The sequence below is a fragment of the Phyllobates terribilis genome, unplaced genomic scaffold (assembly GCF_046119375.1).
Source record: "Phyllobates terribilis strain yellow unplaced genomic scaffold, ASM4611937v1 Scaffold_14__1_contigs__length_39327217, whole genome shotgun sequence".
NCBI classification, from domain to species: Eukaryota; Metazoa; Chordata; class Amphibia; order Anura; family Dendrobatidae; genus Phyllobates; species Phyllobates terribilis.
Genome location: NW_027362774.1, coordinates 29,387,691 through 29,455,642, shown reverse-complemented (window position 1 = coordinate 29,455,642; position 67,952 = coordinate 29,387,691). Strand labels below are relative to the sequence as shown.

Here is a 67,952-nt window from a genome sequence, read left to right as displayed (position 1 = left end):
ATCAGTCGTCCTTCTCCCTCCTCCCCAGCAGGTGGCGCTGTGTCATCATCGTTGTATCAGTCGTCCTTCTCCCTCCTCCCCAGCAGGTGGCGCTGTGTCCTCCTCGTTGTATCAGTCGTCCTTCTCCCTCCTCCCCAGCAGGTGGCGCTGTGTCCTCCTCGTTGTATCAGTCGTCCTTCTCCCTCCTCCCCAGCAGGTGGCGCTGTGTCCTCATCGTTGTATCAGTCGTCATTCTCCCTCCTCTCCAGCAGGTGGCGCTGTGATCTCATCGTTGTGTCAGTCGTCCTTCTCCCTCCTCTCCAGCAGGTGGCGCTGTGTCCTCGTTATATCAGTCGTCCTTCTCCCTCCTCTTCAGCAGGTGGCGATGTGTCCTCATCGTTGTATCAGTCGTCCTTCTCCCTCCTCCCCAGCAGGTGGCGCTGTGTCCTCGTATCAGTCGTCCTTCTCCCTCCTCTCCAGCAGGTGGCGCTGTGTCCTCCTCGTTGTATCAGTCGTCCTTCTCCCTCCTCTCCAGCAGGTGGCGCTGTGTATTCATCCTTGTATCAGTCGTCATTCTCCCTCCTCTCCAGCAGGTGGCGCTGTGTCATCATCGTTGTATCAGTCGTCCTTCTCCCTCCTCCCCAGCAGGTGACGCTGTGTCCTCCTCGTTGTATCAGTCGTCCTTCTCCCTCCTCCCCAGCAGGTGGCGCTGTGTCCTCCTCGTTGTATCAGTCGTCCTTCTCCCTCCTCCCCAGCAGGTGGCGCTGTGTCCTCATCGTTGTATCAGTCGTCATTCTCCCTCCTCTCCAGCAGGTGGCGCTGTGTCCTTATCGTTGTATCAGTTGTCCTTCTCCCTCCTCACCAGCAGGTGGCGCTGTGCCCTCATCATTGTATCAGTTGTCCTTCTCCCTCCTCCCCAGCAGGTGGAGCTGTGTCCTCATCGCTATATCAGTCGTCATTCTCCCTCATCTCCAGCAGGTGGCGCTGTGTCATCATCGTTGTATCAGTCGTCCTTCTCCCTCCTCTCCAGCAGGTGGCGCTGTGTCATCATCGTTGAATCAGTCGTCCTTCTCCCTCCTCCCCAGCAGGTGGCGCTGTGTCCTCATCGTTGTATCAGCTGTCCTTCTCTCTCCTCTCCAGCAGGTGGCGCTGTGTCCTCCTCGTTGTATCAGTGGTCCTTCTCCCTCCTCTCCAGCCGGTGGCGCTGTGTCATCATCGTTGAATCAGTCGTCCTTCTCCCTCCTCCCCAGCAGGTGGCGCTGTGTCATCATCGTTGAATCAGTCGTCCTTCTCCCTCCTCCCCAGCAGGTGGCGCTGTGTCCTCATCGTTGTATCAGTCGTCCTTCTCCCTCCTCTCCAGCAGGTGGCGCTGTGTCCTCATCATTGTATCAGTCTTCATTCTCCCTCCTCTCCAGGAGGTGGCGCTGTGTCCTCATCGTTGTATCAGTCGTCCTTCTCCCTCCTCTCCAGCAGGTGGGGCTGTGTTCTCGTTGTATCAGTCGTCCTTCTCCCTCCTCTCTAGCAGGTGGCGCTGTGTCATCATCGTTGAATCAGTCGTCCTTCTCCCTCCTCTCCAGCAGGTGGCGCTGTGCCCTCATCGTTGTATCAGTTGTCCTTCTCCCTCCTCCCCAGCAGGTGGAGCTGTGTCCTCATCGCTGTATCAGTCGTCATTCTCCCTCATCCCCAGCAGGTGGAGCTGTGTCATCATCGTTGTATCAGTCGTCCTTCTCCCTCCTCCCCAGCAGGTGGTGCTGTGTCCTCATTGTTGTATCAGTCGTCCTTCTCCCTCCTCACCAGCAGGTGGCGATGAGTCCTCCTCGTTGTATCAGCTGTCCTCTCTCCTCTCCAGCAGGTGGCGCTGTGTCCTCCTCGTTGTATCAGTTGTCCTTCTCCCTCCTCTCCAGCAGATGGCGCTGTGTCATCTTCGTTGTATCAGTCGTCCTTCTCCCTCCTCTCCAGCAGGTGGCGATGTGTCCTCCCTGTATCAGTTGTCCTTCTCCCTCCTCTCCAGCAGGTGGCGCTGTGATCTCATCGTTGTGTCAGTCGTCCTTCTCCCTCCTCTCCAGCAGGTGGCGCTGTGTCCTCGTTGTATCAGTCGTCCTTCTCCCTCCTCTTCAGCAGGTGGCGATGTGTCCTCATCGTTGTATCAGTCGTCCTTCTCCCTCCTCTCTAGCAGGTGGCGCTGTGTCATCATCGTTGAATCAGTCGTCCTTCTCCCTTCTCCCCAGCAGGTGGCGCTGTGTCCTCATCGTTGTATCAGTCGTCCTTCTCCCTCCTCCCCAGCAGGTGGCGCTGTGTCCTCATCGTTGTATCAGTCGTCCTTCTCCCTCCTCTCCAGCAGGTGGCGCTGTGTCCTCATTGTTGTATCAGTCGTCCTTCTCCCTCCTCACCAGCAGGTGGCGATGTGTCCTCCTCGTTGTATCAGCTGTCCTTCTCTCTCCTCTCCAGCAGGTGGCGCTGTGTCCTCCTCGTTGTATCAGTGGTCCTTCTCCCTCCTCTCCAGCAGGTGGCGCTGTGTCATCATCGTTGTATCAGTCGTCCTTCTCCCTCCTCTCCAGCAGGTGGCGATGTGTCCTCCTCGTATCAGTTGTCCTTCTCCCTCCTCGCCAGCAGGTGGCGCTATGCCCTCATCGTTGTATCAGTTGTCCTTCTCCCTCCTCACCAGCAGGTGGCGCTGTGCCCTCATCGTTGTATCAGTTGTCCTTCTCCCTCCTCCCCAGCAGGTGGAGCTGTGTCCTCATCGCTGTATCAGTCGTCATTCTCCCTCATCCCCAGCAGGTGGCGCTGTGTCATCATCGTTGTATCAGTCGTCCTTCTCCCTCCTCTCCAGCAGGTGGCGCTGTGTCCTCATCGTTGTATCAGTCGTCCTTCTCCCTCCTCTCCAGCAGGTGGCGCTGTGTCCTCGTTGTATCAGTCGTCCTTCTCCCTCCTCTCCAGCAGGTGGCGCTGTGTCCTCCTCGTTGTATCAGTCGTCCTTCTCCCTCCTCTCCAGCAGGTGGCGCTGTGTCCTCATCCTTGTATCAGTCGTCATTCTCCCTCCTCTCCAGCAGGTGGCGCTGTGTCATCATCGTTGTATCAGTCGTCCTTCTCCCTCCTCCCCAGCAGGTGGCGCTGTGTCCTCCTCGTTGTATCAGTCGTCCTTCTCCCTCCTCCCCAGCAGGTGGCGCTGTGTCCTCATCGTTGTATCAGTCGTCATTCTCCCTCCTCTCCAGCTGGTGGCGCTGTGTCCTCATCGTTGTATCAGTTGTCCTTCTCCCTCCTCACCAGCAGGTGGCGCTGTGCCCTCATCATTGTATCAGTTGTCCTTCTCCCTCCTCCCCAGCAGGTGGAGCTGTGTCCTCATCGCTGTATCAGTCGTCATTCTCCCTCATCCCCAGCAGGTGGCGCTGTGTCATCATCGTTGTATCAGTCGTCCTTCTCCCTCCTCTCCAGCAGGTGGCGCTGTGTCATCATCGTTGAATCAGTCGTCCTTCTCCCTCCTCCCCAGCAGGTGGCGCTGTGTCCTCATCGTTGTATCAGTCGTCCTTCTCCCTCCTCTCCAGCAGGTGGCGCTGTGTCCTCATTGTTGTATCAGTCGTCCTTCTCCCTCCTCACCAGCAGGTGGCGATGTGTCCTCCTCGTTGTATCAGCTGTCCTTCTCTCTCCTCTCCAGCAGGTGGCGCTGTGTCCTCCTCGTTGTATCAGTGGTCCTTCTCCCTCCTCTCCAGCAGGTGGCGCTGTGTCATCATCGTTGTATCAGTCGTCCTTCTCCCTCCTCTCCAGCAGGTGGCGATGTGTCCTCCTCGTATCAGTTGTCCTTCTCCCTCCTCGCCAGCAGGTGGCGCTGTGCCCTCATCGTTGTATCAGTTGTCCTTCTCCCTCCTCACCAGCAGGTGGCGCTGTGCCCTCATCGTTGTATCAGTTGTCCTTCTCCCTCCTCCCCAGCAGGTGGAGCTGTGTCCTCATCGCTGTATCAGTCGTCATTCTCCCTCATCCCCAGGAGGTGGCGCTGTGTCATCATCGTTGTATCAGTCGTCCTTCTCCCTCCTCTCCAGCAGGTGGCGCTGTGTCATCATCGTTGTATCAGTCGTCCTTCTCCCTCCTCTCCAGCAGGTGGCGCTGTGTCCTCATCGTTGTATCAGTCGTCCTTCTCCCTCCTCTCCAGCAGGTGGCGCTGTGTCCTCGTTGTATCAGTCGTCCTTCTCCCTCCTCTTCAGCAGGTGGCGCTGTGTCCTCCTCGTTGTATCAGTCGTCCTTCTCCCTCCTCTCCAGCAGGTGGCGCTGTGTCCTCATCCTTGTATCAGTCGTCATTCTCCCTCCTCTCCAGCAGGTGGCGCTGTGTCATCATCGTTGTATCAGTCGTCCTTCTCCCTCCTCGCCAGCAGGTGGCGCTGTGCCCTCATCGTTGTATCAGTTGTCCTTCTCCCTCCTCACCAGCAGGTGGCGCTGTGCCCTCATCGTTGTATCAGTTGTCCTTCTCCCTCCTCCCCAGCAGGTGGAGCTGTGTCCTCATCGCTGTATCAGTCGTCATTCTCAATCATCCCCAGCAGGTGGCGCTGTGTCATCATCGTTGTATCAGTCGTCCTTCTCCCTCCTCTCCAGCAGGTGGCGCTGTGTCATCATCGTTGAATCAGTCGTCCTTCTCCCTCCTCCCCAGCAGGTGGCGCTGTGTCCTCATCGTATCAGTCGTCCTTCTCCCTCCTCTCCAGCAGGTGGCGCTGTGTCCTCATTGTTGTATCAGTCGTCCTTCTCCCTCCTCACCAGCAGGTGGCGATGTGTCCTCCTCGTTGTATCAGCTGTCCTTCTCTCTCCTCTCCAGCAGGTGGCGCTGTGTCCTCCTCGTTGTATCAGTTGTCCTTCTCCCTCCTCTCCAGCAGGTGGCGATGTGTCCTCCTCGTATCAGTTGTCCTTCTCCCTCCTCTCCAGCAGGTGGCGCTGTGATCTCATCGTTGTGTCAGTCGTCCTTCTCCCTCCTCTCCAGCAGGTGGCGCTGTGTCCTCGTTGTATCAGTCGTCCTTCTCCCTCCTCTTCAGCAGGTGGCGATGTGTCCTCATCGTTGTATCAGTCGTCCTTCTCCCTCCTCCCCAGCAGGTGGCGCTGTGTCCTCGTATCAGTCGTCATTCTCCCTCCTCCCCAGCAGGTGGCGCTGTGTCATCATCGTTGTATCAGTCATCCTTCTCCCTCCTCTCCAGCAGGTGGCGCTGTGTCATCATCGTTGAATCAGTCGTCCTTCTCCCTCCTCCCCAGCAGGTGGCGCTGTGTCCTCATCGTTGTATCAGTCGTCCTTCTCCCTGCTCTCCAGCAGGTGGCGCTGTGTCCTCATCATTGTATCAGTCTTCATTCTCCCTCCTCTCCAGGAGGTGGCGCTGTGTCCTCATCGTTGTATCAGTCGTCCTTCTCCCTCCTCTCCAGCAGGTGGGGCTGTGTCCTCATCGTTGTATCAGTCGTCCTTCTCCCTCCTCTCCAGCAGGTGGCGCTGTGTCCTCCTCGTATCAGTCGTCTTTCTCCCTCCTCTCCAGCAGGTGGCGCTGTGTTCTCGTTGTATCAGTCGTCCTTCTCCCTCCTCTCCAGCAGGTGGCGCTGTGTTCTCATCGTTGTATCAATTGTCCTTCTCCCTCCTCACCAGCAGGTGGCGCTGTGCCCTCATCGTTGTATCAGTTGTCCTTCTCCCTCCTCCCCAGCAGGTGGAGCTGTGTCCTCATCGCTGTATCAGTCGTCATTCTCCCTCCTCCCCAGCAGGTGGCGCTGTGTCCTCATCGTTGTATCAGTCGTCCTTCTCCCTCCTCCCCAGCAGGTGGCGCTGTGTCCTCATCGTTGTATCAGTCGTCCTTCTCCCTCCTCCCCAGCAGGTGGCGCTGTGTCCTCATCGTTGTATCAGTCGTCCTTCTCCCTCCTCTCCAGCAGGTGGCGCTGTGTCCTCATTGTTGTATCAGTCGTCCTTCTCCCTCCTCACCAGCAGGTGGCGATGTGTCCTCCTCGTTGTATCAGCTGTCCTCTCTCCTCTCCAGCAGGTGGCGCTGTGTCCTCCTCGTTGTATCAGTTGTCCTTCTCCCTCCTCTCCAGCAGATGGCGCTGTGTCATCTTCGTTGTATCAGTCGTCCTTCTCCCTCCTCTCCAGCAGGTGGCGATGTGTCCTCCTCGTATCAGTTGTCCTTCTCCCTCCTCTCCAGCAGGTGGCGCTGTGATCTCATCGTTGTGTCAGTCGTCCTTCTCCCTCCTCTCCAGCAGGTGGCGCTGTGTCATCGTTGTATCAGTTGTCATTCTCCCTCATCCCCAGCAGGTGGCGCTGTGTCATCATCGTTGTATCAGTCGTCCTTCTCCCTCCTCTCCAGCAGGTGGCGCTGTGTCATCATCGTTGAATCAGTCGTCCTTCTCCCTCCTCCCCAGCAGGTGGCGCTGTGTCCTCCTCGTTGTATCAGCTGTCCTTCTCTCTCCTCTCCAGCAGGTGGCGCTGTGTCCTCCTCGTTGTATCAGTGGTCCTTCTCCCTCCTCTCCAGCAGGTGGCACTGTGTCATCATCGTTGTATCAGTCGTCCTTCTCCCTCCTCTCCAGCAGGTGGCGATGTGTCCTCCTCGTATTAGTTGTCCTTCTCCCTCCTCGCCAGCAGGTGGCGCTGTGCCCTCATCGTTGTATCAGTTGTCCTTCTCCCTCCTCACCAGCAGGTGGCGCTGTGCCCTCATCGTTGTATCAGTTGTCCTTCTCCCTCCTCCCCAGCAGGTGGAGCTGTGTCCTCATCGCTGTATCAGTCGTCATTCTCAATCATCCCCAGCAGGTGGCGCTGTGTCATCATCGTTGTATCAGTCGTCCTTCTCCCTCCTCTCCAGCAGGTGGCGCTGTGTCATCATCGTTGAATCAGTCGTCCTTCTCCCTCCTCCCCAGCAGGTGGCGCTGTGTCCTCCTCGTTGTATCAGTCGTCCTTCTCCCTCCTCCCCAGCAGGTGGCGCTGTGTCCTCCTCGTTGTATCAGTCGTCCTTCTCCCTCCTCCCCAGCAGGTGGCGCTGTGTCATCATCGTTGTATCAGTCGTCCTTCTCCCTCCTCCCCAGCAGGTGGCGCTGTGTCCTCCTCGTTGTATCAGTCGTCCTTCTCCCTCCTCCCCAGCAGGTGGCGCTGTGTCCTCCTCGTTGTATCAGTCGTCCTTCTCCCTCCTCCCCAGCAGGTGGCGCTGTGTCCTCATCGTTGTATCAGTCGTCATTCTCCCTCCTCTCCAGCAGGTGGCGCTGTGATCTCATCGTTGTGTCAGTCGTCCTTCTCCCTCCTCTCCAGCAGGTGGCGCTGTGTCCTCGTTATATCAGTCGTCCTTCTCCCTCCTCTTCAGCAGGTGGCGATGTGTCCTCATCGTTGTATCAGTCGTCCTTCTCCCTCCTCCCCAGCAGGTGGCGCTGTGTCCTCGTATCAGTCGTCCTTCTCCCTCCTCTCCAGCAGGTGGCGCTGTGTCCTCCTCGTTGTATCAGTCGTCCTTCTCCCTCCTCTCCAGCAGGTGGCGCTGTGTATTCATCCTTGTATCAGTCGTCATTCTCCCTCCTCTCCAGCAGGTGGCGCTGTGTCATCATCGTTGTATCAGTCGTCCTTCTCCCTCCTCCCCAGCAGGTGACGCTGTGTCCTCCTCGTTGTATCAGTCGTCCTTCTCCCTCCTCCCCAGCAGGTGGCGCTGTGTCCTCCTCGTTGTATCAGTCGTCCTTCTCCCTCCTCCCCAGCAGGTGGCGCTGTGTCCTCATCGTTGTATCAGTCGTCATTCTCCCTCCTCTCCAGCAGGTGGCGCTGTGTCCTTATCGTTGTATCAGTTGTCCTTCTCCCTCCTCACCAGCAGGTGGCGCTGTGCCCTCATCATTGTATCAGTTGTCCTTCTCCCTCCTCCCCAGCAGGTGGAGCTGTGTCCTCATCGCTATATCAGTCGTCATTCTCCCTCATCTCCAGCAGGTGGCGCTGTGTCATCATCGTTGTATCAGTCGTCCTTCTCCCTCCTCTCCAGCAGGTGGCGCTGTGTCATCATCGTTGAATCAGTCGTCCTTCTCCCTCCTCCCCAGCAGGTGGCGCTGTGTCCTCATCGTTGTATCAGCTGTCCTTCTCTCTCCTCTCCAGCAGGTGGCGCTGTGTCCTCCTCGTTGTATCAGTGGTCCTTCTCCCTCCTCTCCAGCCGGTGGCGCTGTGTCATCATCGTTGAATCAGTCGTCCTTCTCCCTCCTCCCCAGCAGGTGGCGCTGTGTCATCATCGTTGAATCAGTCGTCCTTCTCCCTCCTCCCCAGCAGGTGGCGCTGTGTCCTCATCGTTGTATCAGTCGTCCTTCTCCCTCCTCTCCAGCAGGTGGCGCTGTGTCCTCATCATTGTATCAGTCTTCATTCTCCCTCCTCTCCAGGAGGTGGCGCTGTGTCCTCATCGTTGTATCAGTCGTCCTTCTCCCTCCTCTCCAGCAGGTGGGGCTGTGTTCTCGTTGTATCAGTCGTCCTTCTCCCTCCTCTCTAGCAGGTGGCGCTGTGTCATCATCGTTGAATCAGTCGTCCTTCTCCCTCCTCTCCAGCAGGTGGCGCTGTGCCCTCATCGTTGTATCAGTTGTCCTTCTCCCTCCTCCCCAGCAGGTGGAGCTGTGTCCTCATCGCTGTATCAGTCGTCATTCTCCCTCATCCCCAGCAGGTGGAGCTGTGTCATCATCGTTGTATCAGTCGTCCTTCTCCCTCCTCCCCAGCAGGTGGTGCTGTGTCCTCATTGTTGTATCAGTCGTCCTTCTCCCTCCTCACCAGCAGGTGGCGATGAGTCCTCCTCGTTGTATCAGCTGTCCTCTCTCCTCTCCAGCAGGTGGCGCTGTGTCCTCCTCGTTGTATCAGTTGTCCTTCTCCCTCCTCTCCAGCAGATGGCGCTGTGTCATCTTCGTTGTATCAGTCGTCCTTCTCCCTCCTCTCCAGCAGGTGGCGATGTGTCCTCCCTGTATCAGTTGTCCTTCTCCCTCCTCTCCAGCAGGTGGCGCTGTGATCTCATCGTTGTGTCAGTCGTCCTTCTCCCTCCTCTCCAGCAGGTGGCGCTGTGTCCTCGTTGTATCAGTCGTCCTTCTCCCTCCTCTTCAGCAGGTGGCGATGTGTCCTCATCGTTGTATCAGTCGTCCTTCTCCCTCCTCTCTAGCAGGTGGCGCTGTGTCATCATCGTTGAATCAGTCGTCCTTCTCCCTTCTCCCCAGCAGGTGGCGCTGTGTCCTCATCGTTGTATCAGTCGTCCTTCTCCCTCCTCCCCAGCAGGTGGCGCTGTGTCCTCATCGTTGTATCAGTCGTCCTTCTCCCTCCTCTCCAGCAGGTGGCGCTGTGTCCTCATTGTTGTATCAGTCGTCCTTCTCCCTCCTCACCAGCAGGTGGCGATGTGTCCTCCTCGTTGTATCAGCTGTCCTTCTCTCTCCTCTCCAGCAGGTGGCGCTGTGTCCTCCTCGTTGTATCAGTGGTCCTTCTCCCTCCTCTCCAGCAGGTGGCGCTGTGTCATCATCGTTGTATCAGTCGTCCTTCTCCCTCCTCTCCAGCAGGTGGCGATGTGTCCTCCTCGTATCAGTTGTCCTTCTCCCTCCTCGCCAGCAGGTGGCGCTATGCCCTCATCGTTGTATCAGTTGTCCTTCTCCCTCCTCACCAGCAGGTGGCGCTGTGCCCTCATCGTTGTATCAGTTGTCCTTCTCCCTCCTCCCCAGCAGGTGGAGCTGTGTCCTCATCGCTGTATCAGTCGTCATTCTCCCTCATCCCCAGCAGGTGGCGCTGTGTCATCATCGTTGTATCAGTCGTCCTTCTCCCTCCTCTCCAGCAGGTGGCGCTGTGTCCTCATCGTTGTATCAGTCGTCCTTCTCCCTCCTCTCCAGCAGGTGGCGCTGTGTCCTCGTTGTATCAGTCGTCCTTCTCCCTCCTCTCCAGCAGGTGGCGCTGTGTCCTCCTCGTTGTATCAGTCGTCCTTCTCCCTCCTCTCCAGCAGGTGGCGCTGTGTCCTCATCCTTGTATCAGTCGTCATTCTCCCTCCTCTCCAGCAGGTGGCGCTGTGTCATCATCGTTGTATCAGTCGTCCTTCTCCCTCCTCCCCAGCAGGTGGCGCTGTGTCCTCCTCGTTGTATCAGTCGTCCTTCTCCCTCCTCCCCAGCAGGTGGCGCTGTGTCCTCATCGTTGTATCAGTCGTCATTCTCCCTCCTCTCCAGCTGGTGGCGCTGTGTCCTCATCGTTGTATCAGTTGTCCTTCTCCCTCCTCACCAGCAGGTGGCGCTGTGCCCTCATCATTGTATCAGTTGTCCTTCTCCCTCCTCCCCAGCAGGTGGAGCTGTGTCCTCATCGCTGTATCAGTCGTCATTCTCCCTCATCCCCAGCAGGTGGCGCTGTGTCATCATCGTTGTATCAGTCGTCCTTCTCCCTCCTCTCCAGCAGGTGGCGCTGTGTCATCATCGTTGAATCAGTCGTCCTTCTCCCTCCTCCCCAGCAGGTGGCGCTGTGTCCTCATCGTTGTATCAGTCGTCCTTCTCCCTCCTCTCCAGCAGGTGGCGCTGTGTCCTCATTGTTGTATCAGTCGTCCTTCTCCCTCCTCACCAGCAGGTGGCGATGTGTCCTCCTCGTTGTATCAGCTGTCCTTCTCTCTCCTCTCCAGCAGGTGGCGCTGTGTCCTCCTCGTTGTATCAGTGGTCCTTCTCCCTCCTCTCCAGCAGGTGGCGCTGTGTCATCATCGTTGTATCAGTCGTCCTTCTCCCTCCTCTCCAGCAGGTGGCGATGTGTCCTCCTCGTATCAGTTGTCCTTCTCCCTCCTCGCCAGCAGGTGGCGCTGTGCCCTCATCGTTGTATCAGTTGTCCTTCTCCCTCCTCACCAGCAGGTGGCGCTGTGCCCTCATCGTTGTATCAGTTGTCCTTCTCCCTCCTCCCCAGCAGGTGGAGCTGTGTCCTCATCGCTGTATCAGTCGTCATTCTCCCTCATCCCCAGGAGGTGGCGCTGTGTCATCATCGTTGTATCAGTCGTCCTTCTCCCTCCTCTCCAGCAGGTGGCGCTGTGTCATCATCGTTGTATCAGTCGTCCTTCTCCCTCCTCTCCAGCAGGTGGCGCTGTGTCCTCATCGTTGTATCAGTCGTCCTTCTCCCTCCTCTCCAGCAGGTGGCGCTGTGTCCTCGTTGTATCAGTCGTCCTTCTCCCTCCTCTTCAGCAGGTGGCGCTGTGTCCTCCTCGTTGTATCAGTCGTCCTTCTCCCTCCTCTCCAGCAGGTGGCGCTGTGTCCTCCTCGTATCAGTCGTCTTTCTCCCTCCTCTCCAGCAGGTGGCGCTGTGTTCTCGTTGTATCAGTCGTCCTTCTCCCTCCTCTCCAGCAGGTGGCGCTGTGTTCTCATCGTTGTATCAATTGTCCTTCTCCCTCCTCACCAGCAGGTGGCGCTGTGCCCTCATCGTTGTATCAGTTGTCCTTCTCCCTCCTCCCCAGCAGGTGGAGCTGTGTCCTCATCGCTGTATCAGTCGTCATTCTCCCTCCTCCCCAGCAGGTGGCGCTGTGTCCTCATCGTTGTATCAGTCGTCCTTCTCCCTCCTCCCCAGCAGGTGGCGCTGTGTCCTCATCGTTGTATCAGTCGTCCTTCTCCCTCCTCCCCAGCAGGTGGCGCTGTGTCCTCATCGTTGTATCAGTCGTCCTTCTCCCTCCTCTCCAGCAGGTGGCGCTGTGTCCTCATTGTTGTATCAGTCGTCCTTCTCCCTCCTCACCAGCAGGTGGCGATGTGTCCTCCTCGTTGTATCAGCTGTCCTCTCTCCTCTCCAGCAGGTGGCGCTGTGTCCTCCTCGTTGTATCAGTTGTCCTTCTCCCTCCTCTCCAGCAGATGGCGCTGTGTCATCTTCGTTGTATCAGTCGTCCTTCTCCCTCCTCTCCAGCAGGTGGCGATGTGTCCTCCTCGTATCAGTTGTCCTTCTCCCTCCTCTCCAGCAGGTGGCGCTGTGATCTCATCGTTGTGTCAGTCGTCCTTCTCCCTCCTCTCCAGCAGGTGGCGCTGTGTCCTCGTTGTATCAGTCGTCCTTCTCCCTCCTCTTCAGCAGGTGGCGATGTGTCCTCATCGTTGTATCAGTCGTCCTTCTCCCTCCTCTCCAGCAGGTGGCGCTGTGTCCTCGTTGTATCAGTCGTCATTCTCCCTCCTCCCCAGCAGGTGGCGCTGTGTCATCATTGTTGTATCAATCGTCCTTCTCCCTCCTCTCCAGCAGGTGGCGCTGTGTCATCATCGTTGAATCAGTCGTCCTTCTCCCTTCTCCCCAGCAGGTGGCGCTGTGTCCTCATCGTTGTATCAGTCGTCCTTCTCCCTCCTCTCCAGCAGGTGGCGCTGTGTCCTCATCGTTGTATCAGTCTTCATTCTCCCTCCTCTCCAGCAGGTGGCGCTGTGTCCTCATCGTTGTATCAGTCGTCCTTCTCCCTCCTCTCCAGCAGGTGGCGCTGTGTCCTCATCGTTGTATCAGTCGTCCTTCTCCCTCCTCTCCAGCAGGTGGCGCTGTGTCCTCCTCGTTGTATCAGTCGTCCTTCTCCCTCCTCTCTAGCAGGTGGCGCTGTGTCCTCATTGTTGTATCAGTCGTCCTTCTCCCTCCTCCCCAGCAGGTGGCGCTGTGTCATCATCGTTGTATCAGTCGTCCTTCTCCCTCCTCTCCAGCAGGTGGCGCTGTGTCCTCCTCGTTGTATCAGTCGTCCTTCTCCCTCCTCTCTAGCAGGTGGCGCTGTGTCCTCATTGTTGTATCAGTCGTCATTCTCCCTCCTCCCCAGCAGGTGGCGCTGTGTCATCATCGTTGTATCAGTCGTCCTTCTCCCTCCTCTCCATCAGGTGGCGCTGTGTCCTCATTGTTGTATCAGTCGTCCTTCTCCCTCCTCACCAGCAGGTGGCGATGTGTCCTCCTCGTTGTATCAGCTGTCCTTCTCTCTCCTCTCCAGCAGGTGGCGCTGTGTCCTCCTCGTTGTATCAGTTGTCCTTCTCCCTCCTCTCCAGCAGGTGGCGCTGTGTCATCATCGTTGTATCAGTCGTCCTTCTCCCTCCTCTCCAGCAGGTGGCGATGTGTCCTCCTCGTATCAGTTGTCCTTCTCCCTCCTCTCCAGCAGGTGGCGCTGTGTCCTCATTGCTGTATCAGTGGTCCTTCTCCCTCCTCTCCAGCAGGTGGCGGTGTGTCATCATCGTTGTATCAGTCGTCCTTCTCCCTCCTCTCCAGCAGGTGGCGATGTGTCCTCCTCGTATCAGTTGTCCTTCTCCCTCCTCGCCAGCAGGTGGCGCTGTGCCCTCATCGTTGTATCAGTTGTCCTTCTCCCTCCTCACCAGCAGGTGGCGCTGTGCCCTCATCGTTGTATCAGTTGTCCTTCTCCCTCCTCCCCAGCAGGTGGAGCTGTGTCCTCATCGCTGTATCAGTCGTCATTCTCCCTCATCCCCAGCAGGTGGCGCTGTGTCATCATCGTTGTATCAGTCGTCCTTCTCCCTCCTCTCCAGCAGGTGGCGCTGTGTCCTCATCGTTGTATCAGTCGTCCTTCTCCCTCCACTCCAGCAGGTGGCGCTGTGTCCTCATCCTTGTATCAGTCGTCATTCTCCCTCCTCTCCAGCAGGTGGCGCTGTGTCCTCATTGTTGTATCAGTCGTCCTTCTCCCTCCTCACCAGCAGGTGGCGATGTGTCCTCCTCGTTGTATCAGCTGTCCTTCTCTCTCCTCTCCAGCAGGTGGCGCTGTGTCCTCCTCGTTGTATCAGTTGTCCTTCTCCCTCCTCTCCAGCAGGTGGCGCTGTGTCATCATCGTTGTATCAGTCGTCCTTCTCCCTCCTCTCCAGCAGGTGGCGATGTGTCCTCCTCGTATCAGTTGTCCTTCTCCCTCCTCTCCAGCAGGTGGCGCTGTGTCCTCATTGCTGTATCAGTGGTCCTTCTCCCTCCTCTCCAGCAGGTGGCGGTGTGTCATCATCGTTGTATCAGTCGTCCTTCTCCCTCCTCTCCAGCAGGTGGCGATGTGTCCTCCTCGCATCAGTTGTCCTTCTCCCTCCTCGCCAGCAGGTGGCGCTGTGCCCTCATCGTTGTATCAGTTGTCCTTCTCCCTCCTCACCAGCAGGTGGCGCTGTGCCCTCATCGTTGTATCAGTTGTCCTTCTCCCTCCTCCCCAGCAGGTGGAGCTGTGTCCTCATCGCTGTATCAGTCGTCATTCTCCCTCATCCCCAGCAGGTGGCGCTGTGTCATCATCGTTGTATCAGTCGTCCTTCTCCCTCCTCTCCAGCAGGTGGCGCTGTGTCCTCATCGTTGTATCAGTCGTCCTTCTCCCTCCTCTCCAGCAGGTGGCGCTGTGTCCTCATCCTTGTATCAGTCGTCATTCTCCCTCCTCTCCAGCAGGTGGCGCTGTGTCATCATCATTGTATCAGTCGTCCTTCTCCCTCCTCCCCAGCAGGTGGCGCTGTGTCCTCCTCGTTGTATCAGTCGTCCTTCTCCCTCCTCCCCAGCAGGTGGCGCTGTGTCCTCCTCGTTGTATCAGTCGTCATTCTCCCTCCTCTCCAGCTGGTGGCGCTGTGTCCTCATCGTTGTATCAGTTGTCCTTCTCCCTCCTCACCAGCAGGTGGCGCTGTGCCCTCATCATTGTATCAGTTGTCCTTCTCCCTCCTCCCCAGCAGGTGGAGCTGTGTCCTCATCGCTGTATCAGTCGTCATTCTCCCTCATCCCCAGCAGGTGGCGCTGTGTCATCATCGTTGTATCAGTCGTCCTTCTCCCTCCTCTCCAGCAGGTGGCGCTGTGTCATCATCGTTGAATCAGTCGTCCTTCTCCCTCCTCCCCAGCAGGTGGCGCTGTGTCCTCATCGTTGTATCAGTCGTCCTTCTCCCTCCTCTCCAGCAGGTGGCGCTGTGTCCTCATTGTTGTATCAGTCGTCCTTCTCCCTCCTCACCAGCAGGTGGCGATGTGTCCTCCTCGTTGTATCAGCTGTCCTTCTCTCTCCTCTCCAGCAGGTGGCGCTGTGTCCTCCTCGTTGTATCAGTGGTCCTTCTCCCTCCTCTCCAGCAGGTGGCGCTGTGTCATCATCGTTGTATCAGTCGTCCTTCTCCCTCCTCTCCAGCAGGTGGCGATGTGTCCTCCTCGTATCAGTTGTCCTTCTCCCTCCTCGCCAGCAGGTGGCGCTGTGCCCTCATCGTTGTATCAGTTGTCCTTCTCCCTCCTCACCAGCAGGTGGCGCTGTGCCCTCATCGTTGTATCAGTTGTCCTTCTCCCTCCTCCCCAGCAGGTGGAGCTGTGTCCTCATCGCTGTATCAGTCGTCATTCTCCCTCATCCCCAGGAGGTGGCGCTGTGTCATCATCGTTGTATCAGTCGTCCTTCTCCCTCCTCTCCAGCAGGTGGCGCTGTGTCATCATCGTTGTATCAGTCGTCCTTCTCCCTCCTCTCCAGCAGGTGGCGCTGTGTCCTCATCGTTGTATCAGTCGTCCTTCTCCCTCCTCTCCAGCAGGTGGCGCTGTGTCCTCGTTGTATCAGTCGTCCTTCTCCCTCCTCTTCAGCAGGTGGCGCTGTGTCCTCCTCGTTGTATCAGTCGTCCTTCTCCCTCCTCTCCAGCAGGTGGCGCTGTGTCCTCATCCTTGTATCAGTCGTCATTCTCCCTCCTCTCCAGCAGGTGGCGCTGTGTCATCATCGTTGTATCAGTCGTCCTTCTCCCTCCTCGCCAGCAGGTGGCGCTGTGCCCTCATCGTTGTATCAGTTGTCCTTCTCCCTCCTCACCAGCAGGTGGCGCTGTGCCCTCATCGTTGTATCAGTTGTCCTTCTCCCTCCTCCCCAGCAGGTGGAGCTGTGTCCTCATCGCTGTATCAGTCGTCATTCTCAATCATCCCCAGCAGGTGGCGCTGTGTCATCATCGTTGTATCAGTCGTCCTTCTCCCTCCTCTCCAGCAGGTGGCGCTGTGTCATCATCGTTGAATCAGTCGTCCTTCTCCCTCCTCCCCAGCAGGTGGCGCTGTGTCCTCATCGTATCAGTCGTCCTTCTCCCTCCTCTCCAGCAGGTGGCGCTGTGTCCTCATTGTTGTATCAGTCGTCCTTCTCCCTCCTCACCAGCAGGTGGCGATGTGTCCTCCTCGTTGTATCAGCTGTCCTTCTCTCTCCTCTCCAGCAGGTGGCGCTGTGTCCTCCTCGTTGTATCAGTTGTCCTTCTCCCTCCTCTCCAGCAGGTGGCGATGTGTCCTCCTCGTATCAGTTGTCCTTCTCCCTCCTCTCCAGCAGGTGGCGCTGTGATCTCATCGTTGTGTCAGTCGTCCTTCTCCCTCCTCTCCAGCAGGTGGCGCTGTGTCCTCGTTGTATCAGTCGTCCTTCTCCCTCCTCTTCAGCAGGTGGCGATGTGTCCTCATCGTTGTATCAGTCGTCCTTCTCCCTCCTCCCCAGCAGGTGGCGCTGTGTCCTCGTATCAGTCGTCATTCTCCCTCCTCCCCAGCAGGTGGCGCTGTGTCATCATCGTTGTATCAGTCATCCTTCTCCCTCCTCTCCAGCAGGTGGCGCTGTGTCATCATCGTTGAATCAGTCGTCCTTCTCCCTCCTCCCCAGCAGGTGGCGCTGTGTCCTCATCGTTGTATCAGTCGTCCTTCTCCCTGCTCTCCAGCAGGTGGCGCTGTGTCCTCATCATTGTATCAGTCTTCATTCTCCCTCCTCTCCAGGAGGTGGCGCTGTGTCCTCATCGTTGTATCAGTCGTCCTTCTCCCTCCTCTCCAGCAGGTGGGGCTGTGTCCTCATCGTTGTATCAGTCGTCCTTCTCCCTCCTCTCCAGCAGGTGGCGCTGTGTCCTCCTCGTATCAGTCGTCTTTCTCCCTCCTCTCCAGCAGGTGGCGCTGTGTTCTCGTTGTATCAGTCGTCCTTCTCCCTCCTCTCCAGCAGGTGGCGCTGTGTTCTCATCGTTGTATCAATTGTCCTTCTCCCTCCTCACCAGCAGGTGGCGCTGTGCCCTCATCGTTGTATCAGTTGTCCTTCTCCCTCCTCCCCAGCAGGTGGAGCTGTGTCCTCATCGCTGTATCAGTCGTCATTCTCCCTCCTCCCCAGCAGGTGGCGCTGTGTCCTCATCGTTGTATCAGTCGTCCTTCTCCCTCCTCCCCAGCAGGTGGCGCTGTGTCCTCATCGTTGTATCAGTCGTCCTTCTCCCTCCTCCCCAGCAGGTGGCGCTGTGTCCTCATCGTTGTATCAGTCGTCCTTCTCCCTCCTCTCCAGCAGGTGGCGCTGTGTCCTCATTGTTGTATCAGTCGTCCTTCTCCCTCCTCACCAGCAGGTGGCGATGTGTCCTCCTCGTTGTATCAGCTGTCCTCTCTCCTCTCCAGCAGGTGGCGCTGTGTCCTCCTCGTTGTATCAGTTGTCCTTCTCCCTCCTCTCCAGCAGATGGCGCTGTGTCATCTTCGTTGTATCAGTCGTCCTTCTCCCTCCTCTCCAGCAGGTGGCGATGTGTCCTCCTCGTATCAGTTGTCCTTCTCCCTCCTCTCCAGCAGGTGGCGCTGTGATCTCATCGTTGTGTCAGTCGTCCTTCTCCCTCCTCTCCAGCAGGTGGCGCTGTGTCATCGTTGTATCAGTTGTCATTCTCCCTCATCCCCAGCAGGTGGCGCTGTGTCATCATCGTTGTATCAGTCGTCCTTCTCCCTCCTCTCCAGCAGGTGGCGCTGTGTCATCATCGTTGAATCAGTCGTCCTTCTCCCTCCTCCCCAGCAGGTGGCGCTGTGTCCTCCTCGTTGTATCAGCTGTCCTTCTCTCTCCTCTCCAGCAGGTGGCGCTGTGTCCTCCTCGTTGTATCAGTGGTCCTTCTCCCTCCTCTCCAGCAGGTGGCACTGTGTCATCATCGTTGTATCAGTCGTCCTTCTCCCTCCTCTCCAGCAGGTGGCGATGTGTCCTCCTCGTATTAGTTGTCCTTCTCCCTCCTCGCCAGCAGGTGGCGCTGTGCCCTCATCGTTGTATCAGTTGTCCTTCTCCCTCCTCACCAGCAGGTGGCGCTGTGCCCTCATCGTTGTATCAGTTGTCCTTCTCCCTCCTCCCCAGCAGGTGGAGCTGTGTCCTCATCGCTGTATCAGTCGTCATTCTCAATCATCCCCAGCAGGTGGCGCTGTGTCATCATCGTTGTATCAGTCGTCCTTCTCCCTCCTCTCCAGCAGGTGGCGCTGTGTCATCATCGTTGAATCAGTCGTCCTTCTCCCTCCTCCCCAGCAGGTGGCGCTGTGTCCTCCTCGTTGTATCAGTCGTCCTTCTCCCTCCTCCCCAGCAGGTGGCGCTGTGTCCTCCTCGTTGTATCAGTCGTCCTTCTCCCTCCTCCCCAGCAGGTGGCGCTGTGTCATCATCGTTGTATCAGTCGTCCTTCTCCCTCCTCCCCAGCAGGTGGCGCTGTGTCCTCCTCGTTGTATCAGTCGTCCTTCTCCCTCCTCCCCAGCAGGTGGCGCTGTGTCCTCCTCGTTGTATCAGTCGTCCTTCTCCCTCCTCCCCAGCAGGTGGCGCTGTGTCCTCATCGTTGTATCAGTCGTCATTCTCCCTCCTCTCCAGCAGGTGGCGCTGTGATCTCATCGTTGTGTCAGTCGTCCTTCTCCCTCCTCTCCAGCAGGTGGCGCTGTGTCCTCGTTATATCAGTCGTCCTTCTCCCTCCTCTTCAGCAGGTGGCGATGTGTCCTCATCGTTGTATCAGTCGTCCTTCTCCCTCCTCCCCAGCAGGTGGCGCTGTGTCCTCGTATCAGTCGTCCTTCTCCCTCCTCTCCAGCAGGTGGCGCTGTGTCCTCCTCGTTGTATCAGTCGTCCTTCTCCCTCCTCTCCAGCAGGTGGCGCTGTGTATTCATCCTTGTATCAGTCGTCATTCTCCCTCCTCTCCAGCAGGTGGCGCTGTGTCATCATCGTTGTATCAGTCGTCCTTCTCCCTCCTCCCCAGCAGGTGACGCTGTGTCCTCCTCGTTGTATCAGTCGTCCTTCTCCCTCCTCCCCAGCAGGTGGCGCTGTGTCCTCCTCGTTGTATCAGTCGTCCTTCTCCCTCCTCCCCAGCAGGTGGCGCTGTGTCCTCATCGTTGTATCAGTCGTCATTCTCCCTCCTCTCCAGCAGGTGGCGCTGTGTCCTTATCGTTGTATCAGTTGTCCTTCTCCCTCCTCACCAGCAGGTGGCGCTGTGCCCTCATCATTGTATCAGTTGTCCTTCTCCCTCCTCCCCAGCAGGTGGAGCTGTGTCCTCATCGCTATATCAGTCGTCATTCTCCCTCATCTCCAGCAGGTGGCGCTGTGTCATCATCGTTGTATCAGTCGTCCTTCTCCCTCCTCTCCAGCAGGTGGCGCTGTGTCATCATCGTTGAATCAGTCGTCCTTCTCCCTCCTCCCCAGCAGGTGGCGCTGTGTCCTCATCGTTGTATCAGCTGTCCTTCTCTCTCCTCTCCAGCAGGTGGCGCTGTGTCCTCCTCGTTGTATCAGTGGTCCTTCTCCCTCCTCTCCAGCCGGTGGCGCTGTGTCATCATCGTTGAATCAGTCGTCCTTCTCCCTCCTCCCCAGCAGGTGGCGCTGTGTCATCATCGTTGAATCAGTCGTCCTTCTCCCTCCTCCCCAGCAGGTGGCGCTGTGTCCTCATCGTTGTATCAGTCGTCCTTCTCCCTCCTCTCCAGCAGGTGGCGCTGTGTCCTCATCATTGTATCAGTCTTCATTCTCCCTCCTCTCCAGGAGGTGGCGCTGTGTCCTCATCGTTGTATCAGTCGTCCTTCTCCCTCCTCTCCAGCAGGTGGGGCTGTGTTCTCGTTGTATCAGTCGTCCTTCTCCCTCCTCTCTAGCAGGTGGCGCTGTGTCATCATCGTTGAATCAGTCGTCCTTCTCCCTCCTCTCCAGCAGGTGGCGCTGTGCCCTCATCGTTGTATCAGTTGTCCTTCTCCCTCCTCCCCAGCAGGTGGAGCTGTGTCCTCATCGCTGTATCAGTCGTCATTCTCCCTCATCCCCAGCAGGTGGAGCTGTGTCATCATCGTTGTATCAGTCGTCCTTCTCCCTCCTCCCCAGCAGGTGGTGCTGTGTCCTCATTGTTGTATCAGTCGTCCTTCTCCCTCCTCACCAGCAGGTGGCGATGAGTCCTCCTCGTTGTATCAGCTGTCCTCTCTCCTCTCCAGCAGGTGGCGCTGTGTCCTCCTCGTTGTATCAGTTGTCCTTCTCCCTCCTCTCCAGCAGATGGCGCTGTGTCATCTTCGTTGTATCAGTCGTCCTTCTCCCTCCTCTCCAGCAGGTGGCGATGTGTCCTCCCTGTATCAGTTGTCCTTCTCCCTCCTCTCCAGCAGGTGGCGCTGTGATCTCATCGTTGTGTCAGTCGTCCTTCTCCCTCCTCTCCAGCAGGTGGCGCTGTGTCCTCGTTGTATCAGTCGTCCTTCTCCCTCCTCTTCAGCAGGTGGCGATGTGTCCTCATCGTTGTATCAGTCGTCCTTCTCCCTCCTCTCTAGCAGGTGGCGCTGTGTCATCATCGTTGAATCAGTCGTCCTTCTCCCTTCTCCCCAGCAGGTGGCGCTGTGTCCTCATCGTTGTATCAGTCGTCCTTCTCCCTCCTCCCCAGCAGGTGGCGCTGTGTCCTCATCGTTGTATCAGTCGTCCTTCTCCCTCCTCTCCAGCAGGTGGCGCTGTGTCCTCATTGTTGTATCAGTCGTCCTTCTCCCTCCTCACCAGCAGGTGGCGATGTGTCCTCCTCGTTGTATCAGCTGTCCTTCTCTCTCCTCTCCAGCAGGTGGCGCTGTGTCCTCCTCGTTGTATCAGTGGTCCTTCTCCCTCCTCTCCAGCAGGTGGCGCTGTGTCATCATCGTTGTATCAGTCGTCCTTCTCCCTCCTCTCCAGCAGGTGGCGATGTGTCCTCCTCGTATCAGTTGTCCTTCTCCCTCCTCGCCAGCAGGTGGCGCTATGCCCTCATCGTTGTATCAGTTGTCCTTCTCCCTCCTCACCAGCAGGTGGCGCTGTGCCCTCATCGTTGTATCAGTTGTCCTTCTCCCTCCTCCCCAGCAGGTGGAGCTGTGTCCTCATCGCTGTATCAGTCGTCATTCTCCCTCATCCCCAGCAGGTGGCGCTGTGTCATCATCGTTGTATCAGTCGTCCTTCTCCCTCCTCTCCAGCAGGTGGCGCTGTGTCCTCATCGTTGTATCAGTCGTCCTTCTCCCTCCTCTCCAGCAGGTGGCGCTGTGTCCTCGTTGTATCAGTCGTCCTTCTCCCTCCTCTCCAGCAGGTGGCGCTGTGTCCTCCTCGTTGTATCAGTCGTCCTTCTCCCTCCTCTCCAGCAGGTGGCGCTGTGTCCTCATCCTTGTATCAGTCGTCATTCTCCCTCCTCTCCAGCAGGTGGCGCTGTGTCATCATCGTTGTATCAGTCGTCCTTCTCCCTCCTCCCCAGCAGGTGGCGCTGTGTCCTCCTCGTTGTATCAGTCGTCCTTCTCCCTCCTCCCCAGCAGGTGGCGCTGTGTCCTCATCGTTGTATCAGTCGTCATTCTCCCTCCTCTCCAGCTGGTGGCGCTGTGTCCTCATCGTTGTATCAGTTGTCCTTCTCCCTCCTCACCAGCAGGTGGCGCTGTGCCCTCATCATTGTATCAGTTGTCCTTCTCCCTCCTCCCCAGCAGGTGGAGCTGTGTCCTCATCGCTGTATCAGTCGTCATTCTCCCTCATCCCCAGCAGGTGGCGCTGTGTCATCATCGTTGTATCAGTCGTCCTTCTCCCTCCTCTCCAGCAGGTGGCGCTGTGTCATCATCGTTGAATCAGTCGTCCTTCTCCCTCCTCCCCAGCAGGTGGCGCTGTGTCCTCATCGTTGTATCAGTCGTCCTTCTCCCTCCTCTCCAGCAGGTGGCGCTGTGTCCTCATTGTTGTATCAGTCGTCCTTCTCCCTCCTCACCAGCAGGTGGCGATGTGTCCTCCTCGTTGTATCAGCTGTCCTTCTCTCTCCTCTCCAGCAGGTGGCGCTGTGTCCTCCTCGTTGTATCAGTGGTCCTTCTCCCTCCTCTCCAGCAGGTGGCGCTGTGTCATCATCGTTGTATCAGTCGTCCTTCTCCCTCCTCTCCAGCAGGTGGCGATGTGTCCTCCTCGTATCAGTTGTCCTTCTCCCTCCTCGCCAGCAGGTGGCGCTGTGCCCTCATCGTTGTATCAGTTGTCCTTCTCCCTCCTCACCAGCAGGTGGCGCTGTGCCCTCATCGTTGTATCAGTTGTCCTTCTCCCTCCTCCCCAGCAGGTGGAGCTGTGTCCTCATCGCTGTATCAGTCGTCATTCTCCCTCATCCCCAGGAGGTGGCGCTGTGTCATCATCGTTGTATCAGTCGTCCTTCTCCCTCCTCTCCAGCAGGTGGCGCTGTGTCATCATCGTTGTATCAGTCGTCCTTCTCCCTCCTCTCCAGCAGGTGGCGCTGTGTCCTCATCGTTGTATCAGTCGTCCTTCTCCCTCCTCTCCAGCAGGTGGCGCTGTGTCCTCGTTGTATCAGTCGTCCTTCTCCCTCCTCTTCAGCAGGTGGCGCTGTGTCCTCCTCGTTGTATCAGTCGTCCTTCTCCCTCCTCTCCAGCAGGTGGCGCTGTGTCCTCCTCGTATCAGTCGTCTTTCTCCCTCCTCTCCAGCAGGTGGCGCTGTGTTCTCGTTGTATCAGTCGTCCTTCTCCCTCCTCTCCAGCAGGTGGCGCTGTGTTCTCATCGTTGTATCAATTGTCCTTCTCCCTCCTCACCAGCAGGTGGCGCTGTGCCCTCATCGTTGTATCAGTTGTCCTTCTCCCTCCTCCCCAGCAGGTGGAGCTGTGTCCTCATCGCTGTATCAGTCGTCATTCTCCCTCCTCCCCAGCAGGTGGCGCTGTGTCCTCATCGTTGTATCAGTCGTCCTTCTCCCTCCTCCCCAGCAGGTGGCGCTGTGTCCTCATCGTTGTATCAGTCGTCCTTCTCCCTCCTCCCCAGCAGGTGGCGCTGTGTCCTCATCGTTGTATCAGTCGTCCTTCTCCCTCCTCTCCAGCAGGTGGCGCTGTGTCCTCATTGTTGTATCAGTCGTCCTTCTCCCTCCTCACCAGCAGGTGGCGATGTGTCCTCCTCGTTGTATCAGCTGTCCTCTCTCCTCTCCAGCAGGTGGCGCTGTGTCCTCCTCGTTGTATCAGTTGTCCTTCTCCCTCCTCTCCAGCAGATGGCGCTGTGTCATCTTCGTTGTATCAGTCGTCCTTCTCCCTCCTCTCCAGCAGGTGGCGATGTGTCCTCCTCGTATCAGTTGTCCTTCTCCCTCCTCTCCAGCAGGTGGCGCTGTGATCTCATCGTTGTGTCAGTCGTCCTTCTCCCTCCTCTCCAGCAGGTGGCGCTGTGTCCTCGTTGTATCAGTCGTCCTTCTCCCTCCTCTTCAGCAGGTGGCGATGTGTCCTCATCGTTGTATCAGTCGTCCTTCTCCCTCCTCTCCAGCAGGTGGCGCTGTGTCCTCGTTGTATCAGTCGTCATTCTCCCTCCTCCCCAGCAGGTGGCGCTGTGTCATCATTGTTGTATCAATCGTCCTTCTCCCTCCTCTCCAGCAGGTGGCGCTGTGTCATCATCGTTGAATCAGTCGTCCTTCTCCCTTCTCCCCAGCAGGTGGCGCTGTGTCCTCATCGTTGTATCAGTCGTCCTTCTCCCTCCTCTCCAGCAGGTGGCGCTGTGTCCTCATCGTTGTATCAGTCTTCATTCTCCCTCCTCTCCAGCAGGTGGCGCTGTGTCCTCATCGTTGTATCAGTCGTCCTTCTCCCTCCTCTCCAGCAGGTGGCGCTGTGTCCTCATCGTTGTATCAGTCGTCCTTCTCCCTCCTCTCCAGCAGGTGGCGCTGTGTCCTCCTCGTTGTATCAGTCGTCCTTCTCCCTCCTCTCTAGCAGGTGGCGCTGTGTCCTCATTGTTGTATCAGTCGTCCTTCTCCCTCCTCCCCAGCAGGTGGCGCTGTGTCATCATCGTTGTATCAGTCGTCCTTCTCCCTCCTCTCCAGCAGGTGGCGCTGTGTCCTCCTCGTTGTATCAGTCGTCCTTCTCCCTCCTCTCTAGCAGGTGGCGCTGTGTCCTCATTGTTGTATCAGTCGTCATTCTCCCTCCTCCCCAGCAGGTGGCGCTGTGTCATCATCGTTGTATCAGTCGTCCTTCTCCCTCCTCTCCATCAGGTGGCGCTGTGTCCTCATTGTTGTATCAGTCGTCCTTCTCCCTCCTCACCAGCAGGTGGCGATGTGTCCTCCTCGTTGTATCAGCTGTCCTTCTCTCTCCTCTCCAGCAGGTGGCGCTGTGTCCTCCTCGTTGTATCAGTTGTCCTTCTCCCTCCTCTCCAGCAGGTGGCGCTGTGTCATCATCGTTGTATCAGTCGTCCTTCTCCCTCCTCTCCAGCAGGTGGCGATGTGTCCTCCTCGTATCAGTTGTCCTTCTCCCTCCTCTCCAGCAGGTGGCGCTGTGTCCTCATTGCTGTATCAGTGGTCCTTCTCCCTCCTCTCCAGCAGGTGGCGGTGTGTCATCATCGTTGTATCAGTCGTCCTTCTCCCTCCTCTCCAGCAGGTGGCGATGTGTCCTCCTCGTATCAGTTGTCCTTCTCCCTCCTCGCCAGCAGGTGGCGCTGTGCCCTCATCGTTGTATCAGTTGTCCTTCTCCCTCCTCACCAGCAGGTGGCGCTGTGCCCTCATCGTTGTATCAGTTGTCCTTCTCCCTCCTCCCCAGCAGGTGGAGCTGTGTCCTCATCGCTGTATCAGTCGTCATTCTCCCTCATCCCCAGCAGGTGGCGCTGTGTCATCATCGTTGTATCAGTCGTCCTTCTCCCTCCTCTCCAGCAGGTGGCGCTGTGTCCTCATCGTTGTATCAGTCGTCCTTCTCCCTCCACTCCAGCAGGTGGCGCTGTGTCCTCATCCTTGTATCAGTCGTCATTCTCCCTCCTCTCCAGCAGGTGGCGCTGTGTCCTCATTGTTGTATCAGTCGTCCTTCTCCCTCCTCACCAGCAGGTGGCGATGTGTCCTCCTCGTTGTATCAGCTGTCCTTCTCTCTCCTCTCCAGCAGGTGGCGCTGTGTCCTCCTCGTTGTATCAGTTGTCCTTCTCCCTCCTCTCCAGCAGGTGGCGCTGTGTCATCATCGTTGTATCAGTCGTCCTTCTCCCTCCTCTCCAGCAGGTGGCGATGTGTCCTCCTCGTATCAGTTGTCCTTCTCCCTCCTCTCCAGCAGGTGGCGCTGTGTCCTCATTGCTGTATCAGTGGTCCTTCTCCCTCCTCTCCAGCAGGTGGCGGTGTGTCATCATCGTTGTATCAGTCGTCCTTCTCCCTCCTCTCCAGCAGGTGGCGATGTGTCCTCCTCGCATCAGTTGTCCTTCTCCCTCCTCGCCAGCAGGTGGCGCTGTGCCCTCATCGTTGTATCAGTTGTCCTTCTCCCTCCTCACCAGCAGGTGGCGCTGTGCCCTCATCGTTGTATCAGTTGTCCTTCTCCCTCCTCCCCAGCAGGTGGAGCTGTGTCCTCATCGCTGTATCAGTCGTCATTCTCCCTCATCCCCAGCAGGTGGCGCTGTGTCATCATCGTTGTATCAGTCGTCCTTCTCCCTCCTCTCCAGCAGGTGGCGCTGTGTCCTCATCGTTGTATCAGTCGTCCTTCTCCCTCCTCTCCAGCAGGTGGCGCTGTGTCCTCATCCTTGTATCAGTCGTCATTCTCCCTCCTCTCCAGCAGGTGGCGCTGTGTCATCATCATTGTATCAGTCGTCCTTCTCCCTCCTCCCCAGCAGGTGGCGCTGTGTCCTCCTCGTTGTATCAGTCGTCCTTCTCCCTCCTCCCCAGCAGGTGGCGCTGTGTCCTCCTCGTTGTATCAGTCGTCCTTCTCCCTCCTCCCCAGCAGGTGGCGCTGTGTCCTCATCGTAGTATCAGTCGTCATTCTCCCTCCTCTCCAGCAGGTGGCGCTGTGTCCTCATCGTTGTATCAGTTGTCCTTCTCCCTCCTCACCAGCAGGTGGCGCTGTGCCCTCATCGTTGTATCAGTTGTCCTTCTCCCTCCTCCCCAGCAGGTGGAGCTGTGTCCTCATCGCTGTATCAGTCGTCCTTCTCCCTCCTCTCCAGCAGGTGGCGCTGTGTCATCATCGTTGAATCAGTCGTCCTTCTCCCTCCTCCCCAGCAGGTGGCGCTGTGTCCTCATCGTTGTATCAGTCGTCCTTCTCCCTCCTCTCCAGCAGGTGGCGCTGTGTCCTCATTGTTGTATCAGTCGTCCTTCTCCCTCCTCACCAGCAGGTGGCGATGTGTCCTCCTCGTTGTATCAGCTGTCCTTCTCTCTCCTCTCCAGCAGGTGGCGCTGTGTCCTCCTCGTTGTATCAGTGGTCCTTCTCCCTCCTCTCCAGCAGGTGGCACTGTGTCATCATCGTTGTATCAGTCGTCCTTCTCCCTCCTCTCCAGCAGGTGGCGATGTGTCCTCCTCGTATCAGTTGTCCTTCTCCCTCCTCGCCAGCAGGTGGCGCTGTGCCCTCATTGTTGTATCAGTTGTCCTTCTCCCTCCTCACCAGTAGGTGGCGCTGTGCCCACATCGTTGTATCAGTTGTCCTTCTCCCTCCTCCCCAGCAGGTGGAGCTGTGTCCTCATCGCTGTATCAGTCGTCATTCTCCCTCAACCCCAGCAGGTGGCGCTGTGTCATCATCGTTGTATCAGTCGTCCTTCTCCCTCCTCTCCAGCAGGTGGCGCTGTGTCATCATCGTTGAATCAGTCGTCCTTCTCCCTCCTCCCCAGCAGGTGGCGCTGTGTCCTCATCGTTGTATCAGTCGTCCTTCTCCCTCCTCTCCAGCAGGTGGCGCTGTGTCCTCATTGTTGTATCAGTCGTCCTTCTCCCTCCTCACCAGCAGGTGGCGATGTGTCCTCCTCGTTGTATCAGCTGTCCTTCTCTCTCCTCTCCAGCAGGTGGCGCTGTGTCCTCCTCGTTGTATCAGTTGTCCTTCTCCCTCCTCTCCAGCAGGTGGCGATGTGTCATCATCGTTGTATCAGTCGTCCTTCTCCCTCCTCTTCAGCAGGTGGCGATGTGTCCTCATCGTTGTATCAGTCGTCCTTCTCCCTCCTCCCCAGCAGGTGGCGCTGTGTCCTCGTATCAGTCGTCATTCTCCCTCCTCCCCAGCAGGTGGCGCTGTGTCATCATCGTTGTATCAGTCGTCCTTCTCCCTCCTCTCCAGCAGGTGGCGCTGTGTCCTCCTCGTTGTATCAGTCGTCCTTCTCCCTCCTCTCCAGCAGGTGGCGCTGTGTCCTCATCCTTGTATCAGTCGTCATTCTCCCTCCTCTCCAGCAGGTGGCGCTGTGTCATCATCGTTGTATCAGTCGTCCTTCTCCCTCCTCCCCAGCAGGTGACGCTGTGTCCTCCTCGTTGTATCAGTTGTCCTTCTCCCTCCTCCCCAGCAGGTGGCGCTGTGTCCTCCTCGTTGTATCAGTCGTCCTTCTCCCTCCTCCCCAGCAGGTGGCGCTGTGTCCTCATCGTTGTATCAGTCGTCATTCTCCCTCCTCTCCAGCAGGTGGCGCTGTGTCCTCATCGTTGTATCAGTTGTCCTTCTCCCTCCTCCCCAGCAGGTGGCGCTGTGTCCTCATCGTTGTATCAGTTGTCCTTCTCCCTCCTCACCAGCAGGTGGCGCTGTGCCCTCATCGTTGTATCAGTTGTCCTTCTCCCTCCTCCCCAGCAGGTGGAGCTGTGTCCTCATCGCTGTATCAGTCGTCATTCTCCCTCATCCCCAGCAGGTGGCGCTGTGTCATCATCGTTGTATCAGTGGTCCTTCTCCCTCCTCTCCAGCAGGTGGCGCTGTGTCATCATCGTTGAATCAGTCGTCCTTCTCCCTCCTCCCCAGCAGGTGGCGCTGTGTCCTCATCGTTGTATCAGCTGTCCTTCTCTCTCCTCTCCAGCAGGTGGCGCTGTGTCATCATCGTTGTATCAGTCGTCCTTCTCCCTCCTCTCCAGCAGGTGGCGATGTGTCCTCCTCGTATCAGTTGTCCTTCTCCCTCCTCTCCAGCAGGTGGCGCTGTGTCCTCATTGCTGTATCAGTGGTCCTTCTCCCTCCTCTCCAGCAGGTGGCGGTGTGTCATCATCGTTGTATCAGTCGTCCTTCTCCCTCCTCTCCAGCAGGTGGCGATGTGTCCTCCTCGTATCAGTTGTCCTTCTCCCTCCTCGCCAGCAGGTGGCGCTGTGCCCTCATCGTTGTATCAGTTGTCCTTCTCCCTCCTCACCAGCAGGTGGCGCTGTGCCCTCATCGTTGTATCAGTTGTCCTTCTCCCTCCTCCCCAGCAGGTGGAGCTGTGTCCTCATCGCTGTATCAGTCGTCATTCTCCCTCATCCCCAGCAGGTGGCGCTGTGTCATCATCGTTGTATCAGTCGTCCTTCTCCCTCCTCTCCAGCAGGTGGCGCTGTGTCCTCATCGTTGTATCAGTCGTCCTTCTCCCTCCTCTCCAGCAGGTGGCGCTGTGTCCTCATCCTTGTATCAGTCGTCATTCTCCCTCCTCTCCAGCAGGTGGCGCTGTGTCATCATCATTGTATCAGTCGTCCTTCTCCCTCCTCCCCAGCAGGTGGCGCTGTGTCCTCCTCGTTGTATCAGTCGTCCTTCTCCCTCCTCCCCAGCAGGTGGCGCTGTGTCCTCCTCGTTGTATCAGTCGTCCTTCTCCCTCCTCCCCAGCAGGTGGCGCTGTGTCCTCATCGTAGTATCAGTCGTCATTCTCCCTCCTCTCCAGCAGGTGGCGCTGTGTCCTCATCGTTGTATCAGTTGTCCTTCTCCCTCCTCACCAGCAGGTGGCGCTGTGCCCTCATCGTTGTATCAGTTGTCCTTCTCCCTCCTCCCCAGCAGGTGGAGCTGTGTCCTCATCGCTGTATCAGTCGTCCTTCTCCCTCCTCTCCAGCAGGTGGCGCTGTGTCATCATCGTTGAATCAGTCGTCCTTCTCCCTCCTCCCCAGCAGGTGGCGCTGTGTCCTCATCGTTGTATCAGTCGTCCTTCTCCCTCCTCTCCAGCAGGTGGCGCTGTGTCCTCATTGTTGTATCAGTCGTCCTTCTCCCTCCTCACCAGCAGGTGGCGATGTGTCCTCCTCGTTGTATCAGCTGTCCTTCTCTCTCCTCTCCAGCAGGTGGCGCTGTGTCCTCCTCGTTGTATCAGTGGTCCTTCTCCCTCCTCTCCAGCAGGTGGCACTGTGTCATCATCGTTGTATCAGTCGTCCTTCTCCCTCCTCTCCAGCAGGTGGCGATGTGTCCTCCTCGTATCAGTTGTCCTTCTCCCTCCTCGCCAGCAGGTGGCGCTGTGCCCTCATTGTTGTATCAGTTGTCCTTCTCCCTCCTCACCAGTAGGTGGCGCTGTGCCCACATCGTTGTATCAGTTGTCCTTCTCCCTCCTCCCCAGCAGGTGGAGCTGTGTCCTCATCGCTGTATCAGTCGTCATTCTCCCTCAACCCCAGCAGGTGGCGCTGTGTCATCATCGTTGTATCAGTCGTCCTTCTCCCTCCTCTCCAGCAGGTGGCGCTGTGTCATCATCGTTGAATCAGTCGTCCTTCTCCCTCCTCCCCAGCAGGTGGCGCTGTGTCCTCATCGTTGTATCAGTCGTCCTTCTCCCTCCTCTCCAGCAGGTGGCGCTGTGTCCTCATTGTTGTATCAGTCGTCCTTCTCCCTCCTCACCAGCAGGTGGCGATGTGTCCTCCTCGTTGTATCAGCTGTCCTTCTCTCTCCTCTCCAGCAGGTGGCGCTGTGTCCTCCTCGTTGTATCAGTTGTCCTTCTCCCTCCTCTCCAGCAGGTGGCGATGTGTCATCATCGTTGTATCAGTCGTCCTTCTCCCTCCTCTTCAGCAGGTGGCGATGTGTCCTCATCGTTGTATCAGTCGTCCTTCTCCCTCCTCCCCAGCAGGTGGCGCTGTGTCCTCGTATCAGTCGTCATTCTCCCTCCTCCCCAGCAGGTGGCGCTGTGTCATCATCGTTGTATCAGTCGTCCTTCTCCCTCCTCTCCAGCAGGTGGCGCTGTGTCCTCCTCGTTGTATCAGTCGTCCTTCTCCCTCCTCTCCAGCAGGTGGCGCTGTGTCCTCATCCTTGTATCAGTCGTCATTCTCCCTCCTCTCCAGCAGGTGGCGCTGTGTCATCATCGTTGTATCAGTCGTCCTTCTCCCTCCTCCCCAGCAGGTGACGCTGTGTCCTCCTCGTTGTATCAGTCGTCCTTCTCCCTCCTCCCCAGCAGGTGGCGCTGTGTCCTCCTCGTTGTATCAGTCGTCCTTCTCCCTCCTCCCCAGCAGGTGGCGCTGTGTCCTCATCGTTGTATCAGTCGTCATTCTCCCTCCTCTCCAGCAGGTGGCGCTGTGTCCTCATCGTTGTATCAGTTGTCCTTCTCCCTCCTCCCCAGCAGGTGGCGCTGTGTCCTCATCGTTGTATCAGTTGTCCTTCTCCCTCCTCACCAGCAGGTGGCGCTGTGCCCTCATCGTTGTATCAGTTGTCCTTCTCCCTCCTCCCCAGCAGGTGGAGCTGTGTCCTCATCGCTGTATCAGTCGTCATTCTCCCTCATCCCCAGCAGGTGGCGCTGTGTCATCATCGTTGTATCAGTGGTCCTTCTCCCTCCTCTCCAGCAGGTGGCGCTGTGTCATCATCGTTGAATCAGTCGTCCTTCTCCCTCCTCCCCAGCAGGTGGCGCTGTGTCCTCATCGTTGTATCAGCTGTCCTTCTCTCTCCTCTCCAGCAGGTGGCGCTGTGTCCTCCTCGTTGTATCAGTGGTCCTTCTCCCTCCTCTCCAGCAGGTGGCGATGTGTCCTCCTCGTATTAGTTGTCCTTCTCCCTCCTCCCCAGCAGGTGGCGCTGTGTCCTCATCGCTGTATCAGTCGTCATTCTCCCTCATCCCCAGCAGGTGGCGCTGTGTCATCATCGTTGTATCAGTCGTCCTTCTCCCTCCTCTCCAGCAGGTGGCGATGTGTCATCATCGTTGAATCAGTCGTCCTTCTCCCTCCTCCCCAGCAGGTGGCGCTGTGTCCTCATCGTTGTATCAGTCGTCCTTCTCCCTCCTCTCCAGCAGGTGGCGCTGTGTCCTCATTGTTGTATCAGTCGTCCTTCTCCCTCCTCACCAGCAGGTGGCGATGTGTCCTCCTCGTTGTATCAGCTGTCCTTGTCTCTCCTCTCCAGCAGGTGGCGCTGTGTCCTCATCGTTGTATCAGTCGTCCTTCTCCCTCCTCCCCAGCAGGTGGCGCTGTGTCCTCCTCGTATCAGTTGTCCTTCTCCCTCCTCTCCAGCAGGTGGCGCTGTGTCCTCATTGCTGTATCAGTCGTCCTTCTCCCTCCTCTCCAGCAGGTGGCGCTGTGATCTCATCGTTGTGTCAGTCGTCCTTCTCCCTCCTCTCCAGGAGGTGGCTCTGTGTCCTCATCGCTGTATCAGTCGTCCTTCTCCCTCCTCACCAGCAGGTGGCGATGTGTCCTCCTCGTTGTATCAGCTGTCCTTGTCTCTCCTCTCCAGCAGGTGGCGCTGTGTCCTCCTCGTTGTATCAGTTGTCCTTCTCCCTCCTCTCCAGCAGGTGGCGCTGTGTCCTCATCGTTGTATCAGTCGTCCTTCTCCCTCCTCTCCAGCAGGTGGCGATGTGTCCTCCTCGTATCAGTTGTCCTTCTCCCTCCTCTCCAGCAGGTGGCGCTGTGTCCTCATTGCTGTATCAGTCGTCCTTCTCCCTCCTCTCCAGCAGGTGGCGCTGTGATCTCATCGTTGTGTCAGTCGTCCTTCTCCCTCCTCTCCAGCAGGTGGCGCTGTGTCCTCCTCGTTGTATCAGTCGTCTTTCTCCCTCCTCTCCAGCAGGTGGCGCTGTGTTCTCGTTGTATCAGTCGTCCTTCTCCCTCCTCTCCAGCAGGTGGCGCTGTGTTCTCATCGTTGTATCAATTGTCCTTCTCCCTCCTCACCAGCAGGTGGCGCTGTGCCCTCATCGTTGTATCAGTTGTCCTTCTCCCTCCTCCCCAGCAGGTGGAGCTGTGTCCTCATCGCTGTATCAGTCGTCATTCTCCCTCCTCCCCAGCAGGTGGCGCTGTGTCCTCATCGTTGTATCAGTCGTCCTTCTCCCTCCTCTCCAGCAGGTGGCGCTGTGTCCTCATTGTTGTATCAGTCGTCCTTCTCCCTCCTCCCCAGCAGGTGGCGCTGTGTCCTCATCGTTGTATCAGTCGTCCTTCTCCCTCCTCTCCAGCAGGTGGCGCTGTGTCCTCATTGTTGTATCAGTCGTCCTTCTCCCTCCTCACCAGCAGGTGGCGATGTGTCCTCCTCGTATCAGTTGTCCTTCTCCCTCCTCTCCAGCAGATGGCGCTGTGTCATCTTCGTTGTGTCAGTCGTCCTTCTCCCTCCTCTCCAGCAGGTGGCGCTGTGTCCTCGTTGTATCAGTCGTCCTTCTCCCTCCTCTCTAGCAGGTGGCGCTGTGTCCTCATCGTTGTATCAGTCGTCCTTCTCCCTCCTCCCCAGCAGGTGGCGCTGTGTCCTCGTTGTATCAGTCGTCATTCTCCCTCCTCCCCAGCAGGTGGCGCTGTGTCATCATTGTTGTATCAGTCGTCCTTCTCCCTTCTCCCCAGCAGGTGGCGCTGTGTCTTCATCGTTGTATCAGTCGTCCTTCTCCCTCCTCTCCAGCAGGTGGCGCTGTGTCCTCATCGTTGTATCAGTCTTCATTCTCCCTCCTCTCCAGCAGGTGGCGCTGTGTCCTCATCGTTGTATCAGTCGTCCTTCTCCCTCCTCTCCAGCAGGTGGCGCTGTGTCCTCATCGTTGTTTCAGTCGTCCTTCTCCCTCCTCTCCAGCAGGTGGCGCTGTGTCCTCCTCGTTGTATCAGTCGTCCTTCTCCCTCCTCTCTAGCAGGTGGCACTGTGTCCTCATTGTTGTATCAGTCGTCCTTCTCCCTCCTCCCCAGCAGGTGGCGCTGTGTCCTCGTTGTATCAGTCGTCATTCTCCCTCCTCCCCAGCAGGTGGCGCTGTGTCATCATCGTTGTATCAGTCGTCCTTCTCCCTCCTCTCCAGCAGGTGGCGCTGTGTCCTCATTGTTGTATCAGTCGTCCTTCTCCCTCCTCACCAGCAGGTGGCGATGTGTCCTCCTCGTTGTATCAGCTGTCCTTCTCTCTCCTCTCCAGCAGGTGGCGCTGTGTCCTCCTCGTTGTATCAGTTGTCCTTCTCCCTCCTCTCCAGCAGGTGGCGCTGTGTCATCATCGTTGTATCAGTCGTCCTTCTCCCTCCTCTCCAGCAGGTGGCGATGTGTCCTCCTCGTATCAGTCGTCCTTCTCCCTCCTCTCCAGCAGGTGGCGCTGTGATCTCATCGTTGTGTCAGTCGTCCTTCTCCCTCCTCTCCAGCAGGTGGCGCTGTGATCTCATCGTTGTATCAGTCGTCCTTCTCCCTCCTCCCCAGCAGGTGGCGATGTGTCATCATCGTTGTATCAGTCGTCCTTCTCCCTCCTCTCCAGCAGGTGGCGATGTGTCCTCGTTGTATCAGTCGTCCTTCTCCTTCCTCTTCAGCAGGTGGCGATGTGTCCTCATCGTATCAGTCGTCATTCTCCCTCCTCTCCAGCAGGTGGCGCTGTGTCCTCATCGTTGTATCAGTCGTCCTTCTCCCTCCTCCCCAGCAGGTGGCGGTGTGTTCTCATCGTTGTATCAGTCGTCCTTCTCCTTCCTCATCAGCAGGTGGCGATGTGTCCTCATCGTTGTATCAGTCGTCATTCTCCCTCCTCTCCAGCAGGTGGCGCTGTGTCCTCATCGTTGTATCAGTCGTCCTTCTCCCTCCTCTCCAGCAGGTGGTGGTGTGTTCTCATCGTTGTATCAGTCGTCCTTCTCCCTCCTCTCCAGCAGGTGGCGCTGTGTCCTCCTCGTTGTATCAGTCGTCCTTCTCCCTCCTCCCCAGCAGGTGGCGCTGTGTCCTCATCGTTGTATCAGTCGTCCTTCTCCCTCCTCTCCAGCAGGTGGCGCTGTGTTCTCATCGTTGTATCAGTCGTCCTTCTCCCTCCTCTCCAGCAGGTGGCGCTGTGTCTTCATCGTTGTATCAGTCGTCCTTCTCCCTCCTCTCCAGCAGGTGGCGCTGTGTCCTCATCGTTGTATCAGTCGTCCTTCTCCCTCCTCTCCAGCAGGTGGCGCTGTGTCCTCCTCTTTGTATTAGTCGTCCTTCTCCCTCCTCCCCAGCAGGTGGCGCTGTGTTATTGACTCACCCCCTGGGCCAGTGCTGTAGTGCGGCGCGCGTGCGCGCGGAGGATACCCGGAGCCGGATCCGATGGGGGTAGTAGTCTTCGTGTGGCGGTGACCCGGTCCGCGCCCAGGGTGGTCAAACTAAGTGGCGGTTATTGGTATGATGGTATTAGTGTCCGACTACGCCACCCGTTGAATGCGGCTATGAAGCCGCCGCTGCAGGGCAGACCGCTAAGGCCGGTGGTACGGATGTGCAGCGTGGATGGTATAACCCCCAACGGGAGGGGTATGGCCTCAGGGCAGAGGATGAGGTTGATGTTGGGAGTGATGGTGTGGATGTCCCAGAACTAATGGTGCGACAAGGAAGCACGGAGACGCGAGGGTACAGTTCAGGGTCTTTACTGATGGTACAACGCAAATTCCCCCGGGAGTACTGGCTAGTAGTTGGGGCCTGGTTAGTCTGCGAGTAACCCGGAGTTCCCCTGGCCAGGTGGAGTTGTAGGCCTTCCCGTTAGTCTGTACCCTTCCTGGCTACCCTGCTTTCGGCGGTTACAAGTAGCCCACGTCCCTGGGTATACCGTGTGGTGCTCACCCGTATGGCTGATGACCTGGGGCATCCTGTTAGCCTCCGCTCCGGGATGGCGGTGCTGGTCCCTTCGTTGTGACTGAGCCTCCGGGCTTTTATGGCCAGAGGACCTGGAATCCCCTGCCGGATGGATTCTGCTGCTGGGTATATCTTAGTCCCCACAGCCTCGGACTCCTGTGTCCGGTTTTTGTACCTTCTCCCAGGGCGAGCTCTGCACAGCTCCAGCCCCTGGCGCTTCTCCTTGGCTCTTACAGAGCTCCTGATGTCTATCTGTCCCTGTTTCTGCGTGTCCAGACCAGACTCCGTCTCTGTCTGGAACTCCTCTCCCTAACCCTGCCTCAGCCCCAGTTTATATAGGGGAAGTTCTTCCCCTCCCAGGACTGGGCAGGAGGTGTGGCATGCTTAGGATTCCTGCCCAGGAGACCTCCCACCTGCTCACAGACGTAATACTGCTATTACTGTGGAAACCAGACCCCTGGGGTGCCACATTCCCCCCTAGTGAAATTTAGTACTCCCGGACTAAACATAACAGGGTATAAACAATAACAATTAAATACATGAGATGGTCACGGCGTGTCCGTAACCGGGAAGCAATAAGGGTGTCCATTTCACCAAAGAACAGGGAGCCGTAACCAGGTAGGGGTCTGTCCTGCCCCGAGTCTTTAACAGTCTGTAGTCCATTCCTGGGTTACGCTCCAAACATATTTACAACAGAGTTCCGGTTGCTCACTGTCCATAACCTGTCAGTCCATATAAAGAAATCTGTAACTGAAAAACATAATTAGCAACGGCTACAACAAAACAGGTAACCATAAAATAGTTAAAGCAACTAGCCAACTTAGATTCTCCAACGTACGGGCATCTGGCCTCTGGTAACCCTAGTGGACCTACGGAGCTCACTAACTGGTCCTGCACTACAGGGTGTAGGAGGTGTTATGGGCAGGCTGGGCAGCTTTCTGCGCACTCTTTGGCTCACTAGGGGCACGGCAGGCTCACTACTAGCTGAGGGTTGATCCTCCTGTACTGCTGGTGTGGACTCTTCTGCCTCTTGGGCCGGCTGCTCTTCCAGCTCTACTGGTTCTTCTGTAGGCACTTGCGGGGCTGGCTGGAGAAAGGTGAGGACGGGTACCACGACAGCACCGTTTACTTGTGTCCAAGACCGGGGGAAGTCTCCGAGTACAGTCCTGATCATTTCTTCCCTTTCCTCTGCGGGTCGAGGGTTTTCTTGATCTTTTTCTTCAGGGCTTTGCAGCTGCTCGGGACACTTCTTCAGGTGGTCTCTGGAGACAACGGCTGTGGTTTCTCCTCCATCCTTACTGATCACGCAAATCTTTGGGCTCTCATGGCTTGATGGCAGTACGGTGTACGGGTCCTTCTCCCACTGGTCGTCCAACTTGTGGAGCCGTCTTTTCCTCTTCAAGACCTGCTCTCCAGGTACCAGGGGAACAGCGGGAGCATACTGATTATAAGCCCTCTCTTGCCTTTCTCTAGCTTGAGACAGACTTCGCTCCACGCTCTCCTGCACTTTCCGATACTGCTGCTGCCGTCCTGTATCCCAGTCTGCCTCTGGCGAGGTGTCCTCGGGCGTCAGGACTCCCATATCCAGGTCGATAGGCAGCTTACCAGGTCTCGCTCTCATTAGGTAAGCCGGGGTACAGTTGGTAGAACCTACAGGGATGTGGTTGTATAGGTCCACCAGATCAGGCAGCTTCTCAGGCCACATACTGCGTTCTTCCAGGGGCAATGTTTTCAGGAGGTCTATCACCACCTGGTTCATCTTCTCGCAGAGTCCATTAGTTTGTGGGTGATAGGGCGTTGTTCTTATCTTCGTGCAGCCATACAGGTTGCAGAACTCCTGGAAGACTTCCGCTTCGAAGGCTGGCCCTTGGTCTGTCAGCACTTGGTCCGGGTACCCGTGTGGACGGCAGAAGTGCTGCTGGAAGGCTCTAGCTGCTGTTTGAGCCGTTAAGTCCTTGACCGGGACCACCACCAGGAACCGGGAGTAATGATCTACGATTGTGAGGGCGTAGACATACCCAGATCTGCTTGGAGCCAGTTTCACATGGTCCAGGGCTACCAGTTCCAGTGGCTGTCGGGTGATGATGGGCTGCAAGGGAGTCTTCTGGCTGGCTCGGTCCTTCCTTCTTAGGTGGCACGGTCCACAGTCTCTGCACCACCTCTCGATGGCTCCTCTCATGCCTACCCAGTAGAACCGTTCACGCAATAAGAACTCCAGCTTCTTCCACCCGAAATGTCCTGCTCCGTTGTGGTACGCCTCCAGAATCATAGCCGCGTCTCGTCTGGGGACCACTACCTGCCAGGTCAACTCATGTGTTCGAGAGTTAACCATTCTCCGGCACAACTTCTCCCTGTAGAGGAACAGCCTACTTTTCTCCTTCCACAGTTGCTTAGTTTCCTCTGGGGCGTCTGGGTCCAGACTGGCATCGGCTTGGGTCAGCATTTCCTTCACCAGACAGAGTGCAGGATCACTGTCTTGCGTCTCCGCCCAGTTGTAGTGGGGCAAGGGATTGAACGTCGCGGAGCGCCTGTCCTTCACACGGTGGGAATACAGGGTAATCCCATGACGGTGGAACGCAGGGAGCTCAACTTCTTCCAGATCTTCTGGATCTTCCCCTACGTCTGGTAAGTTCTGCATTCTAGACAGGGCATCCGCGTTGGCATTTGAGCGTCCTGCCCGGTATTTGATGGTGAATTCAAAGTTGGACAGGCGAGCCATCCATCTCTGTTCCAGAGCACCGAGCCTTGCAGTGTCCAGGTGTGTCAACGGGTTGTTATCCGTGTACACGATGAATTTGGAGGAGGCAAGGTAATGCTTGAAACGTTCGGTCACTGCCCACACTACTGCCAGGAACTCCAGCTTGAATGAGCTATAATTCTCAGGGTTCCTCTCGGTGGGTCGTAGCTTTCGGCTAGCGTAAGCGATTACCCGTTCTTTTCCTTGCTGGATCTGGGACAGCACGGCTCCTAGCCCGATGTTACTTGCGTCCGTGTGGAGGATAAAGGGCTGGCTGTAGTCTGGATATGCCAGGATTTCATCCCCCTGGAGGGCCATCTTCAGCTGGCAAAAGGACTCCTCTTCCAGCTTTTCCCACCTGAAGGGCGGCTTCTGGTTTTTGGCTTTTCGAGATTGACCTATCAGGAGGTCCTGCATAGGGGCTGCCATTTTGGTGAAACCGTGAATGAATCTTCGGTAGTAGCCTACCAACCCGAGGAACTGCCGCACTTCCTTTATGCTGGAGGGTCTTGGCCAGTCCTTAATCACGGTGATCTTATCAGGGTCAGGAGCCACTCCGTCAGCACTCACCACGTGTCCCAGGTATTGCACCTTTGGTTTCAGGAGGTGACACTTGGAGGGTTTCACCTTTAGGCCGTAGTTTGCCAGAGCTTCGAACACTTCTGCCAGGTGTTTCAGGTGGTCCTCGTAGGTCTTGGAATAGACGATGACATCGTCCAGGTATAACAGGACCGTCTCGAAGTTCCGGTGTCCCAGACAGCATTCCATCAACCGTTGGAAGGTTCCTGGTGCGTTGCAGAGCCCGAACGGCATGCAGTTAAATTCGCTGAGACCCATCGGGGTGGTGAATGCGGTCTTCTCCCGGTCTGCCTCTGCTACAGGAACCTGCCAGTACCCGCTAGTGAGATCCAAAGTAGAGAAGAAGTTAGCAGATTTTAATGCAGCTAAGGACTCTTCTATCCTTGGTAACGGGTACGCATCTTTGTGTGTGATACGGTTGACCTTCCTGTAGTCTACACACATTCTCATAGTGTTGTCCTTCTTTTTCACTAAGACTAGTGGAGCTGCCCAGGGGCTACAGCTGTCCCTGATTACCCCAGCCTCCTTCATGTCTCTAAGCATCCCCTTGGCGTGTTGGTAGTGTGCAGGGGGTACGGGTCGGTATCTCTCCTTTATGGGAGGATGGTCTCCCGTGGGGATGTGGTGTTCTACCCCCTTTACTCGCCCGAAGTCTAACGGGTGTTTACTAAACACTCTCTCGTACTCTTGAACCACCCGATAGACTCCTTGTTTCTGGTGTGAGGGAGTGGAGTCGGTACCCAGATGTAGTTGCTGACACCAGTCCCCCACTGGTTTCTTAGAGCCGTTACCTTCCTCTGGTTGAGATGGAGGCAAGGGTTCCACGGCCTGTACAGAATTCTGGTTTATGGTGAACAATTTAGCTAGCGTGGCATACCGGGGCAGGTGTACTTCTCTCTCACCGATATTTATGATGCGAACGGGCACCCTCCCATGGCGTACATCGACCACCCCCCGTGCTGTCAAAATGGTGGGCCTACTGTCTGAGTAGACGGGTTCTACCATTGCTTGGTAGTCTCTACCTCTTAGACCAATAGCTGCCCGGCACCAAATCATCATCTCACTTTTTGGGGGCATGGCAATAGGGAACGGGTCACACATTCTCACGCTACCTATCTCACCACCAGATAGTTCCACCTGTTGCCGCTTCATCAGTGCCCGGATCTCTTTTTGGAGCACACGCTGCTGGCCGGAACTGGCGTTCTTGGCAACCTGCTGTAAAATGAGAATCACCTCTGCAAGACAATTTTCAATTACATTGGTTCCCAGGGTGATTCTAGGGTGACTCTCATGACGGTCTATGTCCACTATAATCAGTCCTTGTGCCGCCAGTTCGACTTTACCGATTTTAATGGTCACCTCCTTGAATCCCACCTGCGGCACGGGCTGACCATTGCTGGCGATGATACTCAGGTCGTCGTCTGGGTAGCGGGTTATGTCCGAATCATTCCAGTACTGCTTGAAGAGCACGTACGGGATGGTGGTGACCTGTGACCCAGTGTCTAGTAGGGCACTCATAGGAATGCCATCCAGTACCACAGGCAAGATTGGACGTCCCCCTACGTATTTATCACGCCAGTTTGATGGGCCTGATGGTCTTATGCCTGGGGGTTGGCCCTCTACCCCAGGTTGTGCCCGTTTAAATGACAGTACCTTGCCACATGTCCGGGTTGATTGCAGCGGCGGCAAATAGGTCGTCCGTCCTCGTATCGATCGCTGGGTCTTCCTCTGGCCGGTGGGGTCCTCCTTGGTCGGCGCCACGGGATGTCCTCCGGTCCGGATGCCAGCTCGATCTTCCCTGCAGTAGAAACCTGTAAAGACTGCACAGTTCGGGTTAGCGCGGCAACGCTTTTAGTTAGCTCTTGGACCTGATGGTGCAGGTCTGTAGCCGAGTCATTGTTCAAAGCCTGCGCATCAGCCTCCACAGGCCCTGCAGACAAGGGCGCCGTCTCCTGGTGATAAGTGATAGCAGGGCGCCTGTGGGTCACAGCGCCACCTGGTGCCGGTTCTCGGAGCACCCGGATGGCTCTGTCCTTGAACTGTGCAAAGTCCAGGTCAGGGTCCTGTAAGGCCATTGCCCGCAACTGGGTTCGGTGGGCATTGCACAGTAGACCCTCAATGAATTGTTCAGTCAACAGCTTATCTTCATTTCCCACGCTGTCAGGGTCTGCCTGCTTAATGGCTCTCAGGGCCTCTTGTAGGTTTAGAGCATAGTCTCTTATACTCTCATGTGCCCGTTGTTTGCACCCATAAAATCTTAGTTTTATTTCGGCTGAGGTGCGGGTGTCAAATGTGTCTTTCAGCCGGGTTAGTATGTCTCTGACAGTCCTCTTCCTCCCAGGTGGCCAGGACTTTACCTCCCTTTGGGCTGCCCCGATTAATTGGGCCACCAGGATGCTCACTTTTTGCGCCTCCGTGAGGGGGATACACCTGGAAGAGGCTATCCAGCCTTTCTCTGAAGTCATTTAGGGTATGTGACTCCCCTGAGTACTGGGGTAGCCAGGCTGCCCCCGGGATATAGGGCATGGTGAAAGGCATGACCGCAGCAGCGGTGGCGCTGGCGGCGGCTGTGGCGGTGAAGCTCTCCTCCGTATCCGACATCCTCCTCCCCCCTAGTGGACCGTGGCCTACCTTGCGATGATCCTCTTCCGTAGGCCGCGGCTCCGCAGTGGATCGTCAGGGTTGAGGACCTTCCGTCGCGCTCCTGTGACGTCGGCGTCTGCTGGGCTCCTTCCAGGACCTTACGCAACGTCCGGACGTGAGGCGGGGCTTCAGTTCTCGCGGGCTTTCGAAGTCCACGCCCCTCTTCTACCCGCGCGGCGCCCTCAAGATGGCGTCCAATGGCGGGAAAACTCCACGGATGGCGGGAAGAAGGCTGAAGATGACGTCGGATGGCGGGAATCGGCTCCAGATGGCGGGAAACGACTCCGGACGGCGGGAAACTTCACCACAGGTAAGTATAAAAGTCTCTTTTTTCAGGCACGCAGTACCCGGTGGTTGCGGGCACGTAATCCTGCCGACTACGCCAAAGTTGACTCACCCCCTGGGCCAGTGCTGTAGTGCGGCGCGCGTGCGCGCGGGGGATACCCGGAGCCGGATCCGATGGGGGTAGTAGTCTTCGTGTGGCGGTGACCCGGTCCGCGCCCAGGGTGGTCAAACTAAGTGGCGGTTATTGGTATGATGGTATTAGTGTCCGACTACGCCACCCGTTGAATGCGGTTATGAAACCGCCGTTGCAGGGCAGACCGCTGAGGCCGGTGGTACGGATGTGCAGCGTGGATGGTATAACCCCCAACGGGAGGGGTATGGCCTCAGGGCAGAGGATGAGGTTGATGTTGGGAGTGATGGTGTGGATGTCCCAGCACTAATGGTGCGACAAGGAAGCACGGAGACGCGAGGGTACAGTTCAGGGTCTTTACTGATGGTACAAGGCAAATTCCCCCGGGAGTACTGGCTAGTAGTTGGGGCCTGGTTAGTCTGCGAGTAAGCCGGAGTTCCCCTGGCCAGGTGGAGTTGTAGGCCTTCCCGTTAGTCTGTACCCTTCCTGGCTACCCTGCTTTCGGCGGTTACAAGTAGCCCACGTCCCTGGGTATACCGTGTGGTGCTCACCCGTATGGCTGGTGACCTGGGGCCTCCTGTTAGCCTCCGCTCCGGGATGGCGGTGCTGGTCCCTTCGTTGTGACTGAGCCTCCGGGCTTTTATGGCCAGAGGACCTGGAATCCCCTGCCGGATGGATTCTGCTGCTGGGTATATCTTAGTCCCCACAGCCTCGGACTCCTGTGTCCGGTTTTTGTACCTTCTCCCAGGGCGAGCTCTGCACAGCTCCAGCCCCTTGGCTCTTACAGAGCTCCTGATGTCTATCTGTCCCTGTTTCTGCGTGTCCAGACCAGACTCCGTCTCTGTCTGGAACTCCTCTCCCTAACCCTGCCTCAGCCCCAGTTTATATAGGGGAAGTTCTTCCCCTCCCAGGACTGGGCAGGAGGTGTGGCATGCTTAGGATTCCTGCCCAGGAGACCTCCCACCTGCTCACAGACGTAATACTGCTATTACTGTGGAAACCAGACCCCTGGGGTGCCACATTATCATCTTTGTATCAGTCGTCCTTCTCCCTCCTCTCCAGCAGCTGGCGCTGTGTCCTCATCCTTGTATCAGTCGTCCTTCTCCCTCCTCTCCAGCAGGTGGCGCTGTGTCCTCATCGTTGTATCAGTCGTCCTTCTCCCTCCTCTCCAGCAGGTGGCGCTGTGTCCTCCTCGTTGTATCAGTCGTCCTTCTCCCTCCTCTCCAGCAGGTGGCGCTGTGTCCTCATCGTTGTATCAGTCGTCCTTCTCCCTCCCCTCCAGCAGGTGGCGCTGTGTCCTCATCGTTGTATCAGTTGTCCTTCTCCCTCCTCACCAGCAGGTGGCGCTGTGCCCTCATCGTTGTATCAGTTGTCCTTCTCCCTCCTCCCCAGCAGGTGGAGCTGTGTCCTCATCGCTGTATCAGTCGTCATTCTCCCTCATCCCCAGCAGGTGGCGCTGTGTCATCATCGTTGTATCAGTCGTCCTTCTCCCTCCTCTCCAGCAGGTGGAGCTGTGTCATCATCGTTGAATCAGTCGTCCTTCTCCCTCCTCCCCAGCAGGTGGCGCTGTGTCCTCATCGTTGTATCAGTCGTCCTTCTCCCTCCTCTCCAGCAGGTGGCGCTGTGTCCTCATTGTTGTATCAGTCGTCCTTCTCCCTCCTCACCAGCAGGTGGCGATGTGTCCTCATCGTTGTATCAGTCGTCCTTCTCCCTCCTCCCCAGCAGGTGGCGCTGTGTCCTCTTCGTTGTATCAGCTGTCCTTCTCTCTCCTCTCCAGCAGGTGGCGCTGTGCCCTCATCGTTGTATCAGTCGTCCTTCTCCCTCCTCTCCAGCAGGTGGCGGTGTGTCCTCATCGTTGTATCAGTCGTCCTTCTCCCTCCTCTCCAGCAGGTGGCGCTGTGTCCTCATCCTTGTATCAGTCGTCCTTCTCCCTCCTCTCCAGCAGGTGGCGGTGTGTCCTCATCGTTGTATCAGTCGTCCTTCTCCCTCCTCTCCAGCAGGTGGCGCTGTGTCCTCATCGTTGAATCAGTCGTCCTTCTCCCTCCTCCCCAGCAGGTGGCGCTGGGTCCTGATTGTTGTATCAGTCGTCCTTCTCCCTCCTCTCCAGCAGGTGGCGCTGTGTCCTCATCATTGTATCAGTCGTCCTTCTCCCTCCTCTCCAGCAGGTGGCGCTGTGTTCTCTTTGTTGTATCAGTCGTCCTTCTCCCTCCTCTCCAGCAGGTGGCGCTGTGTCTTCATCGTTGTATCAGTCGTCCTTCTCCCTCCTCTCCAGCAGGTGGCGCTGTGTCCTCATCGTTGTATCAGTCGTCCTTCTCCCTCCTCCCCAGCAGGTGGCGTTGTGTTATCATCGTTGTATCAGTCGTCCTTCTCCCTCCTCTCCAGCAGGTGGCGCTGTGTCCTCATCCTTGTATCAGTCGTCCTTCTCCCTCCTCTCCAGCAGGTGGCGCTGTGTCCTCATCGTTGTATCAGTCGTCCTTCTCCCTCCTCTCCAGCAGGTGGCGCTGTGTCCTCATCGTTGTATCAGTCGTCCTTCTCCCTCCTCACCAGCAGGTGGCGCTGTGTCCTCCTCGTTGTATCAGTCGTCCTTCTCCCTCCTCTCCAGCAGGTGGCGCTGTGTCCTCGTTGTATCAGTTGTCCTTCTCCCTCCTCTCCAGCAGGTGGCGCTGTGTTCTCATCGCTGTATCAGTCGTCCTTCTCCTTCCTCTCCAGCAGGTGGCGCTGTGTCCTCCTCGTTGTATCAGTCGTCCTTCTCCCTCCTCTCCAGCAGGTGGCGCTGTGTCCTCCTCGTTGTATCAGTTGTCCTTCTCCCTCCTCTCCAGCAGGTGGCGCTGTGTCCTGATAGTTGTATCAGTCGTCCTTCTCCCTCCTCTCCAGCAGGTGGCGCTGTGTCCTGATTGTTGTATCAGTCGTCCTTCTCCCTCCTCTCCAGCAGGTGGCGCTGTGTCCTGATTGTTGTATCAGTCGTCCTTCTCCCTCCTCTCCAGCAGGTGGCGCTGTGTCCTCATCGCTGTATCAGTTGTCCTTCTCCCTCCTCTCCAGCAGGTGGCGCTGTGTCCTCCTCGTTGTATCAGTCGTCCTTCTCCCTCCTCTCCAGCAGGTGGCGCTGTGTCATCATCGTTGTATCAGTCGTCCTTCTCCCTCCTCTCCAGCAGGCGGCGCTGTGTCCTCATCGCTGTATCAGTCGTCCTTCTCCCTCCTCTCCAGCAGGTGGCGCTGTGTCCTCGTTGTATCAGTCGTCCTTCTCCCTCCTCTCCAGCAGGTGGCGCTGTGTCCTCATCGTTGTATCAGTTGTCCTTCTCCCTCCTCTCCAGCAGGTGGCGCTGTGTCCTGATAGTTGTATCAGTCGTCCTTCTCCCTCCTCTCCAGCAGGTGGCGCTGTGTCCTGATTGTTGTATCAGTCGTCCTTCTCCCTCCTCTCCAGCAGGTGGCGCTGTGTCCTGATTGTTGTATCAGTCGTCCTTCTCCCTCCTCTCCAGCAGGTGGCGCTGTGTCCTCATCGCTGTATCAGTTGTCCTTCTCCCTCCTCTCCAGCAGGTGGCGCTGTGTCCTCCTCGTTGTATCAGTCGTCCTTCTCCCTCCTCTCCAGCAGGTGGCGCTGTGTCATCATCGTTGTATCAGTCGTCCTTCTCCCTCCTCTCCAGCAGGCGGCGCTGTGTCCTCATCGCTGTATCAGTCGTCCTTCTCCCTCCTCTCCAGCAGGTGGCGCTGTGTCCTCGTTGTATCAGTCGTCCTTCTCCCTCCTCTCCAGCAGGTGGCGCTGTGTCCTCATCGTTGTATCAGTCGTCCTTCTCCCTCCTCCCCAGCAGGTGGCGCTGTGTCCTCATCGTTGTATCAGTCGTCATTCTTCCTCCTCTCCAGCAGGTGGCGATGTGTCCTCATCGTTGTATCAGTCGTCCTTCTCCCTCCTCTCCAGCAGGTGGCGCTGTGTCCTCATCGTTGTATTAGTCATCCTTCTCACTCCTCTCCAGCAGGTGGCGCTGTGTCCTCGTTGTATCAGTCGTCCTTCTCCCTCCTCCCCAGCAGGTGGCGCTGTGTCCTCATCGTTGTATCAGTCGTCATTCTCCCTCCTCACCAGCAGGTGGCGCTGTGTTCTCATCGTTGTATCAGTCGTCATTCTCCCTCCTCACCAGCAGGTGGCGCTGTGTCATCATCGTTGTATCAGTCGTCCTTCTCCCTCCTCTCCAGCAGGTGGCGCTGGGTCCTCATCGTTGTATCAGTCGTCCTTCTCCCTCCTCTCCAGCAGGTGGCGCTGTGTTCTCATCGCTGTGTCAGTCGTCCTTCTCCCTCCTCTCCAGCAGGTGGCGCTGGGTCCTCATCGTTGTATCAGTCGTCCTTCTCCCTCCTCTCCAGCAGGTGGCGCTGGGTCCTCATCGCTGTATCAGTCGTCCTTCTCCCTCCTCTCCAGCAGGTGGCGCTGGGTCCTCATCGTTGTATCAGTCGTCCTTCTCCCTCCTCTCCAGCAGGTGGCGCTGGGTCCTCATCGCTGTATCAGTCGTCCTTCTCCTTCCTCTCCAGCAGGTGGCGCTGTGTCCTCATCGTTGTATCAGTCGTCCTTCTCCCTCCTCTCCAGCAGGTGGCGCTGTGTCATCATCATTGTATCAGTCGTCCTTCTCCCTCCTCTCCAGCAGGTGGCGCTGTGTCATCATCATTGTATCAGTCGTCCTTCTCCCTCCTCCCCAGCAGGTGGCGCTGTGTCATCATCGTTGTATCAGTCGTCCTTCTCCCTCCTCCCCAGCAGGTGGCGCTGTGTCCTCATCGTTGTATCAGTCGTCCTTCTCCCTCCTCTCCAGCAGGTGGCGCTGTGTCCTCATCGTTGTATCAGTCGTCCTTCTCCCTCCTCCCCAGCAGGTGGCGCTGTGTCCTCATCGTTGTATCAGTCGTCCTTCTCCCTCCTCTCCAGCAGGTGGCGCTGTGTCCTCATCGTTGTATCAGTCGTCCTTCTCCCTCCTCCCCAGCAGGTGGCGCTGTGTCATCATCGTTGTATCAGTTGTCCTTCTCCCTCCTCTCCAGCAGGTGGCGCTGTGTCCTCATCGTTGAATCAGTCGTCCTTCTCCCTCCTCCCCAGCAGGTGGCGCTGTGTCATCATCGTTGTATCAGTCGTCCTTCTCCCTCCTCTCCAGCAGGTGGCGCTGTGTCCTCATCGTTGTATCAGTCGTCCTTCTCCCTCCTCCCCAGCAGGTGGAGCTGTGTCATCATCGTTGTATCAGTCGTCATTCTCCCTCCTCTCCAGCAGGTGGCGCTGTGTCCTCATCGTTGTATCAGTCGTCATTCTCCCTCCTCCCCAGCAGGTGGAGCTGTGTCCTCATCGTTGTATCAGTCGTCATTCTCCCTCCTCTCCAGCAGGTGGCGCTGTGTCCTCATCGTTGAATCAGTCGTCCTTCTCCCTCCTCTCCAGCAGGTGGCGCTGTGTCCTCCTCGTTGTATCAGTGGTCCTTCTCCCTCCTCCCCAGCAGGTGGCGCTGTGTCCTCCTCGTTGTATCAGTCGTCCTTCTCCCTCCTCTCCAGCAGGTGGCGCTATGTCCTCATCGTTGTATCAGTCGTCCTTCTCCCTCCTCCCCAGCAGGTGGCGCTGTGTCATCATCGTTGTATCAGTCGTCCTTCTCCCTCCTCTCCAGCAGGTGGCGCTGTGTCCTCATCGTTGTATCAGTCGTCCTTCTCCCTCCTCCCCAGCAGGTGGCGCTGTGTCCTCCTCGTTGTATCAGTCGTCCTTCTCCCTGCTCTCCAGCAGGTGGCGCTGTGTCCTCCTCGTTGTATCAGTCGTCCTTCTCCCTCCTCCCCAGCAGGTGGCGCTGTGTCCTCATCGTTGTAGCAGTCGTCCTTCTCCCTGCTCTCCAGCAGGTGGCGCTGTGTCCTCCTCGTTGTATCAGTCGTCCTTCTCCCTCCTCTCCAGCAGGTGGCGCTGTGTCCTCATCGTTGAATCAGTCGTCCTTCTCCCTCCTCCCCAGCAGGTGGCGCTGGGTCCTGATTGTTGTATCAGTCGTCCTTCTCCCTCCTCTCCAGCAGGTGGCGCTGTGTCCTCATCATTGTATCAGTCGTCCTTCTCCCTCCTCTCCAGCAGGTGGCGCTGTGTTCTCTTTGTTGTATCAGTCGTCCTTCTCCCTCCTCTCCAGCAGGTGGCGCTGTGTCTTCATCGTTGTATCAGTCGTCCTTCTCCCTCCTCTCCAGCAGGTGGCGCTGTGTCCTCATCGTTGTATCAGTCGTCCTTCTCCCTCCTCCCCAGCAGGTGGCGTTGTGTTATCATCGTTGTATCAGTCGTCCTTCTCCCTCCTCTCCAGCAGGTGGCGCTGTGTCCTCATCCTTGTATCAGTCGTCCTTCTCCCTCCTCTCCAGCAGGTGGCGCTGTGTCCTCATCGTTGTATCAGTCGTCCTTCTCCCTCCTCTCCAGCAGGTGGCGCTGTGTCCTCATCGTTGTATCAGTCGTCCTTCTCCCTCCTCACCAGCAGGTGGCGCTGTGTCCTCCTCGTTGTATCAGTCGTCCTTCTCCCTCCTCTCCAGCAGGTGGCGCTGTGTCCTCGTTGTATCAGTTGTCCTTCTCCCTCCTCTCCAGCAGGTGGCGCTGTGTTCTCATCGCTGTATCAGTCGTCCTTCTCCTTCCTCTCCAGCAGGTGGCGCTGTGTCCTCGTTGTATCAGTCGTCCTTCTCCCTCCTCTCCAGCAGGTGGCGCTGTGTCCTCCTCGTTGTATCAGTTGTCCTTCTCCCTCCTCTCCAGCAGGTGGCGCTGTGTCCTGATAGTTGTATCAGTCGTCCTTCTCCCTCCTCTCCAGCAGGTGGCGATGTGTCCTCATCGTTGTATCAGTCGTCCTTCTCCCTCCTCTCCAGCAGGTGGCGCTGTGTCCTGATTGTTGTATCAGTCGTCCTTCTCCCTCCTCTCCAGCAGGTGGCGCTGTGTCCTGATTGTTGTATCAGTCGTCCTTCTCCCTCCTCTCCAGCAGGTGGCGCTGTGTCCTCATCGCTGTATCAGTTGTCCTTCTCCCTCCTCACCAGCAGGTGGCGATGTGTCCTCCTCGTTGTATCAGTCGTCCTTCTCCCTCCTCTCCAGCAGGTGGCGCTGTGTCATCATCGTTGTATCAGTCGTCCTTCTCCCTCCTCTCCAGCAGGCGGCGCTGTGTCCTCATCGCTGTATCAGTCGTCCTTCTCCCTCCTCTCCAGCAGGTGGCGCTGTGTCCTCGTTGTATCAGTCGTCCTTCTCCCTCCTCTCCAGCAGGTGGCGCTGTGTTCTCATCGTTGTATCAGTCGTCCTTCTCCCTCCTCTCCAGCAGGTGGCGCTGTGTTCTCATCGTTGTATCAGTCGTCCTTCTCCCTCCTCGCCAGCAGGTGGCGCTGTGTCCTCCTCGTTGTATCAGTCGTCCTTCTCCCTCCTCTCCAGCAGGTGGCGCTGTGTCCTCATCGTTGTATCAGTCGTCCTTCTCCCTCCTCCCCAGCAGGTGGCGCTGTGTCCTCATCGTTGTATCAGTCGTCATTCTTCCTCCTCTCCAGCAGGTGGCGATGTGTCCTCATCGTTGTATCAGTCGTCCTTCTCCCTCCTCTCCAGCAGGTGGCGCTGTGTCCTCATCGTTGTATTAGTCATCCTTCTCACTCCTCTCCAGCAGGTGGCGCTGTGTCCTCGTTGTATCAGTCGTCCTTCTCCCTCCTCCCCAGCAGGTGGCGCTGTGTCCTCATCGTTGTATCAGTCGTCATTCTCCCTCCTCACCAGCAGGTGGCGCTGTGTTCTCATCGTTGTATCAGTCGTCATTCTCCCTCCTCACCAGCAGGTGGCGCTGTGTTCTCATCGTTGTATCAGTCGTCCTTCTCCCTCCTCCCCAGCAGGTGGCGCTGGGTCCTCATCGTTGTATCAGTCGTCCTTCTCCCTCCTCTTCAGCAGGTGGCGCTGTGTCATCATCGTTGTATCAGTCGTCCTTCTCCCTCCTCCCCAGCAGGTGGCGCTGGGTCCTCATCGTTGTATCAGTCGTCCTTCTCCCTCCTCCCCAGCAGGTGGCGCTGGGTCCTCATCGTTGTATCAGTGGTCCTTCTCCCTCCTCTTCAGCAGGTGGCGCTGGGTCCTCATCGTTGTATCAGTCGTCCTTCTCCCTCCTCTCCAGCAGGTGGCGCTGTGTTCTCATCGCTGTATCAGTCGTCCTTCTCCCTCCTCTCCAGCAGGTGGCGCTGGGTCCTCATCGTTGTATCAGTCGTCCTTCTCCCTCCTCTCCAGCAGGTGGCGATGTGTCCTCCTCGTTGTATCAGTCGTCCTTCTCCCTCCTCTCCAGCAGGTGGCGCTGTGTCCTCATCGCTGTATCAGTCGTCATTCTCCCTCCTCTCCAGCAGGTGGCGCTGTGTCCTCCTCGTTGTATCAGTCGTCCTTCTCCCTCCTCTCCAGCAGGTGGCGCTGGGTCCTCATCGCTGTATCAGTCGTCCTTCTCCCTCCTCTCCAGCAGGTGGCGCTGGGTCCTCATCGTTGTATCAGTCGTCCTTCTCCCTCCTCTCCAGCAGGTGGCGCTGGGTCCTCATCGTTGTATCAGTCGTCCTTCTCCCTCCTCTCCAGCAGGTGGCGCTGTGTCATCATCGTTGTATCAGTCGTCCTTCTCCCTCCTCTCCAGCAGGTGGCGCTGTGTCCTCATCGTTGTATCAGTCGTCCTTCTCCCTCCTCCCCAGCAGGTGGCGCTGTGTCCTCATCGTTGTATCAGTCGTCCTTCTCCCTCCTCTCCAGCAGGTGGCGCTGTGTCCTCATCGTTGTATCAGTCGTCCTTCTCCCTCCTCCCCAGCAGGTGGCGCTGTGTCATCATCGTTGTATCAGTTGTCCTTCTCCCTCCTCTCCAGCAGGTGGCGCTGTGTCCTCATCGTTGAATCAGTCGTCCTTCTCCCTCCTCCCCAGCAGGTGGCGCTGTGTCCTCATCGTTGTATCAGTCGTCCTTCTCCCTCCTCTCCAGCAGGTGGCGCTGTGTCCTCATCGTTGTATCAGTCGTCCTTCTCCCTCCTCTCCAGCAGGTGGCGCTGTGTCCTCATCGTTGTATCAGTCGTCCTTCTCCCTCCTCCCCAGCAGGTGGAGCTGTGTCATCATCGTTGTATCAGTCGTCATTCTCCCTCCTCTCCAGCAGGTGGCGCTGTGTCCTCATCGTTGAATCAGTCGTCATTCTCCCTCCTCTCCAGCAGGTGGCGCTGTGTCCTCATCGTTGAATCAGTCGTCCTTCTCCCTCCTCTCCAGCAGGTGGCGCTGTGTCCTCCTCGTTGTATCAGTGGTCCTTCTCCCTCCTCCCCAGCAGGTGGCGCTGTGTCCTCCTCGTTGTATCAGTCGTCCTTCTCCCTCCTCTCCAGCAGGTGGCGCTATGTCCTCATCGTTGTATCAGTCGTCCTTCTCCCTCCTCCCCAGCAGGTGGCGCTGTGTCATCATCGTTGTATCAGTCGTCCTTCTCCCTCCTCTCCAGCAGGTGGCGCTGTGTCCTCATCGTTGTATCAGTCGTCCTTCTCCCTCCTCCCCAGCAGGTGGCGCTGTGTCCTCATCGTTGTATCAGTCGTCCTTCTCCCTCCTCTCCAGCAGGTGGCGCTGTGTCCTCATCGTTGTATCAGTCGTCCTTCTCCCTCCTCCCCAGCAGGTGGCGCTGTGTCCTCATCGTTGTATCAGTCGTCCTTCTCCCTGCTCTCCAGCAGGTGGCGCTGTGTCCTCCTCGTTGTATCAGTCGTCCTTCTCCCTCCTCCCCAGCAGGTGGCGCTGTGTCCTCATCGTTGTAGCAGTCGTCCTTCTCCCTGCTCTCCAGCAGGTGGCGCTGTGTCCTCCTCGTTGTATCAGTCGTCCTTCTCCCTCCTCTCCAGCAGGTGGCGCTGTGTCCTCCTCGTTGTATCAGTCGTCCTTCTCCCTCCTCTCCAGCAGGTGGCGCTGTGTCCTCCTCGTTGTATCAGTCGTCCTTCTCCCTCCTCTCCAGCAGGTGGCGCTGTGTCCTCCTCGTTGTATCAGTCGTCCTTCTCCCTCCTCCCCAGCAGGTGGCGCTGTGTCCTCATCGTTGTATCAGTCGTCCTTCTCCCTCCTCTCCAGCAGGTGGCGCTGTGTCATCATCGTTGTATCAGTCGTCCTTCTCCCTCCTCTCCAGCAGGTGGCGCTGTGTCATCATCGTTGTATCAGCCGTCCTTCTCCCTCCTCCCCAGCAGGTGGCGCTGTGTCCTCCTCGTTGTATCAGTGGTCCTTCTCCCTCCTCTCCAGCAGGTGGCGCTGTGTCATCATCGTTGTATCAGCCGTCCTTCTCCCTCCTCCCCAGCAGGTGGCGCTGTGTCCTCCTCGTTGTATCAGTGGTCCTTCTCCCTCCTCTCCAGCAGGTGGCGCTGTGTCATCATCGTTGTATCAGCCGTCCTTCTCCCTCCTCCCCAGCAGGTGGCGCTGTGTCCTCGTTGTATCAGTCGTCCTTCTCCCTCCTCTCCAGCAGGTGGCGCTGTGTCCTCATCGTTGTATCAGTCGTCCTTCTCCCTCCTCCCCAGCAGGTGGCGCTGTGTCCTCATCCTTGTATCAGTCGTCCTTCTCCCTCCTCTCCAGCAGGTGGCGCTGTGTCCTCATCGTTGTATCAGCTGTCCTTCTCCCTCCTCTCCAGCAGGTGGCGATGTGTCCTCATCCTTGTATCAGTCGTCCTTCTCCCTCCTCTCCAGCAGGTGGCGCTGTGTCCTCATCGTTGTATCAGCCGTCCTTCTCCCTCCTCCCCAGCAGGTGGCGCTGTGCCCGTTCCGTGGCGTGTTTCCTCGGCCGCTGTCAGTCGTCCTTCTCTCTCCTCCCGGTATCATGTCTCTGCTGACGTCCGGCGTCCTGTGCAGGGCTCTCCGCTTCCAGTCCTGTGTGGGGGTCCTGCAGACCAGAGCCAGGTGAGGGTCGCTGTGCTGCTCCGGAGCTGACACGCCGGTGCTTTGTGTTGCTCTCGGGTCTGACCCTGCTGTGTGAGGACGGTGGCCCTGTGTGGTCATGTTCTGGGGCTTTGGTGTTGGGCTCATGGTGGGTCTTGTCCTAGGAGCTTGCACTCTGATTCTGCGGCGCCTCCTGTAGTTCCTCTGGTTCTGGGCTGTGGGTGCAGGGTCCCGGTGTAACCCCTGCACTGCCGGGTGAGTGACCGCAGCTCGGGCCCCTGGTCTCGTGGACGACCCCCGGGCTCTGGTGACGAGGACGCCTGAAGGTCACGGTGAAGTCTCGGGGTTCAATCGCAGCCGCCGCAATCAACAGATAATTATCTGCAGCTCAGCGTCTGTCACCGCCATCTGCTGGAGATCTCATGTATGACCACAGATCAGATTGTCCACAGATCTGCTCCTCAGACGTGGCGTCCAATCCCCGGCCCAGTGACTGCTGCAGACCACACGGGGAGGGGTTAAACACCCTTAAGCAGTCAGAAGAGGCGGTGAGTGCCGCGGGGGGGGATAAGAGTTTGGGGGGGGGGCAGTATTTACTTATATGCTGTTGGTTATTTCCATGTATTACTGTATACAGAGATACATGATAAGATCCTGTCTGCAGCCACCACTAGGGGGAGCTCCCTGTATACAGAGATACATAAGATCCTGTCTGCAGACACCACTAGGGGGAGCTCCCTGTATACAGAGATACATGATAAGATCCTGTCTGCAGCCACCACTAGGGGGAGCTCCCTGTATACAGAGATACATAAGATCCTGTCTGCAGACACCACTAGGGGGAGCTCCCTGTATACAGAGATACATGATAAGATCCTGTCTGCAGCCACCACTAGGGGGAGCTCCCTGTATACAGAGATACATGATAAGATCCTGTCTGCAGACACCACTAGGGGGAGCTCCCTGTATACAGAGATACATGATAAGATCCTGTCTGCAGCCACCACTAGGGGGAGCTCCCTGTATACAGAGATACATGATAAGATCCTGTCTGCAGACACCACTAGGGGGAGCTCCCTGTATACAGAGATACATGATAAGATCCTGTCTGCAGCCACCACTAGGGGGAGCTCCCTGTACACAGAGATACATGATGAGATTCTGTCTGCAGACACCACTAGGGGGAGCTCCCTGTATACAGAGATACATGATAAGATCCTGTCTGCAGCCACCACTAGGGGGAGCTCCCTGTACACAGAGATACATGATGAGATTCTGTCTGCAGACACCACTAGGGGGAGCTCCCTGTATACAGAGATACATGATAAGATTCTGTCTGCAGTTACCACTAGGGGGAGCTCCCTGTATACAGAGATACATGATAAGATACTGTCTGCAGCCACCACTAGGGGGAGCTCCCTGTACACAGAGATACATGATGAGATTCTGTCTGCAGACACCACTAGGGGGAGCTCCCTGTATACAGAGATACATGATAAGATCCTGTCTGCAGCCACCACTAGGGGGAGCTCCCTGTACACAGAGATACATGATGAGATTCTGTCTGCAGACACCACTAGGGGGAGCTCCCTGTATACAGAGATACATGATAAGATCCTGTCTGCAGCCACCACTAGGGGGAGCTCCCTGTATACAGAGATACATGATAAGATTCTGTCTGCAGACACCACTAGGGGGAGCTCCCTGTATACAGAGATACATGATAAGATTCTGTCTGCAGTTACCACTAGGGGGAGCTCCCTGTATACAGAGATACATGATAAGATACTGTCTGCAGCCACCACTAGGGGGAGCTCCCTGTACACAGAGATACATGATGAGATTCTGTCTGCAGACACCACTAGGGGGAGCTCCCTGTATACAGAGATACATGATAAGATCCTGTCTGCAGCCACCACTAGGGGGAGCTCCCTGTACACAGAGATACATGATGAGATGTCTGCAGACACCACTAGGGGGAGCTCCCTGTATACAGAGATACATGATAAGATCCTGTCTGCAGCCACCACTAGGGGGAGCTCCCTGTACACAGAGATACATGATGAGATTCTGTCTGCAGACACCACTAGGGGGAGCTCCCTGTATACAGAGATACATGATAAGATCCTGTCTGCAGCCACCACTAGGGGGAGCTCCCTGTACACAGAGATACATGATGAGATTCTGTCTGCAGACACCACTAGGGGGAGCTCCCTGTATACAGAGATACATGATAAGATCCTGTCTGCAGCCACCACTAGGGGGAGCTCCCTGTATACAGAGATACATGATAAGATCCTGTCTGCAGCCACCACTAGGGGGAGCTCCCTGTACACAGAGATACATGATGAGATCCTGTCTACAGCCACCACTAGGGGGGGCATCCTGTATACAGAGATACATGATAAGATCCTGTCTGCAGCAACCAGAACGGGGAGCTCCCTGTATACAGATATACATGATAAGATTCTGTCTGCAGCCACCAATAGGGGGGGCATCCTGTATACAGAGATACATGATAAGATACTGTCTGCAGCCACCACTAGTGGGAGCTCCCTGTATACAGAGATACATGATAAGCTTCTGTCTGCAGCCACCACTAGGGGGAGCTCCCTGTATACAGAGATACATAAGATCCTGTCTGCAGCCACCACTAGGGTAGCTCCCTGTATACAGAGATACACGATAAGCTTCTGTCTGCAGCCACCACTAGGGGGAGCTCCCAGTATACAGAGATACATGATAAGATCCTGTCTGCAGCCACCACTAGGGGGAGCTCTCTGTATACAGATACATGATAATATTCTGTCTGCAGCCACCCCTAGTGGTGGCTACAGACAGGATCTTATCATGTATCTCTGTATACTGGGAGCTCCCCCTAATGGTGACTGCAGACAGGATCTTATGTATCTCTGTATACTGGTAGCTCCCCCTAGTGGTGACTGCAGACAGAATCTTATCATGTATCTCTGTATACTGGGAGCTCCCCCTAGTGGTGGCTGCAGACAGAATCTTATCTTGTATTTCTGTATACAGGGAGCTCCACCTAGTGGTGGCTGCAGACAGGATCTTATCATGTATCTCTGTATACAGGGAGCTCCCCCTAGTGCTGGCTGCAGACAGGATCTTATCATGTATCTCTGTATACAGGGAGCTCCCCCTAGTGGTGGCTGCAGACAGTATCTTATCATGTATCTCTCTATACAGGGAGCTCCCCCTAGTGGTGGCTGCAGAAAGGATCTTATCTTATATTTCTGTATACAGGGAGCTCCCCCTAGTGCTGGCTGCAGACAGAATCTTATCATGTATCTCTGTATACAGGGAGCTCCCTCTAGTGGTGGCTGCAGACAGGATCTTATCATGTATCTCTGTATACAGGGAGCTCCCCCTAGTGGTGGCTGCAGACAGGATCTTATCATGTGTCTCTGTATACAGGGAGCTCCCCCTAGTGGTGGCTGCAGACAGGATCTTATCTTATATTTCTGTATACAGGGAGCTCCCCCTAGTGGTGGCTGCAGACAGAATCTTATCTTGTATCTCTGTATACAGGGAGCTCCCCCTAGTGGTGGCTGCAGACAGGATCTTATCTTGTATTTCTGTATACAGGGAGCTCCACCTAGTGGTGGCTGCAGACAGGATCTTATCATGTATCTCTGTATACAGGGAGCTCCCCCTAGTGGTGGCTGCAGACATGATCTTATCATGTATCTCTGTATACAGGGAGCTCCCCCTAGTGGTGGCTGCAGAAAGGATCTTATCTTATATTTCTGTATACAGGGAGCTCCCCCTAGTGGTGGCTGCAGACAGGATCTTATCATGTATCTCTGTATACAGGGAGCTCCCCCTAGTGGTGGCTGCAGACAGGATCTTATCATGTATCTGTATACAGGGAGCTCCCCCTAGTGGTGGCTGCAGACAGGATCTTATCTTATATTTCTGTATACAGGGAGCTCCCCCTAGTGGTGGCTGCAGGTAGGTATTGTGTATCTGTCTGTACCGGGAGGTTGTTGCTTTGTGTCCCTCTTGGCTGTCAGATTTCTGCTCTTGGGGGCGCTTTCACTGTTCTGGGCAGGGTGGGTGACCCGGTGGCAGGATTGCTCTCTTGGTTGTTGTACCTGCGGGCACAGTAGTGTCTGGTACATGCAGGAGCGCCTCCCGGTGGTAGAGCAGCGTCTGTGGTGCCGGCTGCCAGGTTCTGTTTATAGATCACCTTCTGTGCCCCTGACATTATCCGGGATCTCAGCTGTCGCTCGGGGGGGGGGGCTGCGTCCACAGCTGCCCTCGTCTCGTCCTTTCTGGCAGCGGCCCCCCTGTGTTCCCCTCTCTCCTGTACGTGGGGCCCGAGACGCCATTTATCTGCTGGTCTGACATGGCCGCCTGCAGCGTCACAGGAATCCCCAAATAACGAGCGAGGTCCTGCCCGAAATCCCACAAATCTGCTGAAGAGATGAGAGGAGAAGCCGCCGAGCAACGTGACGTCATCAACGCCAAATACCCCAGGAATCTAGAATAATGTCCCATGACCAGAACTCCCATCATCCCAGCAATCCACCGCCCTGGAGTGTAGTCCTGCTGGCAGAATTGTCACCATGGACCCCACAGGTTTATTAACCCTTTAATTCTGCAGAGATGGGGACGTAGCACCTGAGCCATGTCTGCCGAGCGTCTGAGACCGGCCCTCCGGGGCTTCAGTCTTCAGATCGTGCAGCCGGGGTCTTGTCACCGCGGAGCGCGTGAGGAACCATGAATGTCCCCATTACTGGCCCGATGCCGTGCCGCGGCGTTTTTGTGTGTGGGGGCGCCCCGTGCCGCGGCGTTTTTGTGTGTGGGGGCGCCCCGTGCCGCGGCGTGTGTGTGTGTGTGTGTGTGTGTGTGTGTGTGGGCGCCCCGTGCCGCGGCGTGCGTGTGCGTGTGCGTGTGTGTGTGTGGGGGCGCCCCGTGCCGCGGCGTGTGTGCGTGTGTGTGGGCGCCGTGTGTGTGTGTGGGCGCCCCGTGCCGCGGCGTGCGTGTGTATGTGTGTGTGGGCGCCCCGTGCCGCGGCGTGTGTGTGTGTGTGGGCGCCCCGTGCCGCGGCGTGCGTGTGTGTGTGTGTGTGGGCGCCCCGTGCCGCGGCGTGCTTGTGCGTGTGTGTGTGTGTGTGTGGGCGCCCCGTGCCGCGGCGTGTGTGTGGGCGCCCCGTGTCGCATTCGTTTTAGGAGAATGTGCTGCTCTTATAGTGATGATTTCTGGGCAGCACATTACTCGGCACTGTGCACAAGAGCTGACAATCTGTGGAGCTGGGGTGACGCGGTTTCTTGCCACGGTGCAGCCATCTCTAATAAGGGGGTGCACAGACTGAGCTGTCCCCAGTGTCTGCCTGCACGCTGGGGGTGGGGGGGATCCTGCTGAATGACGGCTAATGGTGGTGACAGTACAGGAGACATATTATGACCCCTCATGTGCCGGTTGTCATAGGAACCTTTATGGCACGGTGAAAATTCCTCTGGTTCTTGGGGAGAGCAATCCAGAGAACTGGTGCAGCACGAGAGACGTCCTGGAGTCCGGAGTGGTGTCTCGCTCGTGGCGGTCGGCTGCGTTCATTGGACCGTTTAAAAGTTTTGTCCGGTCCAAACTGATAAGTCGGCAGTCGCTGTGTGTCGCTCTGTGTGACTGCAGACTTATGAATTGCCCAGCGCACGCACTGCGGGGATTCACCACTTTGTGACCCAGGATCGGAGGGTGTGAATGTGTCATACATACTCCCGTCAGGGGGCGTGGCCTCACACTACAAGTGTATGGAGAAAGGCCACGCCCACTAGTAGGGCCCTGCCCGGGAGTATGTGTAAGTCATATAACGCACTCACACCCTCTGGTCCCGGGTCACAAACTAGTGAATCCCCGCAGCGCACAGTGCGAGTCCTGGGGGGTTCATAGGTCTGCGGACACACAGCGACTGCAGACTTATCAGTTCAGAGCAGACGACCCCTTCAGTGATGAGGATTTGCTGCTGGTCTCAAAGGACGGAGCTGTAATCCTTTGTCTTTTTAGCTCCTGGTGGTCTCATGTGGAGATGGGCCCCCCCGACCCCATCCTTGGTGTAACCGAAGCTTTCAAGAGAGACACCAACGCCAAGAAGATGAACCTGGGCGTCGGGGCGTACCGTGATGACAACGGGAAGCCGTATGTGCTCAGCAGCGTGCGCAAGGTGAGCCGCGGCCCTGCACGATGGGGCCGACCCCGCAGAGCGGAGTCCCGAGTGGCAGGAACACGTGGGCGCCCCGCCCGGGCGCGCCCTCCCCGGCCCCCCGCCCGGGCGCTCCCTCCCCCGCCCGGTTGCATTAGCTTGCACTTTGCGTCCGTCTGCTGATGGATCTTCGGCCTTCTCCCGGTCGTCACGTGCTGGTTACCAGCAGCGCTCGGCCGTGGTATACCGGCAGCCCCTCGGGATTGGTCTGATGGCTGTGATAGGTCCTGTCTGCCAGTATTTATGGAGACGCCTGATGTCTGGTGTGGGGGCTGGGCTGCACGGGGCGGGGATAATATTGGGGTCACTGGACTCTGGTTCTCGCCCTCTGATTGCTATCTGGCAGCGTTTCCCCTGGGATGTAGCAGAGTCCACTGTACACGTGCCGCCCTGGGCTGATGCAGAACGCGGGGCCGGACCCTGCCGGGCGGGGGATGGGCTCCTCTTTCTACTTTGATCCTTTCCATCTTCTGCCAATGTCACTATTTACTTGATCTTTGATCTGATGCTGAAAGCCCCCGATACCTTGCGGGACCCCCGGCCATTACCTGGTGGTGCCGCCATGACTGCGGGCACAGCGCTGTAGTATATCGGTGGGGGGTCTGTGAGCTGTGTCCCCTTGGGGGGCTTCTCCTCCGCGGCCCCCCATCTCTCTTCCTTATGCCTCTTTCTCTCTCAGGCGGAGGCGCAGATGGCAGCCAAGCACCTGGATAAGGAATACCTCGGCATCGGGGGGCTGGCAGAATTTGCTCGTGCGTCGGCTCAGCTGGCGCTGGGTGACAACTCCGAGGTCATCCAGAATGGACGGGTGAGTGCGGGGGTCTGGCGGGGGGGGCACAGGGGGCCGTGACTTGTCTCTGTGATCTGACGCTCTCCGTCTCCTCGCAGTTCATCACCGTACAGACCATCTCCGGGACCGGATCCCTGCGAGTCGGAGCAAACTTCCTGGTGAGTTCCCAGAGCGGAGTGTGGATGGCTGGAGTAGTAGTTCTAAGGTACCCATACTGCCCCCGTCTGTTGTGTTTGGGCATTGCGGCCTCCATTATTGGTCTGTGCATTGGCCGGACTGGGGTCCATCAGCCCCTGCGGTACAGAAAATGTTCATGTACCCCAGATAAAGATGGCCGCTCTGAGGGATGCGCAGCGGAGGTCTCTCCGGACACAAGCGAGGGTCTTCACCTGGACTGACACACTGTAACAGCTGCTGCTGTAACAAAGTGGTGCCTGTTACAGCGGAAACCTAGGCCGGCTGCCGTTCTCTGCCGCCCCGTGGAGAGGCGAGTGTCTCCTCGTAGAAGCTCCCGGGGGGCGAATGTTTGGAGGGTGATGGTCATGTCCGCCGCGTTGGCTTTGGGAATGCCCCCCCGCCCAGCATTCGAGGGTCCTACCTGATAGTGTGGTCCAGCGGCTGCACTTATGGCCTGAACTCTGCCCTTCAACACGGCTACATGGGGCAGCGTTACCTCTAATGTCTCGGCGATTGCGCCAGGAAAAGTGCTTGTAAGTGCTGCGCCTAGGACACCTTCAATGTTGATCGCCTGCAGAGGTGGCTTGTTTCCTAGGCAACCAAAAGTAAACCATAGTATCAAACATTCTCCATTCTTGGTGGTCACCAGCGGCTCGTGGCGGGGGTCTCCTCGTGGCTGGAAGCCGTTCAGTTTTTACCATTCCGGATGTTGAGAATAACCTTTAATAATGGGGCGAGCTTGGAAATCCTCGGCGGAGGCCATAGCTGCAGGAGCACAAGGCGTGGAGCCGCCGTATCGTCCGGTCACAGGACTCCATACGTGTGACTGCGCAGACTGGTGATGTCTCGGACCCGTGAGCTGACGCTCTAATCCTTCCTTGTATTTCACAATTTTTCTTTGTTTTTTGCAGCAAAGATTCTACAAGTTCAGTCGAGACGTTTATCTCCCCAAACCGTCATGGGGGAATCACACCCCGATATTCCGCGACGCAGGGATGGAGCTGAAGGGATACCGCTACTACGACCCCAAAACCTGCGGCTTTGATTTCTCCGGCGCTCTGGATGATATATCGGTGAGTGCTCGCGGCTCAGTGCAGACCCCAATAGTCCTCTACGGACCCTCGGCCCGTGACTCTGCAGTGACCGCCGCCTTTATTAAAGTCTCATCTGATCCTAATGTTTAACCTTCTAGAAAATCCCAGAGCAGAGCATCATCCTCTTCCATGCCTGCGCCCACAATCCCACCGGCGTGGACCCCCGGAAGGAGCAGTGGAAGGAGCTGGCTGCGGTGGTCAAGGTATGGCTGTATGTCAGGAGTGAAAAACGTGTGAGCGCTGGTGCAGGCGGTTGTCTCACATGCTGCCGGCGCCGTCCTCCACTTACACTCCATGTCTTATTTCAGAGCCGCCGCCTCTTCCCGTTCTTTGACATGGCGTACCAAGGTTTTGCCAGCGGAGACACGGACAGAGATGCGTGGGCTGTGCGCCATTTTATTCAGGAAGGTCTCAACGTTGCGCTGTCTCAGTCTTATGCAAAAAACATGGGACTGTACGGTGAGGAGCTCTGCCGTGGTTGGGTGGACTGTCGTGGCCGGTGGTGCTGGGCTTGTGACCACAACGTTATGTTTTGTGCTCCAGGTGAACGTGTCGGGGCTTTCACCGTGGTTTGCACGGACGCTGATGAAGCCAAAAGAGTGGAGTCTCAGCTGAAGATCCTCATTCGTCCCATGTACTCGAACCCGCCACTGAATGGAGCCAGAATAGCGGCTGCCATCTTGACCCAGCCTGACCTTCGCAGCGAGTGGTAATTGGGACCCCGTGTAGCTTAGGAGACCCCCGTCCACTAGGCGGGTTATAACACATTCTCTCTATAGGTTGCAGGAGGTGAAGGGAATGGCGAACCGGATCATTAGTATGAGAGAGCAGCTGGTGTCCAACCTGAAGAAGGAGGGCTCCATCCACAGCTGGCAGCACATCAGTGACCAGATCGGCATGTTCTGCTTCACCGGCCTACGTCCCGAGCAGGTGAGCAAGGAATTATTGGCTGTTGTGACCGCCTCGTTCCGGGGGCAAGGCATTGTGTTCTGCCTGGGCCGGGGGGGGGATGTCGTGGACCACCTAGGGCAGGTGTGGTGGGGGGACGTCGTGGACCGCCTGGGTTTGGGTGAGGGGGGATTACGGGACGTTGTGGACTGCCTGGGTTCGGGTGAGGGGGGGGTTACGGGACGTTGTGCACTGCCTGGGTTCGGGTGAGGGGGGGTTTACGGGACTTTGTGGACTGCCTGGGTTCGGCGGGGAACGTCGTGGACAGCCTGGGTTTGGGTGAGGGGGGATTACGGGACGTTGTGGACTGCCTGGGTTCGAGTGAGGGGGGGGGGGGGGTTACGGGACGTTGTGGACTGCCTGGGTTCGGGTGAGGGGGGGGTTACGGGACGTTGTGCACTGCCTGGGTTTGGGTGAGGGGGGATTACGGGACTTTGTGGACTGCCTGGGTTCGAGTGAGGGGGGGGGGGGGTTACGGGACGTTGTGGACTGCCTGGGTTCGGGTGAGGGGGGGGTTACGGGACGTTGTGGACTGCCTGGGTTCGGGTGAGGGGGGGGTTACGGGACGTTGTGCACTGCCTGGGTTCGGGTGAGGGGGGGGGTTACGGGACTTTGTGGACTGCCTGGGTTCGGGTGAGGGGGGGGTTACGGGACGTTGTGGACTGCCTGGGTTCGGGTGAGGGGGGGGTTACGGGACGTTGTGCACTGCCTGGGTTCGGGTGAGGGGGGGGGTTACGGGACTTTGTGGACTGCCTGGGTTCGGGTGAGGGGGGGGTTACGGGACGTTGTGGACTGCCTGGGTTCGGGTGAGGGGGGGGTTACGGGACGTTGTGCACTGCCTGGGTTCGGGTGAGGGGGGGTTTACGGGACTTTGTGGACTTCCTGGGTTCGGCGGGGAACGTCGTGGACAGCCTGGGTTTGGGGGGAGAGGTAAGTGAGTTGCCTATAGGAGAATTTTCACTTCAGGTCTACAGGATTTGCAGCATTTCCGCTCAGCGCAGATCTCGGTCGTAGTCTCCGGGCTTCTGCTTACGCTGATACGTCTCACAGCTGATTGTTTGTTGCCATGTATTTGGCCCGGTCAGGCTTTCCACACATTAATGTTCAGCATTTCCATTTACTCACTGGATCAGCACATTAAACACTACAGGGGGCCGGGGTCTTTTCAGGTGGAGACTCTTGTATTCATTCATATTCTCTTCCCGCAGGTCGAGCGTCTGATTAAGGAGTTCTCCATCTACATGACCAAAGATGGCCGCATCTCTGTTGCCGGCGTCACGTCAGGGAACGTCGGGTATCTCGCTCATGCCATTCACCAAGTCACCAAGTGAGGATGGTCTTGGTCACCCTGTGGGCGTGGTCAGGACTCTCCCGGCGGTGGTCTTGGTCACCATTTGGGTGGGCTCAGGACACTGACCCTCTGTATTTCCTTTAGCACTTTGTTAGTGACTGTTTAGTCTTCACCCTCAATGAGCAGTGATCTGCGAGGCGGACGACTACAGACCCTGTTGTTCTCGGCTGGTTTGTGGGGGCTTCTCCCCGCTGTTTTCCATCATTTCCAGGGTCTCGGGGCTGAGGCTTTGAATGTACAATAAAGTCCATATTGGCAGATTATTTTCAGTCTCTTGTGATCCTCTTTCGGGGCGACTGGCATTCCCTCATGTATTGCTCTTCTCAGGATGCTCAACATATCCGCCGGCAATGATAGGAGTGATTGTGGCGTCGGATCAGAGAGAATCCTGGGAGATCAGTGCTGAGTCTGCAGCTCCTCCACCATGGCTGGATGTCCGGGTGGAGTTGCCTCTCCGAGTGCTCATGTCTCTCGCTGATAACAGAGGACAAAGAAGTGGTGGCTGCGCAGTGGCAGTGCGGTCTGGCCTGGATCGGGCAGTGCGGTCTGGCCTGGATCGGGCAGTGTAGAGAAGGCAGCTGCTGCCCTGAGTGCGGGAAAGGGACGGGGAGGAAACCTGTTGGCACAGAGCGGCCGTTCACCCCAAGCTCAGGAGCTCTGTGCACCCACCCATTTGTTTTCAATCTGTCTCCGCCCTTCTGACGTCAGAGCTGTCAATCAGGGAAGAAGGGGCGCTGCAGTGGTCCCCCCCCAGCGCTTGTACCTGGTGTGAACCGTCGGACTCCCGGCGCAGGGTCGGCCTATGAGGGGCTGTCATTAGGAATGACAGCCCCTCATAGTGAATGATGGATTCACTAGTCAGTGAGGGTCTTGACTGTATCCGCTCTGTCCTGCCGTCCTGTAGCGTGTCCCTGCCGCTGACTTCTCCACCAGCGAAGCCGCCTTACTTCGGTATCCTGGATGCGTGGACATATTCACACGACTGCAGAAAACTCCCGTCACATTACATCACAGCAAGAAATGAAATGAGACCTGAGGTGGCAGTAACTGGTGCGATCTCTGGGAGGCCCCACAGTGGAGGGCTGGGGGTTTGCCGGTGGAGAAGACGTGTTCTGTGCAGTGACGGATTGCACTTCTCTATCTGCGTTTGATGGAGAAGTCTGGGTTTGGTGATTCCTGGACAACGTTACACTGTATTGTGCTGTACAGATTGTGGAGGATAATGCTATGGGCTGTTTTCAGGGGTCAGCATTGGGCCCTCAGCTCCAGTGGTGGGAAATCTTCATCTTCAGCACAAGACATTATGGACGATTGGAGCTTCAGATTTGTGGGAACAGTTTGGGGAAGACCCTTATCTGTTCCCCATGACTGCGCCCAGTGCACAAGGTCCATACAGTCATGGAGGGGGGGGGGGACATGAGCAGCCGCACAAAGCCTGAACCCTCAACCCCATCCTATAATGAAGATTGTGAGCCCGGACCCCCACAAATGATCTTCTGGATAAAGGGGAAACATTCCAACAAATGTCTCCAAAACCTTCCCAGAGGAGCAACTCAATATTAACCCTGTCATGACCTGTGACGTCTAGGTGCGTCCTGGCTGTTACCCTGCGCAGTCGCCACCCGGAGCTCGGTTGACGTGATGGGCGAGACCCAGCTGTTTCAGGCCCTAAATGCTGTAATCGATATTGATCGCAGCATTTGAGAGGCTGGGAGAGGGAGGGGGCTCTCTCTTATTAGATCGTTGCCCCGTGACGTTATTGCAAGGGTCAGATCATTGTCATGGCAACCCGAGGTAGTCACGATGACCTCTAGGTCTGCCAGCTATGGCAAGTCTGTTGGACCATATTGAGAGCAATGCATTATACCAGTGATCAGAGTAATGACAGTCCCATAGAGGGACGATGTAAGAAAAAAAAATAGTAAAAATATAAAAAATAAAAAAAAACAAAATAAAAAAAATAATTCACCAATAAATAAGTATATTTATGTAAAAACAAAATAAACTAAAAATACAAACATTTGGTATCTCAGCATCCAGAACGACCCGATCTATAAAACTAGCCCACTAGTTAACCCCTTCAGTGAACACCGTAAAAAAAATGTACAAAAAAATTCGGTGCTTTATCATAATCATCACTGAACAAAATGAAATAATCACCATCAAAAAGACGCATGTAAATAAGAAGAGTATCACTGAAAACGTCACCTTGTCCCGCAAAAAACAGATGCCATACAGCTGTCAGCGGAAAAATAAAAAACCTATAGCTCAGAATAAAGCGATAGAAAGAAAAAAAAAATGTTAGGTTTTGTGTAAAAGTGGCAAAACATAAAGATAAATCTGGTATCGCTGTAATCGAACAGACTAGAAGAATAAAGTCGTCTAATCACTTATACCACACGAGGAACGGCATAAAAAATAAAACCAATTCTTCACCTGCTGCTGATTTGTTCATTCTGCCTCCCAAAGATCACAGTAAGGCTCGGCACACATTTATCCTGCGCTCTGCGCTGAGCACTTACACCGGGGTTTCCGTGTAAATCTCTGAAATACGTGATTCAGACAGAACCCCCGATGGAAGATTCCCTGTAATGAGGCAGATGGAGGCACTGCGGACACCGTAGGACCTGTGATTCCACGGTGTCCGTCTTTTTAATAGGCGGGCATAAAAGTGCCGTTGGCCACAGTTTTGTGAACCTCTGACAAAAAAAAGGACACCGCTGAACAGAGGCCAGGCAGTCCAGAGTAACTCTGCTGCCTCATTGTAGTGAATGGGATTTTCATGTGAATAACATCACTCGGAGATTTAGATGGAAACCCCAATATAAGTGCTCAGTGAAGAGCGCAGGATAAATGGGAACGCTTTACATAACATATTGGATCACAATAAAAGCTTTGACTCAATTCATAAAAAAAAGTCCCCACTCAGGTCTGTCACCTGTTAATGGAAATATAGGGGGCTTCCACATTACTGGTAGTACAAATGCTCTGGAAAAACGCTATGGCTCCTCGCCCTCCAAAAGAAATCCAGCAAATTCTGGGCTCCCAAATCCAAATGTCCCCCTCCCTTCTGAGCTCCAGTGTGCCTAAACCACAGTTAGCATCCACATGTTTGCCATTTCTGTAGCAATAAGAGCCCACTTAATTTACAGGTGCATGTCTACAGAAGAATGCACAGGGCACTATAATATATAGGCGCTACAATGTACTGGGCACATGATATCTCACAGTGCCGTCACGCTGTCAGTATCTCGTCCGGAATCGCGAGCTTGCGATCCAGACTATTCGCTACGTGGATATCGGCAAGCAACCAGTGAGAGTATGGCGTCACACCTCTGGGTTCCAAACCCTGGAATCCATGTTTACGCCCTCCGTCCTGTTACTGTCAGCACCACGATAGCCCAATTATTAATCTCTGCCACCACTGTCCAGATTTGAAATATATACAGGCCTGGGCGGACACCTGCGTTTTGGTAGCGTATATGGCTTCCGGGGAGGGAACGATTACAGGACAAAAGAAACTGAACTATTAAATTTTATATTTGATCCAAAAGGGAGGCAGTGTTTAGGAAAAATATATACAAGGATGTTACAAAGGAGACATTAAAATACATACGCAGTTACACAAATAAAACCGGATAAAAGGAGAAACTTACACTATAAAGACCGCTGAGACGATTCAATATAGGTGGAGGGGAGATGCTCCGCTTACTGTTATCGAACAGGGTCCTCCGCTATGATAGACATATACTCCCAGGCAAAGAACACGGCTTCAGCCTCAACAAACTATTTTATGCTGAAGAGAGAGACCCCCCCTGTGATGACATCCCAGGGGCTGGGCTCCACCCTTCAGATTTGTATTAAAAACCTGTTTTTTTTGGGATAACTCATCGCGCGTTGATCCCAGAAGCCCAAAAGTGATATATTTTCTATTATGATTTTACCGTCATTTAGAGACCACACATCGCATAGCTGCAGTCTGCTATCCTGGTGTTTTTGCGCTACAGCTCCCTGATTTTGCTTACAGCCCTGGAAAACTATGGATGCATTCCTGGCCTGGTTCGGTCACTAAAAATATGGGTCCCGTTATTGTCAGACGCATGGAACATACAATATTTCTTATATTCGTTTAGTAGTCCGATTGTCTGGAGATTTCTGTTAAACTCTCTTTGAAGCTTGGGAAAGCAACTTTCCCAGTTACACACGAATTAGTGCAAGCCTGCCAGTAAGTACCCGCCTGCCTCTTCCAGGGACAAGATGCTTCTAAATGAAGTTATAACACTTCTTGGCTGGCATTTGTTTGTGTAAGGCCTTACTCATGACTGTGTTAATTGGGGCTTTGTGCTAAGCAAAAGGGGACAGCTTGGTACTGACAAGTGGTGAGGGGAATAAGGGAGGGGGGTGAATATCTATGTTAGGCAAATATGGAAGAACATTTTCCTGACATTAATATTTCCCTGACGGCAATCTTCACTCAGTAACATCCACTGCTGCTTGTTTCTGGAAAACACCCAAGAAGACAAAATCCTCACCACACCTGTACATAAAGGGGTATAATTTCCATAATGGGGTCACTTGAGGGGGGATTCTGCTCTTCTAGCACTTGGGGGTCTCTGTATATGGAATCCGCATACTATTCTAGGAAAATCTGCACTCCAAGAGACAGATATCGCTCCGTCCCTCCCGAGTCTCTCCGTGTGGCTAAGAAGTACTGTACAGCCACATATGGGGTATTTCTACATTCAGCAGAAATGTGGGACGCATTTTGGTGCCATTTTTCCCCATTTCCTAGTGTGAAAATATAAAATTGAAAAACAAAATTTTGGTGGTAAAACTGTAATTATTTTTTTCGTCACTGCGCAATGGTATAAAATTCTGTGACACCTGTGGAGTCAACATGCTGACTGCACACTTAATTCATTGAGAGCTTTAGTTTGTAAAATAGGGTCTCTTATGGGCTGATCTGGCTCCTCGGGGGATCTGTCACGGGTATGTCAGGTGGCAGACAGTCGCCCTGCAGTGAGTTGCAGGAGATCTCTACGTTTGGCATTGCAGACAGTTTCTTAGATAGAAGGCGGTCTTTAGGACCGAGTGGCGACCTCTCTCTGGCTAATTAGCTCTCTGCCTGGGTGTATATATACCTGGTGTGTCTGAGAGGGAGTCGCTGGCTTTATCCATATCTACTTAGCAGGAACAGTACTTCATTCTCTCTGGAGCTGGAGGCCGTGTACTTATTTGTAGTTCATCTAAATCTAAGCCATTTCCCCTGTTTTGTCCACCCTTGTTCTCTATAGAGTTTAGTGTAAGTTGACTAGTGCTCATCTACTTCCATCCCTAGCTGTAGCCATATGCCAGGGAGAGTAGGGCGAGGCACGCGTGCGGCGATTGCTGAGGAGGCAATATAGGGACGATAGTTGAAACAGGGTGACGTTAGACCAGACTAGGTCTCCACTTCCCCCCCTTCTCCTAGTGTCTGGGCTCCCTTTCCCTTTGTGTTTCACTAAGTCTTTCCCACACCTGAAGTGACATTGCAGCTGGCCGAGCACGTTTTGAAAGGGGGGAAAAAAAAAAAGGAACTCACCTTTTTTTTTTTCTTTGTGTGTTTTTGGGTGTGCACCCTTTTTTTTTTCTCCTTTCTCCCTTGGTACGGGTTCAGTTGCAGAGCGGCTGCACAGTCTGTCTCTGGAGGTGAATGACCT

At 56.3% G+C, this 67,952-nt stretch overlaps 1 protein-coding gene across 1 annotated transcript; it reads left to right on the top strand.

The window, feature by feature from the left end:
* Positions 1-51,522: 51,522 nt before the first annotated feature.
* GOT2 (glutamic-oxaloacetic transaminase 2) lies at positions 51,523-62,516 on the top strand. The gene is made up of 10 exons (XM_073659819.1): positions 51,523-51,691; positions 57,698-57,854; positions 58,573-58,701; positions 58,782-58,841; positions 59,772-59,933; positions 60,053-60,157; positions 60,263-60,413; positions 60,498-60,663; positions 60,734-60,884; positions 62,111-62,516. Exons 1-10 carry the CDS (start codon positions 51,612-51,614, stop codon positions 62,231-62,233), a joined length of 1,284 nt encoding a protein of 427 aa, XP_073515920.1. The 5' UTR covers positions 51,523-51,611; the 3' UTR covers positions 62,234-62,516.
* The last annotated feature ends 5,436 nt before the right edge of the window (positions 62,517-67,952 follow it).

Bases quoted from the DNA above. Each gene is read 5' to 3' on its own strand.
- GOT2 (XM_073659819.1), top strand. From the start codon at position 51,612: ATGTCTCTGCTGACGTCCGGCGTCCTGTGCAGGGCTCTCCGCTTCCAG. The intron at 57,855-58,572 runs GTGAGCCGCGGC...TTTCTCTCTCAG, and splicing joins TGCTCAGCAGCGTGCGCAAG to GCGGAGGCGCAGATGGCAGC. The intron at 58,702-58,781 runs GTGAGTGCGGGG...GTCTCCTCGCAG, and splicing joins AGGTCATCCAGAATGGACGG to TTCATCACCGTACAGACCAT.